Genomic DNA, 70,565 nt, shown 5'->3' with positions numbered 1-70,565 from the left:
GGGAATTTGGGGCGCTGTATCGTTAACATATTGAAATTACGTACGTGTCGCTATTGGTCAGCAGTTGCGATCTTTTGACTGCTAGCCGTCTGCCGTCTCACATTACTGTTGCCGACACGTTGTACAGCAGTCAGCGGAAGGTCTGCACGACTTAACGTCAATAACTACCTCATATGAGTGTCATTTGTTCCCTCCGGCATCTGAGGCATAGAGGAATAATGTGCCACAGGGGTTAGGACTTTGGAGTCCAACTGCATTACCAGGCTACCAGTCTCTAGAACAGCAAGTGACTAACTGCTGTTAGTCACTTCCATTCGAGACTAACTGTCAAGGGTTGTAAGCAACATTTGGTCTTTCCATGAATCAACGCAAAGCAGAATTATAGACTTATATAGTGGTGTTCCCCAGGGATCCATCTTATCACCCCTCTTATTTAATCTCTATGTTAATGACCTCCCCAGCATTATAACTTAATCACAGATTTATCAATATGCAGATGACACCCTCATCTCATCTAATACAGATTTTTCTTGCGCACTCCGTCAACTTCAACAGGACGCTACTAATCTATATGATTGGTTTCAATGTAACCTGATTGATATAAACCACCAAAAAACTCATCTAGTGTGCTTTAGAAATGCACACAAGCCAATCCCGAAAAACGCTGTGGTTTTTTTGCGCAGCTCCAGTTGCACTGCATGTTCTTGCTACCCCATTACATGTGTTCCGTCCGTGAAATACCTTGGCATTTACTTTGACAGTGATTTATCCTGGAACACGCACATGGCACACCTCAGTAAGAAGCTCAGAGGCGTCGCATGCTTGCTCTATGCTCTAAGGGCCTACCTGCCATTTGCCATAAGACGTTTAATTGCACAGTCTTTGGGATATTCTCTGCTGAGATATGGCATGTGCTGTTTCTTCAACTGTTCTGCAACATGGAAAAATAGGATAAACCGTATTCTCAAGAATATGGCTAAGAGTGTCATCTATTCAATACCCCATAAACAGCAAAGTGTATTTCTTTCTTCAGGTCTGCCTTCCTTTGACATTGTGTTCAAACAAATCACTGTACTCAGATATTTCTGGAACTCTGAATTTCGGTTCCAAAACGTTAAACCAATCCCATTAAGAAAAGTTTCTCGATATATTCTCCCTGCAGTGCGAACTCATTTTGGTATGTCTATGAGGTCATATTATATCCCATGTATATTCAATGTGATGCCTGATAATGTTTTCAACTTGAACACTCGCAGACAGTTACGGGATGCTATTGCCGAGCTTGAACAGCTCTAGTGCATATGTTTTAATCTACACAAAACAAAGAATTGATTTGGTAACAGAGGTTGTTGCTGCTGCCGGACGGCGCCCTACAAGCCCAATTGAGGCTTTGGCGCGTCCGCGTCTTGTATTGTTTCTTTGGAGTAAATGAAGTATTTATTATTATTATTATTATTAATATTATTATTATTAGCCATTCTTAACAAGGGCTAAGTGGCACAGTTTTTTTCTGTTTGACCCATTCCTGGCTTACACTCTCTCACGCATGCGAACAAATGTATTGCTCTCTCCAAAGGTGGAAACAGGCAACGCCGAAACTACCTGACTTGGATTCAAGTTCAACGCACCACGAAGTAAATACTCCGGAGGCTGAGATGTCTTCGACGTCTCCTGGGAAGGTTCTCGCGACGGACAACGCCGGAGAAAAAGAAGCTAGGCTTTAGCCGCTCTAGATAAGCCTCATGGACGCCGTGATTCGAAAAATAATGGAGTGAGTCTATTTAAAAAGATGAAGGCATGATGCCCCCTTGGTTGAGCAAATAATATTGGTGCATAGGAATAGCAGCGTTTTACTTTTGTTTGTTTTTGCTGTGGTTGATCAAGCTTTTCGATCGGAAAGTCATGACGTGGAAACCAGAATCGACTACGGTCTTACCCTGCCTCGCAGCTACGGACTTCCTGGTTTCAATGGCTCTGACTGCGACCAGCTGGTGGGCAAGACTCTATTATACTCACTGATACACGAAGCCACGCAACAGGCAATCTGTCTGAGCACTAAGAGAGAAAAAAAAACTATTGATTCTTTGTTATTATCGCAGCTTGAGGTCCTGCTTTAGTCTCTCTTCTTCTATTCCACCGAGCTCGCCCTTTCCTCGTGTGCAGGTTTTTCTTGTGCGAACGAAATGTGTGCTAAGGAAAAAATCAAACCGGCGGAGATTAGATGTTGTAAACCAGTATATAACTATACTGGTTGTTGCTCGTAACATCCAGGGCTTAAAGTCAGGGGGGTATAGCGGGGTCACAGACCACTGACCAGTATCGACAAGCGATCCAAGACCCACTGTTCTAGAATGTACAGACTGCATGAATCCGAAGTAGAAAACCCCATTTCTTATACTTGTCAGTGGTGGTCGTGACATCGCATGATAAGCGTAAAATGAAAATGAAACTTCATTTATGCGATTACGATGTCGTAGCATGACTCAAACGCCATTACAACATGTAATGATTGAAAGTAAATTATTTACGGTGAGATGAAAGTTACTGTAATTAGTTTGGAATCGAACCCTGAACCTTAGGTTGCGAGCCACACACGCTACCCTTAAGCCACCGAGACACTTTCGTTCGACTTTGTTAAAGGGAGACCTTGTGTGTCTTGTGCTGTGTTACGTGGTCTAGTGTACCTACTAATAAGTTTAATTAGACATAGATACTAATTAAGCATGAAACTAGCAAATAGCCATTAAAACTGTTGCATCGTATACCCTTAAGCCGGAGCTTCAGTGTCCCCTAATTGTAGGTTTTCTTTCATCTTGTATAAATTGAAGAACGGCGACCGATGCAGGATTTCTAGATTCTCCTCGCCTGCATCAAATGCGAGGCCATATCAACCACCCTCACACACCAAATAAAAAATAAACCAACACACCCAGGAGCACAACTAGTCCTAGGGCGTCATTCCATAAAAGTGCAGATGCAACGTTTATTCGCCCACCAAATAAAGGTTGTAGGAACATAGAAATTTAGTCTAGTATCAGTGCAGTAAGGTTTTGTTCGCTTTCCCAAACGTTGCGGTCACAGCGGAAAAGGTGTTGCAATGAACAGCGTGCAGTAATTGAAGACAACTGACGAACAGAATTCTATGTATATTTTTATAAAATGAACGTGCGCATGATCGTGCGGTTGTCCGATTGCAAGAGCATAAAATCGCAAATTTAAAAGTTAAAAGTAAACATGCAGAGAAGAGAAAAAACAGCCTCTTTGAATCTACTAGATACTACTAGAAGATCCACTAGAAGATACAAAGCAACGGCGAATAAAAATCAAAAGTGTAGGTACTCCGTGCAGAAACATGATAGTGAATCGAGAGTGGCTCGAGAGTGAATTGAGAGTGACTTAGGTCATTCGGTGTTGGGTAGGCTTGCCCGTCCTACTTGACGCTTAGACCTGCGTTTCTATAGTGACGCCCTCTATATACAGACATCTTCAACGTCCAAGTCCTGGCTTTCCCATTTAGCGCAGCCTTAAAACGCATCAGAGAAAAACGCTCAGCGACCATGGGTCATGCGAAATCTGCCAGTCATGATCGGTTTGCGCGCTCAAGGATCGTGCAGATGGTTTCCGAATGCACTCCAATAGATAGATACCTGCTTCGAACAAACGGTGCCCATATTCAATCTAGCGGAGCACCTAAAGAAATAGGAAAGACGGTCTAGTCAGAATAGGAACGACCAGTCAGGAGTCGCCACGAAGGATCTATCTAGATGGTTATGCAAGAAGCACTATAGGAGAAGATCAGTCATCACGCGACGAATCATGCAGGCTCATCCACACCAAGTCCGAAGTGTCTATACCAGAGAACTCAACGATGACAATCTAGTCGAATAAATTCGAAACGACGCCGCGACGGGCTTCATCTTCTTCAATGACCTCCATCGTGGTGTCGCCGGCGCCTTCAGCTTCGCTAGTCTTCTGCGTAACGGTTCTGGTGGAGGCGCTGAGTCTCCTCCTCCTCTGGTCGCCCTCCGACTCGTCAGTGTTGGACGGCAGTTTCACGTTGGCCAGCGCCTGGCTCTGACGGGCCTCGTCGTTCGAGCGTCGACGAACAGGGAGGGAAGCAGCAGTTGCCATCGCAGTGACCTTCGTCGTCTTGCGGTACAGGCGCGCTGTCTTGGAAGGCCGTGAGCCGGGCGATGTCTTCTTGATGGGGCTCTGCTTAGGCCTGGTGCCCGTAGAGGGTCCGGCATCTCGCCGGTCCTCCTCACAGATCCACCTTGGATTACGGGACTCGCAGCGCTTAGGTGACCGCCGTTTCACCGGCGAACGGAACTCACTTGCGAAGCTCTCAGACGCGCAGTGCCTGCGGGGAAAGAATGGAATTCGAAATGGTTTTTGAGGAAAGGAAATGGCGTGGTATCTCTCTCACATATCTCGGTGGACACCTGAACCGCACCGTAAGGTAAGGTATAGAGGAGGGAGTGAAAGCAGAAAGGGAGAAAGATGTGCCGTAGCGGAGGTCTCCGGAATAAGTTCTACCACCTGGGGATCTTTAACGTGCGCTGACATCGCACAGCACACGCGCGCCTTTTGTGTTTCGCCGCCATCAAAACGCGGCCGCCGCGGTTGGGTTCGCACCCGGCTACTCCGGCTCAGTAGCCGAGCGCTCTAATCACTGAGCCACCGGGGCAGGCAGAAAAGAATAAGCCGGGTCGGGTTTAAAGCCAGTCGGAAGCCCCAGATTCAAGATACGACCCGAAGTAGCATGTCTTAAACCCGTGTACCGTGCGATGTCACTGCACGTTAAAGAACCCCAGGTATTCAAAATTTCCGGAGCCCTTCCCTACGGCGTCCCTCATAGCCTGAGTAGCTTTGGGACGTTAAACCCCAATAAATCAAGCCAAATAAACCAAAATACCTAACGTACCACGAACAGTAATGTCTAAGGCAAGAACATCATTTCCCTCAACGGTAGGCCATTCTGGGTACGTTCTGCAATGTCTATTCTGGGTACGTTCTACAGCAAGACGCAAGAAAAAACAAATGTTTATGGTGATGCCGAGTAAAACTCGTAACTCAGCGAAAGGGTTATAGCTTCATGGGCTTTGACGTCCCGAAGTGACTGAAGCTTTGAAAGACGACCTGATGGAGGGCTGAGGATAATTTCGATAACTTGGGGTTCTCTAACATGCACTGACATCGCACAGTATAAAGGCCTCTGGTATCTTGCCTACATATGAAAGCGACCTCCATCATTTTCGGCTCCATGTTGCCCCGGACAACGTTCGACGAAAAGCACAATAGTTCAACGGCGTCCCTTACTTGAACGCGCAAAGCTCACATTTATTATTACCTAACAAATGAAGCTTGCAAACTCATTTAGTTCAGAGGCAACGTAAGAGGTTTTTTTTTTTTTGCTCGCGTGATCAATACAGGAAAAATGCTGTTCCAACGACAGGCGAGCAATTATTAGGTGGAAACGGCGCTCAGAAACCGAACGCATATATTAACGAAATTCACATTGGTACGACCGTACGACTGTACCATTCCAGGAACATATTATAAATCGCCAACTTAAAAATTAAAATTAGGCATGCAGCAAAGAAGGATAGCAGGATAGCAGGCTCTCTGGATTTACTTCCCAGATATATCTAAAAATACAAGTATTCAGTTATAAAGGATCGAAATCTTAGTTGCTCTGTGCAGGAACTAACACGATCATCGGAAAGCTGAGACTTCATCAGGCCGTTAGATCTTCTGTAGGCTTGACTAAGCTAAATGACGCTTTCACCTGCGCGACTATCGTGGCCCACTTCAGATCCAGACGCCTTCAAATTTTAAACCTCCGTCTGCTTATTTAGCGCAGTCTTCGAACGCTGTGCGGACAGAATATAAGCGGCTATGTTGAATTCGCAAGTTACTCTTGGTTTGCGCTTTCAGAAAATGGGCACGTGATTTCCGAACGTACTTTCATTCCTGAACATACTTGCATCGACCAAATGGGACGGGCATTCTATCTAGCTTAGCACCGGAAGAAATACGAAAGACGGTATGGAGAGCATCCACCGACGTTACAACTGCCGCCATTTTGCTGTCTGTGGCACACTGCGAAAGGCCGCCGGCGTGTCAAAAGGGACTACTGCTTTCTGCTCCGGCCTGCGCTGCTGAAGCTACACGCCGGACAACAAAATGACGCTCATGACGTCACATGAATACTCCCTATAGGTAGTACGCACCGACGTCACAGTGGTTGCTCTTTTGCGGTGCATATAGCACGACCAAAGGCTGCAACCATATCTAATCGCCTTATCGCCAGCTGCCTTGGTTCGCACTACAGAAGCTGCGTGCTGCACCGCAAAACGGCGAAATTGTCGTCAACATGTGTACCTCAGATAGTTAGAATAGGAACGACCGATGGCTGTCACGTAAGCGCCATCTGGGTGGATTAAAACAGTATGAAAATATTACTCGTCATTGACGACTCGTACTTGCTCATCCGAACCAAGTCCGAAGGGTCTGAACCACAGCCTTCATCAGCAGTATTCATCTGGCCGAACACATTCGACATGATCTGCGCCGCACCAGGGGCTTCGCGTTCCTCAACGACCTCCATTGTGGTGCCTCCGGTATCGACAGTCTGCTGCGCAACGGTGCTGGTGGAGATGACGAGCGACTGGTCGTAGCCCGTCTCGTCTTCCTTAGACTGCAGACTCAGCTTGGCCATTGCCTGGATTTGGCAGACATCGTCCCAGACAGACGCAACATCTGCCACTTCTGTAGCCTTCGATACTTTACGGTACACACGCGTAGTCTTCGAGGGCCGAGAAGCAAGTGAGACCCTCTTGATGGGACTCTGCTTGGGCTTGATGCCAGTGGACGGCCCGGCCGCCCGCAAGTCCTCCTGGGAGATCCATCCCGGCTTACGGGATTCAGAGCCCTTGGGAGAGAGCCGCTTACCAGGGGGACTGAATTCATCGCTGTCGCCCTCAGATGCACAACGCCTGCGCGAGGAGAACAGTGGCGGGGTTAAGGCAGTCAGAAGTCCGGCTCGAAAGTACTATCCGAAGCAACATTTTGTAGAGGACTTAACGTTCCAGAATTAATAAAGAGTTTTTGTATAGCGTTAGCGTGATAGCGTACCTAAGGGAAATTACGTCAGCGTGTCGCAGGCAACTTGTATCTAGTTTTAATATCATCATCGTCATCAGCCTGGCTGTGATCACTGCGGGGCAAAGGCCTCTCCCATGTTTCTCCAATTAACCCTGTCCTTTGCCAGTGTCGGCTACCGTATCCCCGCAAACTTCTTAATCTCATCCGCCCACCTAACTTTCTGCCGTCCCCTGCTACGTTTGCTTTCTCTTGGAATCCACTCCGTTACCCTTAAGGACCAACGGTTATCTTGCCTTCGCATTACATGCCCTGCTCAAGCCCATTTCTTCCTCTTGATTTCAACTAAGATGTCATTAACCCGAGTTTGATCCCTCACCCACTCCGCCCGTTTCCCATATCTTAACGTTACACCTATAATTTTTCTTTCCATAGCTCGCTGCGTTGGCCTTAACTTAGGCTCAACCCACTTTGTTAGCCTCCACGTTTCTGCCCCATAGGTGAGTACCGGTAAGATCTGTTAGACTTCTCTCTTGAGGGATATTGGCAAACTGCCATTCATCATCTGAGAGAACCTGCCATATGCGCTCCACCCCATTCTTATCCTTCTAGTTATTTCCCTCTCATGATCCGGATCAGCTGTCACTACCTCCCCGAAGTAGGCATATTCTCTTACTACTTCGAGCACCTCGCTAACATTTGCGAACTGCTGTTCCCTTGCTATAACTGTTGAACATTATTTGGTTCTCTGCATGTTAAATTTTAGCCCCACCGTTCTGCTCTGCCTGTCTAACTCATTGACTATGGTTGGTTGGTTTATGGGGTTTAACGTCCCAAAGCGACTGAGGCTATGAGTGACTTAGCAAGGCAATGTCATCGGCGAATCGCAGATTACTTAGATATTCTTCATTAGCTCTTATCCCCAACTGTTTCCATTGCAGACCCCGAAATTCCTCCTGTAAACAGGCGGTGAATAGCACTGGCGAGATTGTGTCTCCCTGCCTGACACCTTTCCTTATTGGAATTTTATTGCTGACTTCATGGAGGAAGGACTATAGTAGCTGCGCAATCGTTAAATATATTCCAATATTTTCACATAACACTCATGCACACCCTGATTCCGCAATGCCTGCATGACAGCTGAGGCTTCCATTGAGTCAAATGCTTTCTCGTAATCAATGAATGCTATATATAGGTAAGTAAAACACGTTGCGGGGCTAGTTGGTTATGCATTTTCTTTCGTTCAAATTTGTCCTCGCTGTCCTCTAAGTATTCGTCCTAAAAGTTAGCGCTGCTTAAATTTGGACGAAAAAAAGCTATGTATAAGTGTTGGTTATATTCTGCGCATTTCTCTTTCACTTGATTGACTATTGATTGGTTTGGTTTGGTTTATGGTGTTTAACGTCCCAAAGCGACTAAGGCTATGAGAGACGCCGTAGTGGAGGGCTCCGGAAATTTCGACCACCTGGGGTTCTTTAACGTGCGCTGACATCGCACAGTACACGGGCCTCGAATTTCTCCTCCAAAGAAATTCAGCCGCCGCGGCCGGGATCGAACCCGCGTCTTTCGGGCCAGCAGCCGAGCACCATAGCCACTGAGCCACCGCGGCGGCCTGATTGACTATTGATAGCGTGAAGATTGTGGAGTATTTTTTACGAAAGCCTGCCTGATCATTTGGTTGATTGAAGTCGAAGGTTGTCCTAATACTATTTACGACTACCTTAGGGTTTGGTTTGGTTTATGGGGTTTAACTTCCCAAAGCGACTAAGGCTATGAGAGACGCCGTAGTGGAGGGCTCCGGAAATTTCGACCACCTGGGGTTCTTTAACGTGCACTGACATCGCACAAGTAAATACCTTGTAGGCTACGGACATTAAGCTGATCGGTCTGTAATTCTTCAAGTCCTTTAAATCTCCTTTCTTATGAATTAAGATAATGTTAGCGTTCTTCCAAGCTCCTGGCACGCTCGAGGACACAACGCATTGCGTATACAGGGTGGCTAGTTTTTCTAGCACAATCTCTCCTCCGTCCTTCAACGAATCTGCAGTGACCTGCTCCACACCAGCTCTTTTCCCTCTTTGCATTGGTCCTAAGGCTTTCTTTAATTCCTCCTTCGTTACTGCCGGGATGACCCATTGCTGTGCTCGACTGCCTCTCTCAGTAGCGTTCCGACTACATTCGCTACTGTACAGGGTGTTTCACGTAACTGGAACCAAGGATTTTTAAAAAGTGGTAAACCACAGCCCGCTGAAACCAACGATACATTGTTCGCCATCATGTTGCGCTCCTCAGAATATTTTTTATTGCGCTTAATTCGTTAATTAACTAAGATGGAATATGAAAATTTTCAAGTGTTCATTTTAGTGTCAATACCGTTACGTTAGGTTGCAGAGCACGTTTATAAACAACTGATCCCGTTTATTGTAGCATCGTATCTGCTACGGTGTCCTTTTTTCCGGCATATAAAGAAAGCCCGCGAAATATGAAAAAATACCACGTGACTACGCTCGTGCGCTACCAAATTGCAGCGCTCTCAACGGCGTTTCGAGCAAACGGAGCGTGCCCGCTGACCGTGGCGAAGTGAACGGCCGCTGCGGAAAGTGCTGACGCACTTTGTGTCGTGCTGAACGACACAAAATGTGGCTACTTTTACGCTCGGGACAACACACAATATTAAAAAAAAAAGCGGCTTCTAACGTGCCTGATCTCCACGCGAAAATGTTATTCGCAACTAACGGGTGCAGAGCGGTATCAGCAATCTACATAACTTTTATATATTACTATTACGCCACCGTGGTGGCTCAGTGGTTATGGCGCTCGGCTGCTGACCCGAAAGACGCGGGTTCGATTCCAGCCGCATTGTGATGGAGGCGAAACCCCAGCTGATCGACATTTCCGGAGCCCTTCACTACGGCGTCCCTCATAGCCTGAGGCAACCTGAGTAGCTTTGGGGCGTTCAATTCCCATAAACAATCAAGCAGATTACAATTTTTTTCAGCTATAATTGGCAATGAAACACCGTTCAAGGCAGGACATGTTGTGCAGTTCAATGAAGTGTCGTGCTTTGAAACCAGCCAGTGTGCTTGGCTGAACTGATACCTCGGCGAACTTACCGCGACGCGAAACAAGGCACTCGCCTGACACCGACGGCAGCCCGCCTCGGTCCTGATAACAGTACAGTCGTCAACTTTATGAAAGGGAACGCGCGAGCGCGTCGCAGGTGGTCTCGAACCCTACCTGTGGTAATACGCGGCGGCTACTTTTCGCAACCTATTATAGTGGAAAGGGTTTTCTGCTGCCTTGCCTGGCAATCGAGGATCGCAGCTCCCTTTTCACTTTGTTTCTGAAAGTGGCCACCGCATATCCCCACAAGTAGGGTTCGAGGTTATGTACCACGTGCTCGCACGTTTCCTTTCAAAAAGCTTACGCCTGTACCGCCTACACGCATGCTTGAAGGGCAACTGCATCACTTTTTGACAATTTCGCGATATTCGTTGATTTACATCTATATAGGCCGTAGGTGAAGCATGCCAAGTGTTTTTGCACTAGCATTCAAAATAGTGACGTAATCGACGATTTAATCTTGCGCTTCTCCTGAAAGCACCGGAGGAGTGCGGGGAGGTTTAGTGTGACGTCACGGAAGGTATGACTTCAAATTTTCGCTGCCGTCACCCACACCCTGCCGTGCCTCGTTGGATGCTGCCAAACAGCGTTCGGCGGGCTGTACCTTCTGTGTCGTTGTTTTTTTTTTTTTTCAAAGCCGGCGTTTATGCGTTGGAAATCTACAGATACCTTCGATGACGTCATCAGGCCCCCCCTACTTGGCGTTGTGCGCTGCGGAAAAGCATGACGGACATCGCGCTTTTAATCGGCGATTCGCCATTTCAAATGCTAGCCCAAAATGACTTCGCGTGCTTTACCTGTAAGTTTCACACATTCGACCATTTTAAGCTCATCGATTTCTAAAACATATACAGTTCTCCTTTAAGCAATTTGCGGACAGTTAAAATTTTTGAAAAATTGTAAATTGCGCGGTTTAACGCTCCGAATCGGCACATGGCCTATGAAAGACGTCGTAGTAGAGGACTTCAAATTTATTTAGCCTACTAGGCGTTCTTCAACGTCCGCTCCCATCGCACAGCACATGGGTGTCTTGGCGTTTTGCCTCCATCGCAATCGGTCGCCGCGGCCATAATCAAAACCTCGGGTTCAGCACAAGAACGCCAAAGGCACTCAGCCACCGCTGTGGATGCGTGAACGACTCAACGAAACGTTCTTATCAACAGGCAGACGGGGTGCTGAATTCAAATGTGCAAGTGCAGTTGATTGAATCGTCGCGAGAGCATAAAGTCAAACAATCAAAAACGTTTGCACGGTAATCAGCGCTTGTTTATACTTTTCTCACTCCGAAGTTTTTAAGCAACGTAAAGCCGTCATTATCGTCATCAACGCTTCTGCATCATCATTTTATGCGCACCTATAGAACACAGTCGATCACACTTGTCTAGAGCGCTCGAGCGGTGCCATCCGATGGAAGTAAAGTGAAATTCTAAAGAAGGTATTGACTTTCACTGATAATACTTGCGCTGGGGTGAAGCCCAAAAAACATGTGCACCCCACAGGCACCAGTGCCTTACCCCTAGCAGCTGCGATAAGATTTAACTTCATTTGCTCCCCAGCACACCGCTCGAGCGCTCTGAACAAGTGTGATAGACTCTGTACTTACGTTACCAGAGCGTTATTTGTCTCGTTAACGGGAGCTAGCATCTTCCTTAAGGCCAATGAAAGAAAGGTAGAATAAAACCAGACAAACAGGTGAATGCCATGTTGTGAACAGAAGGTATGCAGAAAGAAACTTCTACGCGTTTTCTTGCTTTACGCTGATATTTCTGCTCAAGCTACTGTCTGGCAGGCGATGAACGAGCTCAGTAAGGCACTGCGCGGGTAAATACAAATGCAGTTCAAACGGCACTTACTTAGACATAGAACCTGACGACGGCTTCCTCGGGCGCTCATTCAGCGTTCTCGGAGAAGGCAGAAAGTGCAAGGCCTTCTTGGTTTGCGAAGCCGGTTAGGGATTCTCGTCAAACTGAAGTCCCTCCAGAAGTGACTTCTGGGATTCCACGCCACACCGCACAATCACTGCACCTCTAAACAAAGCAGCACGTCCTGAACTGCACGGCCGGTGAGCTAATTCACGATCTTGACGGGAAGACAGCCGATGAAAGACGTTAGGATGCCATTTGGTGGCATTGCTCTCGAAGCCAGGTACTTTTTTTCTGTCACGGCAGCCACCAACTTCCCTTCACTAACACCAAAGATGGAATGTCACAGTTATTTCCTATCGCTTTCGCTTTTGTTTGTGTCTTTGTTTTTAGCTATCAAGCAAAATAGTTACCCCTCACATATGCGCAGTAGGAGCAGTGCGCTAACGCGACGTGTCCGTCCGCGCACAGGTGCAGAGATTCAAAACAAAAATCGATATCTGAGTGCCAAGATCTATGACGGACAAAACAAGCGTGAAACAACACTAAATAGTTACTATCGGAATGTGTCGAAGAGCGAGATTATATCGCCCAGAACGCGCACTTGTTTTGTTTCTACATTCGCTCCCGTATGCAGCTGTGTTAACGAAGCTCCTTCGACGTGAGTAGCCAAGTGCAGTGCACGAGCAGCAGCTGTTAGCCTATCAATATCGCTTGAAGGACACTGCGATAGATTTAAAAATCTGCGGATAGACACTATATCCCCAGCTGCTGTAGAAACGCGTTTCCATTGATTGCCCACAGAGCGCCCTGTGTTCTGTCGAGGCCGTCTTATTCCTGTGCCATTTTGTAGCGAAAGCTACATTGGTCACGAACTTGCGATTTCGCCGTGACGGTGCTCCGAGGAGGCACAGAGACTGACCTTGAGCCGTCGCCTAGCAACCGCGGCAGCTGGCGGACGCCGCGCGCTCGCCGCGCCATGTGGCATGACGTCACACCGCGCGCCTCACCGCCGCCGCCGTTTGGTATGATGTCAAAGCGCTTGCCTCGCCTCCGCTTGCTTCGCCAGCTGTGTCGCATGCCTGATAACATGTCGGAGGGTCGACCAAGCTAAGCCTTAGCTTTTGCTACATATATCCTGGCACAGCCGAGCAAAGCCACAGCAAATTTTCTTCCTCTTATCTTCCTCCTCCCCCAGGCTCATCTTGACAACATGATAACCCACCATCCCACAACGCGATCATGGGTGCAACGCGTGGCCATGCATAGCATAAGGTTTTAAAGGGCAACTGCGGTGTTTCCTTCAACTGCACGCATTTCACTCAAACTTTCACGGTTAAGTTCTCAGTGGTCTTCTAATTCTTTTGAGCCAAATGTCGCAGCTTAACGTATTTTTCTTTCATCATAGAATAAGTTTAAATTTCCTGGTTTCGTTGCCTCATCGGGACGATTTTCACGGGCAACTTTGCGTGTGTGACATCACACGCCACACGCCCAACGATATTAGTCCAAGGAGAGGGCTGAGTCGGGCAGGTTGGTTCGTGTTGAATGGTTCGACAAAACAGAGCTGACGGACGGGACGGAAGAATAAGAGACAGACACAGAGCATGTGTCTCTCTTCTTTTTCCGTCCAGTCTCTCAGCGCTGTTTTGTCGTACCATTCAACGATATTAGCTCTCCGTTTGCTGAAGGAAATAATTTTTCTAGCTTCTTTTTGGTCCCTTCAAGCCGATAATGATCGAATCTGCCATCTACACTTGCCACTTTAGCCAAACAACGCGCGTGATAGGTTTAGTGACAGAACCCATGACGTCATACTTTCGTTATTCATAAAGTCATACTTTGGTCGCAATCCCATTTAGGTTTCCTGTTTCTTGCTGTTCTGTAATTGTTGTCTTCATTGTGTTGAAAAATATTCATCGGAACTAAGACGGGAAGGCCAAAGAAATATAAATGTAATGCGATAGTCAACAACAAATGTTCAAACTCCCCTTTAGTTGCGCTTTAAAGGCAAAGGTGACCATGACTGTTATCCCTGCAGACAAGCTAAAGGGGCAGTGAGGGCAACTCGATCCAATTCCAGGGCAATTCTCGTAACTTCGCATTTGGAATGGGCGTTCAATTCTGCGCTGACATGACTGATGATAAACCGTAGAAGTTACAGCCAACCGACAACCAAAAATTGGCAGTGGTTTAGCTCTGGTTAAACCTGGAGGATTGCGAAACCAACGAGGAGAGAGAGAGGGGCGATGGAGAGCGCGCGGCAGCGGGGGCGGCCCCGGCACACTAGCTATGCGCCGCTACTGCGCATGCGCAACTGGCGAGCGCGGCTGCGGCACCTCTGAGTCACCCGCGCAGCAACGGTGGTGGCGCGCCAGCTGTGCGCCATGTGACGTCACTGCTCCTGGCGCATGCGCAGTATGGCCTTTCCTCGGCTCCGCGAAATGGCTCGGCGACTCGCGTAGTGTTGCGTTCGCAACAATAACTCACCCTCAGAAAAAAAATGCAAACTTTATTACAATTACCGACGTCGTCTTCCTGAGAAGGCCACTGTTTTCAGTCCATACCGGTTCTAAATTGTAACGAATAAGGTCCCACAGCGTCACAAAGATCAGCGATAAGAAATTATTCTTTTATGGAAACTAAAGAAAGAGAAATAAAGGAGAACTGGGGCGGATTGTTCCTGTTGGCCGCTACGGAGCCCTGGTGCACTGCGATCTCTGGGTGAAGGAGGCGCCGTCGACGTACTCGAGCGCCCTTCGCGCGGCCCGCACCAGGGTGAAGTTCCCGTACTTGTTGGTGGCTGAGCACTCATTTGACCCGTCGTCGAACTCAACATCGAAAAGAGCCAGTCCGTAAAGCACGGAAGAAACATGTTGCCGGGCCTTGCACATCTGCGTCAGAGTCAAACGAAGAAAACGCGGTATGATGACAGGAAGAAAATCCAGGGGGCACTTTGGCTCTCTAAAGTGCTGCAAGGCGAAAGCCTTTCCTGGCGCACTGTTTGGCACTGACTGCGAGACTGTTTGTGCTGTACTAGTACTTCATTTGCTACACACTTTAACTACACATTACAACTACACACTTTGACTGCCGACTTTGACTGCTTCTTTAATTTAACACGACTCTCTCTCTGCTTCGATGAGTTCGGTTGTATCCATGGCTCTGGTCGCAGTAATGAGGTATGTAATGTGGTCACCCACGGACGCCTTACGCCCCCTGTCGGAGCGGACGACAACTATTTTGTTAGTTGTCGTCTGCTCCAAAAGGGGGCGTCAGGCATCCGTGGTTGACCTCATTACTGCGAATCCGCGCACTGACGTCATAACCATTTCGACCAACCGGAAAGCGTGACACCTCTGCTGACAACCTTCTGCTGACAACCGTCTGTCGGCAAGCTTCTGTCGACAACGATGAGGCATTAAAGGTTTTCGCCTTAAAAGTGAGGGTGGAACACATTTTACGCCTAACCAAGTGAGGACGGGCAGTCGGCAAGCTTCTGTCGATAACTATGAGGCATTAAAGGTTTTCGCCTTAAAAGTGAGGGTGGAACACGTTTCACGCCTAACCAAGTGAGGACGGGCAGTTGATCGATTGAACTTTTTTAACTGTATATCAAAACTGTTCTTAACTCTTCTCTTATTTTGCACATTTCAATTTCGTGTTTACAAAAGCTACGGAAGCACTTAAATGTATTCATTCTTTTGTATTCTACGCACCTCATACACAACTCTTGCGGTGAGTTCCCCGACCATGCCGTAATAACCACCAGCGCTAGAGCACTTTGATTGGTTGATTGATTGACTCACTGACTGATTGATTATTACAATAAGCAAATACTACACGCAATAACTGTTACTTCTGCACTAAAACAACTTATATTACTATAAACTTAAAGTACTGAAAATACTTCAAAAGCTGAAAACAAAATCGAAACGTCAACGCAATGTCCTCACGCCACTACATGATCATGATATTCAAAGATTAATAATGATAACAATTCTTTTTCTCAGTTACACAACGCCAAGTGTCCCGTACAGCTTAAACAACGCTGTCCGTGTCTAACGTGTCTAACTAGCTGCAACGTGGTCTCATACACCTCGTGACATGAGGCACGACATGAATGTTGAGGCCCATGAATCTCCTCAAGCCATGAGTAGAACCTCATCGTCAGCAACGAGAGGAGCCGTTGGTGTCGACCGACCTTGGCGAATATGGTGTCCTCGGTGTCGAAAGTCACCGCCAAGCGAGGGTTCAGCCGAAACGAGTGCATTGTCTCGTGCGCCTCGTCGCGTCGCACATGCGACATGTATTCGCTATCGCCGCACACCTGCATGGAAACGTCAGGAGCTGACTGTAAGGATGCGACGTTCGTCAGCACGTACCTACAGTCTCCGAAGTGCCATATTTTCTGGAACACAGTCCGCAGTTATACAGGCTTAAAGGGGCGGCGACACCAAATTTTGAGGTTATAAATAGCCTGGTATCGGCTCCCTCTGTAGGCAAGGGCACTCAGAGCCAGATGTTGGACGCAACAAATATTTAAAAGATTATTTAATTCAGTTCCAAAGAATGCCTAAATGCTCATTCTCGCGATCGAGACCCATCGCTAGCGCGATTGATACTGACGTCACTGCGTTGGAAGAGTAACGAATGTTCTAGTGACGTCGTATCACATTAAAGTGACGTCGTCGTCGTCCTCGCCGCTGAAATCAAAGCTGCTGAGCATGCCGTTGTTTGTTTGAGCGCGCTATAGTACAGCACGTGTGCGCGAAAGCAGACGATGCAGCAATAGGTGCGTCACAGCTTTGTGCCCCCACGTGACCAGGCAGAATAGTTGAGCTTCTTAGACAGTGACGCCACTGTCCAACTCTGCACCAAAAAAACGAAAATTTTTGCGTTTATTTTTAGAGCGAGAGCTCTGCTCCTCGGTGTACAACTTCCGACTTTTATGTGGACGAGACAATGATCTTCAGTGCCTCACAAGGTCAAACCGAACTTAACTGTGGTGGCATGGCCCAAGCTATGGTAGTACGACCCCGTGATCATATGACTATGACCCTTCGAGTCCCTCATAGCCTGAGTCGCTTTAGGACGTTAAACCCTCCTAAACCAAACCATCACAAACCAAACTATGACCGCTTGGTACCTGACCTTGACCTCTGCCTAGACCCTGACCTTGAAATTTGATTTGAGACAGTGGACACCACGCTTAACAGAGCTTTCGCTCGCATAACTATGTTCAAGCCACGTTGAAGGTCAGCTAATTTTTTCCTAACCTATAAAAGGTCAGAAAGAGAGAATCGCACAGAGGGTACCTATGTGATTACAACACTGTAAGCAACCGATAGGAGGGCAACTCTGATTTGTGCTTTGTGTTCCACAAAAGCAGTTAATTCTCCATCATGAAAGCAGCTTCAGTGATGTCAGATGCGTTTGCATTGCTCTCACTGGCACCGGTGACTGCTTCCTTGACGTCTCTGTAGAAGCCTCGATTGGCGAGTTTCCAAGCCTCGTTTCTGATCGCCCCTAATTGACAACTTGTAGTATAACGAGCGCCCTCTATAATTTTCCAACCAAACACCCTCGTTCGCAGACGGCAATCTCGCATTCTTCTTCGAAAAGGGAGGGGAGAGATGTTCCTTTATCTGTATGAGAGGAAAATTGTTGAAAGGACACAATAGAGCCGGGGCACAAACGCAAGTAGCGGGTCGAGACAGGTACTCATCAATGTAATGCACCATTGTAACCTTTGCACTACTTGACACTCCGCCGCCGCGGTGGCTCAGCGGTTACGGTGCTCGGCTGCTGTCCCGAAAGACGCGGGTTCGATCCCGGCCGCGGCAGCTAGAATTTCTTTGGAGGAGAAATTCTAGAGGCCCGTGTACTGTGCGATGTCAGTGCACGTTAAAGAACCCCAGGTGGTCCAAAATTTCCGGAGCCCTCCACTACGGCGTCTCTCATAGCCTTAGTCGCTTTGGGCCGTTAAACCCCAGAAACCAACCAACCAACTTGACACTCCATCTCGAAAACTGGTAATGTCCGGAGGGCCTTCAGGTTTACGCAAAATAGGGGGCAGCCCTCCCCACCTTTTCGAAGAAGGATACAGTGGAGGGCTGCTGACTCATCTACCCTCGCGCTAACCCCTTCAGGCAGCAGGGTAGGGAGCGAAAACGTGTCTGTGAACGAGGGTTTCTGGTTAGAAAACACCTTCCTGCAAGTCAGCTTTCCTGCAATTTTGCAAGTTGTCAATTTATTTGGACCGCGCAAATCGAGCACACCGCCCGTAACTCACCGACGCGAAGCTGTCGATTTCCCGCGCGTAGTCGGCCTCGTCGAACGGCTTGCACCGGGAGCCCAGGTCGAAGGTCTTCGGGTCGTTTCCGAGACCCGCGGGCACGTAGCGTCGGGCAGCCACCGACATGGAGATGAAGAAGGCCGACTCGGACGCCAGCGGCTTCAGCTTCTTCTCCATGTAGTTCAGACTATCCACCTGCCCCGGAGCGAGAGCCGCTGTTCAACTTCCCACGGATTACTCGCTTGTTACCACTTAGTCAACAACACCGAAGCCTTATGGGGGTTTAACGTCCCAAAGCGACTCGGGCTATGAGAGACGCCGTAGTGAAGGGCTTCGGAAATTTCGACCACCTGGGGTTCTTTAACGTGCACTGACATCGCTCAGTACACGGGTCTCAGGAATTTCGCCTCCATCGAAATTCGGCCACCGCGGCCGGGATCGAACCCGCGTCTTTCGGGTCAGCAGCCGAGCGACGTAACCACTGAGCCAATGCGGCGGCGAAACGTTAAGAATAAAGCGATAAATTGTAAGCCAGCCTTTAAACATGCCGGTCGCTCCCGTCGTCCACGTTTTCTTCTTGGCGCTGTGTATTCCCCTTAATTGCTGACAGAAGTGCTAGACGAGAGTAGGCAAAGAACCCCAATGGCTGGTGATGGGTCCAATGGAGAAAAGCACATGAATTGCAGGCAACCAGCCACCAATGTGGCTCAGTGGTTATGGCGCTCTGCTTCTGGCCCGAAAGACGTACGTTCGATCCCGGCCGCGGCGGTCGAATTTTGATGTAGGGGAAATTCTAGAGGCCCGTCTACTGTGCGATGTGAGTGGACGTTAAAGAAACCCAGGTGGTCGAAATTTCAGGAGCCTTTCACTACGGCCTCCCTCACAGCCGGAGTCGCTTTGGGACGTTAAACCCCCATAAACAGAACCAAACCAGACCTTGCAAAACCGTGCTGTGCGCTTCATCTTCTCTGGTAATTCGCGCCACTCCAGTGTGACACTGCTAAAAAACCGCGCTCAGTTTGAAGACTTACTGAACCACCGCAAGGCAGCCCACTCAAACCTTTTTTCAGAAGTTGTATCATCATCCACATCTTCGCGAGAATTTTTTTTGAGGCCGCGACTGCCATTCTTCCCGCGTCATGGCCATCCATGCAAAGTTAAACGCGTCATCTGTCGTACTTATCATTTTGCGAGGTCACTCATTCTCCGCGCTATCAAAGACTAGGACGACTTACCTCCACACATTGCAACCGAAACTAATTTATTTAAATTCCAAGAGCTTTTTCGCTCATCCATTGTCATCTAGGATTCTTTTTTCTTCCAAAACATCTCGCCCTGTGTAATGCGGCCTAATACTGTTCAGCCATTGATATATACTATTTCTTCTTGACGTTTTTGATCGCAGTCCCTATTTGTATTTCTCTTTTTGCCCTTTTCGTGTTCCATTTCATGCCTTTTTTTTTAGTTGTTTGTGATCACTGTTTCTTTCGGAAATATCTAGTTTTATTTCCTTTTATGAATACGCGTGCACTTTTATTTTGTGGAGTGTATCTCCATTTCTGTTTGCGTTTTGTATTCCCTATTATGTATTTATGTTTTACTCCTCATGTAATACCCTCTAACTGAGGGCCCTTGAGTGTATCCTGGATAAATAGATAAATAAACATTAATGTGACAGCATTTGAAGCCTCATCGGGAAAAAAAATGTGTATTCGGTCACAAAGTTCACTGATTGGCTGAGGACTCTGACGTCAACAGACCAGACATTTCATATGGCTGTTGAGGAGTGACGTCAGCAGACCGAACAGTTCAGCCGAAACGAGTGTGTTGCCTCGTGCGCCTCATCGCGCCGCACGTGCGACGTATATTCTCGGTCGCCGCACACCTACATGGTCGTAACCAAACCGGAAATGACGTAAATTCCGTGAAAAGCTAACAGCGTCTAATGCTATTTCTTGCCAACACACTGTTGTAAAGTTTTTCCGGGGTATTTCTTTGCTCTTTTTTGTCAAACAGCATGGACAAGTCGACAGAACTGAGCGGGCGCTCCCGATCCCGGTCTGATGACGTCACTTCCTCACGTCACTAGACCGGCACATTCTCATTGGCTGGAGGAAATAACGGCACCAGACGGGAAATGAGGTCACGACACCGGAGACGGGAAGCGACGAAACTTTCGGTAAATGGATGAGAAAGGGCTAATGATATCGCGTTGTCTACTCATAATAGATTTATGTGTCCTTGTGGACTTTTTTATCTACCCATCCTCGTATATCGTGGGTGTCTCGCAGCACTCACCAAGCTGGGCTGGTAGTCGGCCATCGTGCGTCCCCAGACGCTGGAGCCGGTGATGGTGCAGGAAGGGTCCAGGTCGTCCCTGCCCGACAAGTGGGTGCGCAGCACCACAATGTCTATCTTCTGCCGGCTGCCCACGTGACCAAGAAATAAACGCAGAGGGAGTGTTCGTGTGTAGGTGTCGAGACGCCAAGTCACTGGCGAGTCTGAAAGCATCCTAAGCCATCTCAGTTATCTACAAAACTGCACCTAAGCAAGGTGTAAGACATTGAGTTGGCGTGTGTCAGTATAATACCGCCGGGTTGGTCAAATGTTTAGGGGAACCAACAGAGTTCCCACTTCGAGTTATTGATCAACTCGCTCTCGCCCTACCATAAGCTTGCCGTCCCGGTTAGCTCAGTTGGTAGAGCGACTGCTCCGGTGAAGCCGTGGTCCCGGGTTCGAAGCCCGATCAGGATGAATTTTCCTTTAACTACGTAGTTTTTGAGAAAGCTGTATAGCTTTTCTTTGTAGCCTTATGGCTGCGCGCGGGTGGATGCCAATGAATAATTACTCCCTTATTAGCTTTCAAAATCCAAATCGACAATTTTTAAAGAAACCTTAATGTCTATAAGCAAGTAGAGCGCAAATAAAATGATATATGGACCTGTGTCACCGCCAATGGCCGTTGTTTTTCATTCTGTCAATACCTTTCTTTGACATCGCCCATCTTGAGATCAGGATACACCGTCGTCAACTTCCAAACTGCGATCACGGAGTTCTTTTACTTTTTGGTCGCACCAGTTTGAATCCAATGGCGAAAAAAATATCCGATTACCTCTAAATTCCTCAGCAATTATTGCGTTCTATAATGCAGAGTAAACCTCAACACAACCGTCGGGTGATATCCGCAGATCACCCGACGGCAGTCTTTAATTCTTTTTCCTATTAACGTTTTTGTATTCCGGACATCTCCATTGCCGCACCTTTTTCTCTTTCTTCTTTCCCTCTCACCTTAACATACGGGGCGGTTCAGGTGTCCACCGAGATATGTGAGACAGATACTGCGCCATTTCCATTCCTCAGAAACCAATTTACCAAAAGCGTTCCCCATTGGTTCTTTATAGGAGTCTTAACTGTTGGACGCAATCGATGGCAACTCTTTAAAAGCAATATTTTGCTACATATCAGAAGAATGAACAATTACCTTGAATATTTCCGTAAAAGTATCTTACAATTTCTCAGTTTTGAAAATTTTGTCCGAAATTGTCGGACATGAACACTTTTACTGCGACTTGATAGGCTGCCTTTCAAACGTGTCCATTACTTTTAAACATGGTTCCACCAGTGCCGATGCACCACTACATTGCGTAAGCAATACTGCGCCAGGTTTCGAGCCGTCGCGTAGCTCCTGGCGGTGGCCACGGTCGACCTTTAGCCGCAGCGAGGTCAAACAGATGGAGCGCCGTTGCCATAGCAGCCATTTCAGCCGCGCTCCACCAGGTGGCAGGACTGTCGCTGTGCCGCCGCCGCTGCCGCGCGCCTAGTCCCGCGCCCTCGACGCATGTGTTGGAATGTGGAGAGATGAGAGACAAAGCGGGAGGGAAACGGGAAATAAGTACGCGCGTTCGCCTCGGGCAGAACACTTGCTGCTTGCTTACGCAACTTGCTCGGTTTAACCAGAGCTAAACCTCAGCTAATTTTTTCTCTCATCCCCCATCCGCCATCACTTATCCGCCCCTGAGAAAGGTGAACAGTCTGACAGTTCTCTTTTGTGCTGCTGCCCACTTGCCACGTGACATCGCGTCATTTCCGATTCCGGTGAACCGGCGTCTCCACCAGTTTTGTGCGTTCTAGAGCTCTGGGCTTCCAAGAAAGCAGCAGCGTTTACCTTGGGGACCAGCCCGCCCTGAGGTGCTTCTCTATGCTGGCGTACACTTGGCGCTGGTTGCTCGAAGAGAAGGCCATTCCCAGAGCCACCGATGGCCTCGGCATGGCAGACTTCGGGATGATCTTGTCTTGGAGCTTCCGGCATAGCTGAGAAGGAGCAGGTTCCATGAATGTTGTGGCCGGGACATCAACAGCTTTTTTTTCTCTGAAGTTCACAAAGACTGTTAGCAAACTAGGTATAGTTCGTGGACGGAAAATAAGGATGTCCGGAGAGCATAAATAAATGTTTTGCAGAGGTCAAAGCCAATTTTCGGAGAGTGATTTTTTTTCTTTGCGAAACGGAAAGTTAGTGTCCAAGGTACCCGATTCCGAAACGGTTGCGTTCGAAAGACGGTACAACATTTTTAGCGAAAATTATTCCATCCATGGATGCGCTCGTTTCTAATTATCCTGACGATGGAAACCATGATCAGTGAGCGTGAAAGCGCGTGCACAGTGGCACGACTGATGTAGGACCCGACACTAAACAGTAACTGAACACATTTAGCAAAGCATAGCACCTACTTGCGTTTCCACACGAAAATTCGTCACAACACGCTGAAGTACCGCCTGTGCCGAAAACATACAGCCCGAGAAGTTTGCTTTTAATTCCTGTAGTAGGGCTCTCTGGCACCTCTCATTGTCCAAATCTTCAGAGGAGAAAAACGATCAATAGCGCAGAACGTAGATCTAGTTGGCATTTGGTCATGCAATGCAAAGCACAAGACAGGGCATAAGGAATAAAAAAAAAGTGCACGTACGTGTTCGTCCGGTTCAAATGCGTTAGCATTATAGCCTGCCTAATGAAAAAGTCCGTCCGTCTGAAGCCTCGGTAGGCAAGTGGCAATGTATAGAGAGGGAAAAGCCTCTGTGTACTTTCAACGAAGCGGAGGGACAGGGAAGACAAAGAGAGGATGGGAGGCGACGGGTGACGGTTGGGGGAGAATGGAAAGGGGGTACGGGTTTTCACACGGCGATTGCCGGGCTGGATCACATCGCCCGCTCGCACGGTGGGAACCCGTCAGCTGCAGCGCTGCTTCCTCTGGGGAGAACACTAATGCTAATACACAACCTGCCACATCAGTCGTACTGAACGTCGATAATTTTTCCTTCTTAGAGTTCCGTCTAGTGCGCTGTATTACCCAATGAGTCTGAGCGACAGCTGCTTTCTGATTACGTCAGCTGAAATTCTAAGAAGACTGCTAGCGCCTCAGGGCCCCTGTTGCGGATTCCTAAGGAGGCCACTGGTTTGTGCATCGCATACTGCCCCGCGCTCAGTGCACGCCGATGAAGGAGTGTAGCGTGGTACCTGGAGAAACCTGAACAGGCGCTCCACGGCCGCCTCGGTGGTTCCCGCACCGGGGACGAAGTCCAGGACTCCTGCGTGGCGGACGCCGTCCTTCCACAGATCGCGCATGTACGGCTCTCCCCGCGAGGACTCCATGTCCTTGGTCGCTTTCCTCAGACCACTGTGGAGATAGGATAGGAAAACTTTTAATGTCCAACAGAAAGAGGGTAGCTAGAGGTCTACCCGCCTAGACGACGGCCGAATGGTCTTAGCTCTCTGCGGCGGCTTCGGCCAGTCGGACGAGTTGTAGCTGAGTCTCCGGGTCGGAGCTCAGTAGTAAGGCCTCCCATTGGTCTTTCGATTTATGTGTCGTCCCTCCCGGGAGGCATGATGACATTCCCATAGCATATGGTCCAAGGTGGCCCTAAGGTCGCAGTTTGCGCATTTTTCCGAAAATTTCCCTGGGTACATAACACTCCAGAAGGCGGGGCTTGGAAATGTGTAAGTTTGTAACCGGCGCCAGCTGATGGCTTGGCATGTGGTTAAGATTCTATCCGCTGGAGGAAGTCTAGCTCTTTGCAAACGATAGTGCTGTGTAATTTCTCTGTATCCCACCATGCGATCCCTGTCTCTTGAAGGACACCACGCTCGGGTCCGCCCGGAAGGAAAAGCCGCGCCGTTTCATTACCAGGCAGGGATGCATCTGCTGGTGTCCAGACATGCGTGATTTATCGGTATATTACATGATGGCTTAGAATTGTGTTTGTCAGGGGGGAAACCCGACCCTTGCTGAAATTTAGTATGGCAACTTTGGTGTCACTGATTATATAACCAGCTTTTACACAAAATGTGGGGAAAGTCGGGAGCACAGAAAGTGCAAGTCGGGGCGAATAGATACAGCGGAATGCATTCGCACAACAGCGCTGTTGTCAGAACGTATCTGGACACGCATTGCAAAAAAATAGCTGTGGTTTAGCCCTGGTTAAACCTGGAGTGGCGCGAGCTCCGCCGAGCCGCCTACTTTACAGCTTATCGATACAGCTTATATATCGATACCAAAATTATACATTTTTCGGGGACCTTAAAGTGTTAATTACGCTTCATTACACATTTTTCCATCTAATTTGACACAAATCCGGCGTTTTTCTGACCATTGTGTCACAATTTTCATTATGCCGTGACGACTTCCGGTGGATGTAACATCACATCGTTCCCGTGGCTATATCGACGTCTGTGTTATTTCGACGCGATTTCGACATTTTTGACTATAATTAACTAATTACTCTACAGTCATCAAACTTGCCTTCTAGGTTCGTTTTTCCTCCTCTATTTGAAGCAACCATTCGATTTCTCCTATCTTTTTTAGTTCCCGAGTTAACAGGAGTTAAACGCTGCCAAAGGTGTGACACCCTTTGTTAACAGACGACAGTATGAGCCATTAAAGGCTTTCGCCTTAATACACCAGAGGGCTTATGTGAGTATACCTGAAGCTGAAGGCGACCCCAACCTGGGTGCTCCGGTAGCGCCGCGTGTTGTGCCTGAAGCGGCGCAGCGCGGCGCTGGGCCTCCCCAGGCGAGCCACGTCGGCTTCGCGCGGCCGTCCCCGGTAGAGGGCGTCGAAGAAGGCGTAGTCGCACAGGCCGTCCTCCGGGAACCACGTGTCCACTCCCGTCCAGTTGCCGAACACGCACAGAAGCCGTGGCGCTGTGCCGGCTGCGGGAAGTCGACGGACGTCCAAGGGTGTCGTTTCACCTTTTGTAGCGAAAGTTACATTGTCCAAGAATTTGCGATTTCGCTGTGGCGGTGCTCCGAGGAGGCACAGAGACCGACCCTGAGCCGTTGCCTATCAACTGCCGCAGCTGGCGGACGCCGCGCGCTCGCCGCGCCATCTGGCATGACGTCACACCGCGCGCCTCGCCGCCGCCGCCGCCGTTTGGTATGACGTCACACCGCTTGCCTCGTCGTTGCGCTCTCCTCCGCTCGCTTTGCCAGCTTGTCGCATGCCTGTTTTTGCTACGTACACCCTGGCATAGCCGAGCTAAGCCTCTGTTTACTCGGGATGCTTATTCTGATAACACAAGTAATCAACTATATTCTGTTATCAATAAACGTTGGGGAGTAGCACTTCGTTATTCCTTATGTTAAGCCAAATTATCTGTTCAAGCAGTCTGAATTTACTTGAAGTATAGCGTTTGACGGAAACCCGTCTGATCGGGATGGTACATGACGAAATTAGAAGGCGCCGACCAAAAGAAAAGATGAGATGACGTTTCGGCTCCCCCACGGGAGCCTTGTTCACAATGAGCACGTCATGAAACGTCATCTCATCTTTTCTTTTGGTCGGCGCCTTCTAATTTTGTCAAGTCTGAATTTAACGTTCCTTTATTGTTAATGTAGACCAAGCCCAAAATATCTGGGCAAATGATTCTAGTTCGCATGGCTGCCACCAAGTGTCACGTGACGGTGAACACTAAAAATAAACACGGGCATTTGAAATGTTAGGCACATTCCATTGATTTCCTACGGCTCAGACCTGGGCGTTCAAACCTGGGCCATTGACTGGGCTACTCACGTCGCTGTCAGCCGTGGGCTGATAGCCACCTAGCATGGATCGTATGGATATGGATATATATATATCCATGGATTGAGCATGGATATATATATATATATATATATATATATATATATATATATATATATATATATATATATATATATATATATATATATATATATAGCAAAGAAGGGAAGGGGAATGAGGGGCTCGTTATAACTATGACAGAAGCCAACAGCCACAGAAACCAAGGGGCACAGGGGATTTTTTTTTAAATTTCTTTATTTAATTTGTGGTGTTGATCAATTTAGAATATTACTGAATATGTTATCGCTTCATGCTAATTGTTATAAAAGCAGAAGAAAAAACAACCACATGCCGCCGGTGGGATCCGATTAAAAAATTAAATTAAAAAAAAATCCCCTGTGCCCCTTGGTTTCTGTGGCTGTTGGCTTCTGTCATATATATATATATATATATATATATATATATATATATATATATATATATATATATATATATATACATGTCTTACATGTCTTCCTGGTATCATTGCGCATTCATTGCCCCAAGCATCTAGGTAAGGACCACACCTGCCCCTGCACGTGTTCAGAAGGCATCCTGCTCGACCGGTGCACGTTCCTGCTCTACAGGGGCGTTCTCCACTGCGCTGAAACACTCCTGTAACTTACGAGGTGTTGTTGAGTTCGCTATGCCCTCCTCTGTAGCTTGCTCGGTGGTGCTCTTCATCACGGGCTTGCCGTCACCCATTCCTTTCCGGCTCGACGTAGACCGGCGATGACCGTCCAACGAACTGGCGACGGTTTTTCCGATGGATGAAGAAACAGCCTTCGTGAGCGTATGTGAAGACATGATGGCTTTCGTCCTCGCAGGTTCCAAGCCCTGTGTGAGGTCATCGATCAACTCGTCTTCAGCATCGAGATTCGCACTCGCATGGTCGCTACTGCTTCCTCTCGTGCCATCGCTGGTGTGGCGACCACTGCTGGGTGTGGACGGCTGATGCGTCTCGTGATCGACGGCGGAATGGCGTGGACTGTAGCGGCCGCTTCTCTCCGGGGCCGATTCAGTCTCGCTCGTTAGGCTGGCTTCGTCTAAGCTGAAGTCCCTCGTTAAAGCTGTCGGAAGGAGAAAACGAAGGAATTTTGAGAGGTTAATGAGCCCGGCATCGGCTGCAGGATACTCTGCGCCCCGCGGTTATAGACGTCTTTAAAAGAACAAAAGGTACATTCTTTGCCAGAAGTAACCGGGCAGCTATTGTTTGTTTCTTAGCCTCGTAGCGAAGCGCCTATGGCAGCCCTTAATCTATGAATCTGTGTAAAGTAAGGTGAACCCTTGTCCTCACGTTTTAAGGCGAAAGCCTTTAATGCCTCATACTGTCGTGACCAAGACGTGTTAGCAAATGTGTCCGCATTTCGGATGCATGCCTTATATGGGCATATGACAATCAATAGCCAATCGATACTTAATCGGGTGCAATCGGAAGCCATCGGAACATGATATAAAGGGATTTCATGATTATATCATCGTACTTAATGACTAAATGATTAATTGGTGATAAGTAGTAGTTAAGAAGTGGCATGTGGAACTTTGTACCGAGTCTGCACCTTAACGAACACTAATTAATCAGTGTACTAGATAAGGTCAAGTTAATTATCACTAACCATACATTAACTAGTATCACGAAATGTGCAAGTCATGCTTAACTATCATTAACCGTCATTAAGTTAGACGTTTCTAGACGCTTCATATACATTGTGTCGAAATTCTAGACAGTTTCATCACTTGGCAGGTGACAGGACATGATGGATTGTACCAGAGCAATAGTAAAGACCAATTAGCCCAATTAACCTTTCTACTCAGACCACATGAATAAATAAAACCGATTAGGAAATTGGCCAAGTTGAGGAATCGAACCAGGGTCTCCGGAGTGCAACACAATCACGCTAACCACTCTGCCATACCAGCTCGATGGTTCGGAATGAACAAAGGCGCATCTAGCTAATACGGCGTCTTCGTTCACTCCCATCGAAATTCAGGTGTCCACCCAGATATGCGAGAGAGATACATTTCCTTTCCTGAAAAACCAATTTACCGCCGAGCAAGGCGTAGAGCCGAACGGGCGATGGCGTTCTGTGGACTCCCTGGCAGCGTTGCGAAACGCTGTCGCGTTACACTCATATAGGCGAAGCTGCACATCTTAACCACACATCAGTGACACAAGCAGCAACACTGCGCGTAAGGCTTCCGCCTCACCGCACTTTAGGTTAACAAAGTGCCCCTCTAAATTTTGACGCCTTTAGATCTTTAGGAGTGCCGTAAAGACTCCGTCAAACGGTTGAGAAGCTAAAACCTGTTGCTCGGTTACTTTCGGCAAAGGGGGTACCATCAAAGAGTCCATATGCTACAGCGCTAAAAGACAACATGCACATGGTGTTCAGCTGAACGGGGAAATTGTGCAACTGCTGTATCATTCATGTTGTTTACACGTGTTTGTTGCGTCTTTCTTCTGATTTTCTTGCTCTAAGAAACGCGAATCATGTTTCGTTGATTTAGTCTGGGCTATGAGGCAGATCTTTGAAGTGTATTGTTACATTGTTACTTATGAAGTGTATTGTTACAAGCAGAAGAAACACAGGCAGTACTGCGTCGTAAAATTCTAACCAATATTTTTTCTACCAAGTTAAAGATTACGTGCAATTCTGTAGCCAGAATTTATCGAATGGGTAAAAACGATAGAAGCGATAAAGCACTTCGTGATTTTATATTTCCAAGATTTTGAAGAAAAGAAAAGCATAATGCAAAATGCTTACAAGCTTTAAGGATTCAATACTTCAGTACAAAATGACTATTCTAGAAATACGCTTAGGAAACGTATACTTTTGTTTGACAGCGCATCCGATGAATGGCTTGGTTTGGTTTGGTTTATGGGGTTTAACGTCCCAAAGCGACTCAGGCTATGAGAGACGCCGTAGTGAAGAGCTCCGGAAATTTCGACCACCTGGGGTTCGTTAACGTGCACTGACATCGCACACTGCACGGGCCTCTAGAATTTCGCTTCCATCGAAATTCGGCCACCGCGGCCGGGATCGAACCCGCGTCTTTCGGGCCAGCAGACAAGCACCATAACCACTGAGCCACCACAGCGGGGCCCATCCGATAAAAGGGTACAAGAAAAGAAAGTCCAACAAATAAATGAAAAACCTCGTATTGACAGTAGCCTTTTCATATGGGATGATACAGAAAACTGTAGGAAGAATATTGGTACGTACTACAATGTTAAGCAAAATTGACTTGCTCAATGCAGTAATAAGGAAATGCGTATTTTAAATATCAATACCAGCAGCGTAATTAACAAAGTTGTCCAGTTGGAGGCTCTCTTCCTTGGTTACAACCCACACATTGCGGTTTTAACGGAAACTTGGCTCCACAGCAGCATAAATTATAATGTTTTACCACCCTTTTACAATGTTTTCCGTCGTGATATATCAACGAGAGGAGGGGGGCCGCCGTGCTGGTTAAGAAAAGCTTAGCAGTTACCCTGTCGCATCAGGCTGATGGCATAGAGACTATTAGCCTAAAAATCTCTCTCTGGGTAGAATATTTTTTGCTGTTTGCCGTCTACCGAGCACCTTCCACACAGCCCCAACATCTGCGTTAATTGAGAGATCATGTAAATTCATTCAAACATAAAAAGTTTTTCTTGTCGGAGACTTAAGGCCCGTTCACACTTGCGAGTCGCAGAGGTCGCGCGACTGTTTTGGTCGAAAAGCGACAGTCGCAAACGGTCGCCTTGGTCGAAATGCGACAGTCGCAGGCCAGTCGCTCGCTGCTCGATTTTTCAGCTTCGCGACTGCGAGTCGCAAACCGCTGAACCAATCAGCGGCGCTTCGGAAGTTGACGAAAGCGTCACCTACATCCGGTTGTTCATTCCCGGCGGCAAGATCAAAATCGGCGTCACACCAGCGTGGTCACTCAAAAGATGGAGTACTCCGCAGAGCTGCTCATCAACGCTGTGCGCGAGTACAGATTTTTGTATGACAAACACCACCCCGAATTTAAAAACCGAACTAAAAAGGACAGCACATGGGAAGAAATTGGAAGACTATTCGGCTTAACCCGTAAGTATCCCGCGTTTGTTTTTTAGATGTGCTCAGTTCGTATTGTTGTAGCATGCATGACGAGGGCAGCATGTTTTTCCTCACAAGAGCGCGTGCTCATGTTTACACACGATGAAAACATATTCCGAACTCGATTTTTCCTTCTACCGCTTGGCGTTCGTCCCCGTTTCGCTCGAAATCGGAGAAGACTAGGGCCGAGACGTGTGTTTTTACGCTCGCGTAAAAGCGTGCATTGTGTGCACGTAGACACGTGCGTTGGCTACTGCGAGGACAGTGTACGCTCGGCCTCTTATCTTTTTTTCTCTCCCCGCGCCTTGTGAAACGCTTGCTCAGGTGCAAGTTATTATCGCTACGCACTTCCATGCTCACCCAACTGCGGTACTTCGACGACAGCACAAAATGTGCACATGCGGAACATGCACGTGCATCAGCATCTCCATGCAGCACAAAGTTCTAGAGATAAGCCACAGCAGTGATTACTTGAAAGAAGCAACACTTTGAGCTTTCAGGCACAGTCAGACAAAACAAGCTGAATGCACAGCGTTTTTTGAATGATGATTATTTTATTTGCCATATATATTCATGAGAACGTTTTTATCTTCCAGGCACCCAGGCAGAGAAAAAATTTAAAAATTTGAAGGATATCTACATTAGGAAACGCCAGGAAATAAAAGAAAAGCAGAAGAGTGGAGCTGGGGCGGCAGATATCCCTACTGTGAAATGGCCGCATTTTGAATCCATGATGGAGCTCATGGAATCTTCACTGCAGCCTGCACTGTGAGTTTAATTTGCTGGTGTAATGAGAACTTTTGCAACACTTGATGTAGAAATACATGTGAAAAAGAGAACAGAGCCAGAGCAAGCATAATGTGACTTTTACAAGGCCAAAAATATGGTAGTTGAACAACACGGGCATCTCATAGAGCACTGCATTGAACAAACAAAGTGATTGTTGGGGTAGTCTAAGCAGAAAGGCTAGTTTAGTGTTATCAAACTATATGCTTAGTGCCTCTAGCAGTATTCTTGTTACATATCTACACTGCTAGCAACATTAAGCTGAACGCTAGGATTTCTTTTGCTAAGGCAGTCAATGTCCAAGTCACATGTTTACAAGTCACCCTCTCATCTGTGCCTCAGTGCATTGAGCAGTAGTACTGTTATCTCTGCGTGTAATCAAGCAGCTGTATTTGCTTTCATGAGAGTGGATCATGAAATGTTGAACTACATAATTTGTTTTTCCAGAGTCCTATGCAGTACAGAGGAAGATGGTACAAGGTGAGAAACAAATAGGCCACTAAAAAAACAACTAATCTTGCGCAAACAAATTTCACAAGCGACTGCACTTGGTTATTCAAAAAGTTCATTCTGGTGTAAAATATGTACGTTAATTTCTTTTCAGCTTTGTCCATGCTGCTTATGACGGTGGTGAAAGGTTAGTGACAAAAAGGAGGCTTTTTAGGTACAACCTAAGACCTATACCGCATGGTATGGGCCTGCCAAGGCAACATGGAAATAAACATGATAAATGAACTGCCGATTGAGCAGCTGGCCAACTTAGGCCTGTGGAGATGGATCGTGGGCACCAGTCATCGTCAGGTCTCCACAAATATATTCGGCTGGACGTGCTCAGCCAGGCTTGGATGGAACAGCGCTGCGCCGGCCTTGCAGTTAAGCAGCCATGAAAATCCAGTCTGCGCGTGCTTGGCAGGCGTACTGGGACAGTCGTAGTCTTCGGCTGCCGGACCACGATGGCACGCTTCAGGGCCCCCCCTCTAGCGATGAAGCCACGAGCAAGGTGTGAATGGCGAAAAGCGGATAGGCTTGGCGCAAATCGTACGCGACGAGGACTGGCACGGTCGGGAGGGAATGCAGCGGCACAGTTAGCGATGACGTCGGTGTCAAGATGAGCAGGTTTAACACGGTCAACTGAGATTGTGTCCTGCTGGCCGTTGATGAGCAGGAGAAAGTGCTTAGGAGCACGCCGGAGCACTTGGTACGGACCATCGTATGGTGGCCGTAAGGGCGGGCGTACGGCGTCGTGGCGAACAAAGACGTGAATGCACCGCTGAAGGTCGGAGGGGACGTGGACACGACGGGAATACTGGCGTTGACGTGGTGGAACTACACTGCTCATAGCGCTACGTAGGCGGTAGGCGTAATCTGAGACGTCAGCAGGCGTGGGTGGTGAGGGCTCGAAGAATTCGCCAGGGACACAGAGAGTAGTGCCAAACGTTAGCTCTGCTGCACAGGTAGAAGAGTCACTGCGAAGTGCAGTGCGGAGACCAAGCAGGGCGAAGGGTAGGCGCTCAATCCATGGCGAAGGAAAAGCGGACGTCAGGTCTCCACAAATATATTCGGCTGGACGCGCTCAGCCAGGCTTGGATGGAACAGCGCTGCGCCGGCCTTGCAGTTAAGCAGCCATGAAAATCCAGTCTGCGCGTGCTTGGCAGGCGTACTGGGACAGTCGTAGTCTTCGGCTGCCGGACCACGATGGCACGCTACAGGCCCAAAAGTACAGCAGGAGCAGAGCTTTGAAAGCAGTCTTTTTTTAAAGCGGTCTTGTTTAAACTGTTGCCATCAGCGAAAACAAAGAACATATTCATGGTGCCTTTGCACAGTCTGTTATCATGCTGCTGCATATTTATCCTTGATCTCTGGCATTGCAGCTCCACGCAGGCAACGCAGGAGGGGCATGTGGAGCTACTGCCTCAGGCCACTGGCAGCGATGCCGAAGGAGAAACCTGGGAGCAAGAGTAAGTAAAATTTGCAATACCCTGGTAGATTTTCACATTCTTGTCGTCCACCTACTTTGCACTAGGTTGTGTTCTGCTATAAATTGCACGTGCAAGAAAAGTGCCCTAATGATACTCGTCTTGCAGATGCAGTCCTGACGTGCATGAGCAGGATGCTGCTGAGCCGACACCTGCAAAACGGTACGTGGGCAGAGTTTCTGGCAAAACAATTACTTTGCTAAACAGGCGGACCAAGACAAGTTCTTTCGTCTAATGAAGAAAACTTTGTATTGCATTATAGGCCACGCACGTCGCAGAAGAGAACAACAGAAAATTCTGGGTGAGTTTTGCAATCTGATCATTACTGAGAGTGTACATGTTTGTGTTCCCAAAGTTGAAGGCATTTGCAGTAAGGTTAACTGTGAGACTGCGGTTTGTCTGTTGCTCTCCCTTGTCCAATCGCTTTTGCCCATGATTTCCTTCCATGACGGTTGGTGAACTGACTAACCAGTTTGCACTACACTAAATTGCTTGGTCTGCAGGAATGCTGGCGATGACGTCATGAGGGCTTGTGTGAGCCATTTGGCTCAGATTAGGGAAGAGCGGCAACAGCGGCAACAGCAGAGGGATCCCATCGGACTTTTTTGTATGCTGTTGGACGCCCGCATGAGACTCATGCCACAACACCTGGCTGAAGACCTCATGCACAACATTGAAGTCATGACGTATAGCCTGCAGGTGCAGGGCAGGATTGAATAATTAACATACAGACTGTTCCGAAATTAAAGGCGCGCTGTAGAACGCTGCTCACAGCTAAACCAGTGAATTGGTTGAGCTCAAATTTCGTGCAGAAATGGCATTTGGTCGGCAGAATTGCTTTCTACCACATTTCTTTGAGGTACTTGCCTTAATCAATAAGAAGAAGTCGGATATTCCCATAGTTTGCATCAACGATGAAATGAAATGGGCCAGTTTCTCTGCGATTGTATTGGTGGTGTCGTCTCGTTGTTGGCCATGGAGATTCGGCAAAGGAGGTGGGGCAGAGTTTTGTGGGAGGTTTTGAAGGTGCTCTACCCTAAGAAAGTTCAAACTTGGTGCAGTTTTGGCCAAACTAAGCCTTTTGTGGTCATTGATAAAGCAGTTGCTGAAAAGTCTTCAAACCTCCCACAAAAGAACCCCCTCATTTGCCTAATCTCCATGGTTGACCAACGAGATGGCACCACCAGTGCAATCACCGAGAGAGCGACCCATTTCGTTTCGTCGTTGCTGCAAACTATGGGAATATCCGACTTCTTCTTATTGATTCAGGCAAGTACCCCAAAGAAATGTGGTAGAAAGCAATTCTGCCGACCAAATGCCATGTATTTGCGATAATTGAGCTTGAACAATTCACTGGTTTAGCTATGAGGTGCATTCTATGGAGCACGTTTAATTGCGGAACACGCTGTAGTGTTGATGTGCTTTTATTTTTCATTAACTGCAAATGTTTTATACAAATGAATGTGCAATTGCAACTCAGTCATTTTTTAGGTTCCTTTTTTAAGCGCTACAATGTAATTTATAGTACTCAAGTTAACATATGCTAATCCAGATTTTATTGTATTGAACCGCAGAAGTTCCCATTTTTAGCCCTGTTTTACGTGACATGACTGAACTGTGATATTTTTTGTGCTTTTATTTTTCATTAACTGCAAATGTTTTATACAAATGAATGTGCAATTGCGACTTAGTCATTTTTTATGTTCCTTTTTTAAGCGCTACCATGTAATTTATAGTACTCAAGTTAACATATGCTAATCCAGATTTTATTGTATTGAACCGCAGAAGTTCCCATTTTTAGCCCTGTTTTACGTGACATGACTGAACTGTGATATTTTTTGTGCTTTTATTTTTCATTAACTGCAAATGTTTTATACAAATGAATGTGCAATTGCGACTTAGTCATTTTTTATGTTCCTTTTTTAAGCGCTACCATGTAATTTATAGTACTCAAGTTAACATATGCTAATCCAGATTTTATTGTATTGAACCGCAGAAGTTCCCATTTTTAGCGCTGTTTTACGTGACATGACTAAACTGTGATATTTTTTGATCCCAGTCCCTCATAGCCCGAGTCGCTTTAGGAAGTTTAAACCCATAAGCCCTCACCCAGCCACACTTTGTGTAAGGTTGGCTGTAGAATTGTAATACCACAGTCGAGTTTTCTGGGGCTTGACGTCCCAAAGCAACTCTATAAGGGACGTCATAGTGGAGGCAGGGATTGAACCTGCATCTTTTAGGTCAACAGTCTGGCACCGTAACCACCGAGCCACTGCGGCGACGTGACTGCCCTTAAAAGTACAAGTTGATATCGATGTGCCTAGTATTTATGTTCCTGTTTATTTTTTGTGATCAATGTGATTATGTGATATTTTTAAAATAAGGAACCGATAAAAATTACCAATGGCTTTTTACTTACAAACACTTGTGCAATCTTCATCTTCAACTACTCACTGCTAATGTTACTTGCACTTAATTTATGAATGACCTCACTTCATGCATTGTTCTTATGAAAGAAGCTCATATTTTCCCTCTTCATGTAAAAGTACCATCTGTTGCAAAAGTTTACAGTGTGCTATACCCTTAGAAGCAAAGGCATGGAGGACTGTCAACTTTTGCTACAGACAGTACATATTTTTATCAAGCAAAACATCATCTTGCAAGCACTTATTGTATAAAATAAAATGCACCATTGTGTAACCCACCTCTGGTTACTCGTGATTTCCGGTCACCATTCCATGTTGCCACGGTACTGCACCTGCCGTGACGAAGTGGTGCGTGAGCTTTTCACGTACTTGCTTGGCATGCCTGGGAAGAAATTGCACTCAAGTTATATTTCATTATCTTGATAAGCCAACTCCAGTGCTGCATGTCACACAATGCCGAAATGCTCCGAGCCTCTGATGTGTACCATTATAAACGAGGACTTCTGAAACTGGGTTCTACAGAACCCTCTAGTTTATTGGGTTACTTTTTTCCTTTGAGATTTTCTGTACATAAGAAATCAAAACAAATTACATGAGGTTTAGTAAGTTGAACAAGTATGATTGACAATGCCGGACACCTAATGTATGCGCCTGTTTTGGTGGCACATGTAGTGCAATGATTGGAACAAACAGCTGTATAACAAACCACATACCGTGTTGCGTTGCAGCCTGTGAGCCTTTGAGCCCTCAAGGCCGAGCTGGAGTCGTCACTCCTCCAGCTTCCAGGACAGAGGCGGCCCTCCCAATCTTCAGCGTCGGCAGAGCCTGGCGGGCAGTACATGGAGGAGGATTCTGCGGACTCTTTAAGGAGATAGTTGTGCAGCACTATGCATGCACCAACATATCTATTGATGTTAACTGTTTTTGCCTTAAAGGGTCGCCGCAGAATCCTCCACCTCTGTGCCAGGATGCCAAACGCATTTTCGATGATGCGGCGTGCCCGGCTCAGCCGATAATTAAAAATCCGGCGCTCGTAGTTTGACTGCACCGCAGTTTCATGCAGGGCTGAAGACAAGAACATGAGTGATGAAGTATAGAGAACATTTGCATGCACTTCTCAGTCGCAAGCAATGCACTGTGAGACCAAACAGTCTACTTGTTTGCATGGGAAGCATGACCTTGGAGCCTTCACTGAAGCTGAAAAGTTTCAAGCATGAAGAATACTTAAGGCTCATGCTGCTGCCAAGTGTAGAAAAGTTACTGCATGTGTATTGTTTTTTCTAGTACTCCTGCCAATGCACACCTAGAGCGGCATTTCTGTAATGTGATTTCGATACACTTGTTAACAGCAAGGTCACCGGTTTACAGGAATGAACCACAAACGTCCTAGTTAGATGAAAAAGTGACACTGCAAAGGCTGGGCTGACAAATTTGTGGCATGCAACACAAAACTCTTAGAATGCTTTACATGGCCTGTGTTACAGCTTTCTTGAAATGGTAAAATATGACAAACATTGATGAAACTAGGCATGCAATATTTGGAGAGGAAAAAAATATTGAAAATTCAGATTATGACAGATGCACACTTCACTGCTTGATCATGCCAGTGACATAGCTCTTTACGTTTTAAGTGCATTGAAACTTCAGATGTGGTCCTCTACCTCGTCTTGGAAAAGGCCGCATCATGTAGTCCTTCAGCGGGAAGGCCTCGTCCCCCACGAAGAAATAGGGCAGCGGCCCCTCACCACCTAGAGGCCTTGCAGTGGGAAAGCCCCACTCGCCACCAGCAATCTTCTTTTGGAGCGTCGACGAGGCGAAAATTCCGCCATCAGAATCGCTTCCAAAATGCCCCATTTCAACGTAGAGGAACCTGTATGGAAGATAGTTTGAAATTCAGTGCAGATTGAGTAGCAATGAATGTGTTTCTGACAACTGCTCTTTTGATTTGTACCTGTAAGTTATGTTTTAAAGGTCACTACATGTTGCAGTTGCTGAGAATGTGCACTTTGAAGGTTTGAAGGTTTATTTCCGCAACTAGGTGTTGCGAGGACAGCCAGGGAAAAAGCTGTATAGACAGCTTGAGAGGTCCTGGCTTCCTCTTACAGTGCAGCATTGACGGCGGCGGAATAGGACATCAAACAAATAGTAAGAAAAAACTCGTATGCTCTGTGCATAGAATGACACATGTACGTTCAGTAAGCAGTACATTCTGCTTGTAAAAGAAAAAAGAACTATATTAGGTCAAAGAGACTATAAAGGCAAACACAGGGAGGAGAAAATAAAGGACAGCAGAACTGACAGGTGCACTCAAAATGGTAATAGCAAGAAAAAGAAGAACTACATGAATATTTGGGGCAATTCTTTCAGAGAAATATTGGAGACATCAAGATTCTTGTGGCAGTGCAACTGGTTCAGAAGTGTCGGTAAGGTATGCTGCAACATTTGTTTGCCATAGTTTGTACGGCATTTCTTAACATTCCAAGGCTCTGCTGCGCGGGTATCATACACAGTTCTGCTTTGCTCTAACCTAGCAAGTGTAAGTAAGAAGTCATCATTTTTGATTATGGCTCAATGATTTTATACATGGATTGAAACCCAAAGGGCTTAAACGAAATGTTGCCCTCTGCATGGCATTGAGATTGACAGTGTGTCTTATTTATTCATCGCTGCCTGATAGTCAGCAGTCATGCAAACCTGTGGTCGGCCTCATTATTAAGAAGGTGTCTGCAAACTGAACATGCCAAGATTGTCATAATAGAGAGCCTTACCTGTAGTGTGCATCACAAACAGCAAGCAATGACTTGCTGAATGATCCTTTGTAATTTCGATCTGCACTCCCAGAGTTGGCAGGGCATTCAACTAACACATGCTTGCCGTCAATGGCCCCAACGCAGTGTGGCATTTGCCACTTTTCTTCGAAGTCAGCTGCGATCTGCAGAATAAAGTTTAACGGATATGCTTCCATTCATCAAAATGAATTGCGTTGGTCATTCATTAGTTAATCCTGTGAAGTATTCCGGAACACCATGTGCAGTAACAACCTTTGCCTGCAGAGCACAGCAACAATAACATAATTAATATAATGAAGCTTACTTTTAGCCACTCGTCTGCCACCTGTGGATGCCTTAGGTAAAGCGGCTTCAGCACATCCCACAGTGCCTGGCATACTGTTGCCACGAGGCAGCACGCAGTAGACCTTCCTATCAAAAAGTTGTAGGAAAGCTCCCTGAGGCTTTGACCCGTGGCCAGGAACCTGCCAAAGCAATGACATAGAAAGGTTGAACAGCATAGATACTCACTTCACTGGGAAATTGATTTACACACCACAGATGAACTGTTTATACTTGACTATTTATAATGAAAACAGTGCTCACTACTATGCAGCATGAACTCATGAAACAGATCAATTCAGCAAGCATTGTGTTATGACATCGGAACTACAATTGTTATACGCTATACATGAGAAAAAATGTTACCATTTTTCTGACAACGCGGGTTACCTAATTGTCATGGCCAAACGGTCAGCCGCTGAAATGGCACTCCTGAACCTGGTGTCCCGCACAGTTATAGAACTTCGCACCAGATCCAGGAGTGTGTCGAAAGTTCGAGGCGGCATCCGGAGAAAGCTGGAATGCGTAAAGGAGAAAAAAGGATTGAACAAGGAAGGTTGCAAAGTTGTGCTTTGCGCCATAAAGACAGAAATGAAAACTTACTCTCGGTAGTATTCTTCATCGTGCGCCCGCAGCTGCGGTAGCAGGCGGCTTGCATGTCCGGCGACATCCCGCGATCGGAGGCATGGTCGAACCCACCAGCGACGCCGTCGCCGCTCTTTCTGTGCCGTACGCGCGCGCGCAGCAAAAGCTTGCGCGGCCGCAGTGCACATCAGAACAGCGACGACGTCTTCCTCCTCGCTGAGGTCGCCGTAAAACATTCTTGTGTTGAGCCGAGGAGCGATGCAACAAAATGTCTCGGGACAAGCGCGAGCAGTGACTGGCGCGAACCGCAGCAGACGGAAAAAGGGCGCGTACGACCGCATTCCTGATGGTTCTCGTTTGGGACGAGAACAGAACGAGAACAGAACGAGAAGGCGACTCGCGTAGTCGCCTTGCTAGTGTGAACATCGGTAGTGGCGAGCTGCTCCCAGGTCGCATGCGACTGCGAGTCGCACGCCCTTTGCGACTCGCAAGTGTGAATGAGCCCTTAAACCTTCCCGGGGTCTTGTCGCACACTTACCTCGCACGTTAACTATATGCGGGACATAATGCCGTGCCATAATTTACAAGTTGTAAATTTACCAACGATAGTGCACAGTTCACCAGAAATGCTTGATCTTATTTTCGCGAATAAAGGAATCGATAAATTTACAGCGTCAATTGAAACTGAAGAATCAGATCATGAATTAGTGTACTTCACCCGTCGTCTACAAAAAAAAACCATTTCTAATACAGGAAAAACTGTACAAGTCAAGGACTTCTCGCATGCCAGGGATGAAAATGATTTATATTATCTGGATTTAAATGTCAGCAACTTCCACGAAAATAACACTCTGGAACTTTGGGGCAGATAAAATGAAATTTCCACTTATTGCATTCAAAACTTTATTCCAACCGAAACAAAGAACAACGGAAATGAAAACCCTTGGGTAACTCATGAAGTCATCCATTTGAAAAGAAAACTAAAGCGCTTAAGACTTCGAAATGACTCGAAAGTAACAGTACAGCATTTGCAAGCTACGTTGAGCGCGTCTATTAGACACGCCAAGCAACATTACTTTACGCACACCTTACCGCAATTTATTTGCACGGCACCAGAAAAGTTTTGGAAGTTAGAGTAAAAAAAAAATGCAGTGAAACAAATAATCAATGTTGGTATTCTTGTTGTTGGAGCGCAATGTATTGCAGAGCATTTCAATTCATTTTTTTTTTCACAGTGTATTTGGAATTGGAGAAGAGCGCCTCCTGCCTATTCCACCCTGATACAATGTACCTCGTGATTTTTTATCATCCCAGGGCGTGCTTTCTATGCTACTTAACCCTAAAACAAAATCTACTCCTGGACCAGATAGTATATCAAGTGTTTCTCTATGTCGATACGCAGAAATGCTCTCGCATTTCCTTACAGTAATCTTTCGTGCGTCACTGTCTTCAGCGACCCTGTCCCCGTAGTGCCAGTGCCTAAAAAAGGGGACTCTCCATTGGTTACTAACTACCGCTCAATATAGATAACCTCATCCTGTTGCAAGATGATTAAGCACATCATAGCCAACTTCATAAGAACTTTTCTAAACTATAACAATATACTTTCACCTGTGCAGCACGGTTCCCGTAAGGGTTTCTTCTCTACGGTCACACAGTTGGTAACTATAGGCCTGCAGTATTGAATAAATCATCATCATCAGCCTGACTACACCCTCTGCAGGGCAAAGGCCTCTCCCATGTCTCTCCAATTAACCCTGTCCTTTGTCAGTTGCCACCACTGTATCCCCGCAAACTTCTTAATCTCATCCGCCCACCTAACTTTCTGCCGTCCCCTGCTACGTTTGCTTTCTCTTGGAATCCACTCCGTTACCCTCAAGGACCAGCGGTTATCTTGCCTTCGCATTACATGCCCTGCCCAAGCCCATTTCTTCCTCTCGATTTCAACTAAGATGGCATTAACCCGCGTTTGTTCCCTTACCCACACCGCCCTCTTCCGATCTCTTAACGTTACAACCATCATTTTCCTTTCCATAGCTCGCTGCGTTGTTCTTAACTTGAGTTGAGTATTGAATAAATAAATAATAAATAACTAAGAGGCTGCTGAGAAAGCTATATAGCTTTCCTCTGAAGCCGTATGGCTATGCTTGAGTGGATGCCAATGAGTAATGACTCCCTTATTACAGGCTGCCTTACACTTTGTAGAAAATTAAACCTACGTAGCCTTACTTATCGTTCCAAATAATCACGCACCATACGTGTCTTACGTAGCATTACAGATAAAAAAATACAAAACTGAAAAAGTGGTGTCTTTACACTTTCATTGTTGTAGAGGGATGTTCAGATATCATACCTGTGCCCAGGACCACCATCACTATTCCAGCGACTGCCATCGCAAAAACGCCGACGGCGACGGCTATGCCGGAGCAGCTTCCGCTTTCGGGGCTTGCAGCTTCCTCTGCCACCCTGCGGAGCAGAAGCGCCGTTTGTCGCTGTCAGGGCAATGCGCATCACGCCCAACTCTGACGCAACCTTACTTCACAAAAAAAAACAAATAAACTCGCTTTACGCTGAGGACGTGAATATCTAGGCTACTAACACGGAATTCAGAACTCATATGTGACAAGCAGAACCAAGAAATACAGTACGAACCAAATATACACGATGCCGATGCCGAGGCCAAGGGTTAAAAGATAAAATATTTCAAGTGGGCCAGGGAAACCACTTACATACATTACCAACCGGCTTGCGCATCATAGGAATTTTTTTTATTTTGCAATTAATTAATTAGAAATTAAGATAATTTTTATAAACGCGTAAATATTGACTTTAGACCGCAAATGTGAACAGCAAAGTTGGACAGCACCTTCAAAAAATCCCATTCCATGTATTTGCGACAAAGAAAGCCTCACGTGTATCTTTTTTTCCGAGCTCCAAAGAAAGTCCGCGAAATACAAAAAAAAATCACGTGACTAGCGCATTCGAGTGCCACGATTGTGCTGCTCTCAGTCCTGGCTAGAGTGAATGAAATCAGCTGCTGGCAAGGCGTGGCGACCTCACTGCTCCGGCAGGCCGACATGTCGACGGTGGTTGCGGCGCAATTTGCGCCGTTACGCTTGCAGACGGGCTCGCGCGGGCGTCGCAACCACCGTCGACATATCGGCCTGCCGGAGCAATGAGGTCGTCGCTCCATGCCAGCAACTCATTTCGTTCACTCAAGCCAGGATTGAGAGCAGCACAATCGTGGCGCGCGAATGCGCCAGTCACGTGATTTTTTTCGTATTTCGCGGACTTTCTTTGTAGCTCGGAAAAAAGATACACGTGAGGTTTTCTTTATCGTAAATAAGTAGAATGGGGTTTCTGAAGGAGCTCTCCAACTTTGCCGTTTACCTCTGCCGTCTAAAAAGTCAATATTTACGCATTTATAAAAATTATTTTAATAACTCCTTAATTAATAGCAATACAAAAAATTGCCTAGATGCGCTAGCCGGCTGGTAGCTGCATGTAAGTTGTTTCCCTGTCCTACCTCAAATATCGTATTTTTTAACCCTTGACTTAGTTAGCCTGAACACCCTCTATATAACAAGTCTGGCTGTAGCGAAAAGTCGCCAACAATAAAAAGATGCGAAATTTCTTCTCCATTCGTGCAGTCGATATTTCAGAATCTGGAACTTGCACTTGCGAAGTGACAGGAGTGTGTAGGGAACACTTTTTTTTTTGTCCTTGTTGTCGAGTGTTCACGCACAACTGCGAAAGAAGTGATCTGGAGTAGCTGCTGCCAAGGCATCGAGCAGTTCCATTAATCTCGGATGAGTCAACATTGTGAAGCAAAAAACCATACTTTCAATTTTATGGCGTAGCTCGTTATTTCGGCCGCTTCGCCCAGATTTGAAAAGCTAATCGCATAAATCTTCGAATAAGACTCGACCCATGGTTGACCTGTGCTTCTGTGATGGGACGCGTAGCCACCACAAATCGTCGGCACGCAGTCGCCAGCCGATACGAGGCCATCCCCCCCCCCCCCCAGAAAAAAAAAAAAGTGCGCTCTTACAAAAAGGTTTTTCTACAGTCCATAGACTGTCCACAGACAAGTCTATATACTTTCTATAGACATATCTCATAGTCTAGTCTATCGGCAATGCGAATCCTATAGACAGCCTAAGACAATCTATAGATTTATTGCCATACACTTGTAAACTTTTTCTTAAACTGTGAATAGGCAAAATAAATATCATAGGGAGGCAATACAGTCTACAAGAAGTCTATAGGCAGTCTACAGACAACTTTTATTAAAGGTGCACTGAAGAGGAATTTAAACTGGTCTCTTTGCCGCGGAAACTCGATCTACTCGTTCCGAGCATTCTTCGAAACTTCTGATTATTGCCCTGTGCGGCCGATTCCCGTAATTTAAATCGGATTAACATCCGGCTACTGCCTTTTTTTTTACTTCCACGCAGACGGTGTTAGGAGTCGACCAACACATGGACTGCCTTTCAGGCAATCGCGTGGCAGCTTTGCTTTCGCTTTTATTTCGTTTTTTTTTATAGGTTTCCGTGAATAAATAGATCTAGTCAGAGACTACATAGATGCAAATTAGGCCCACGGAAATAAAAATACGCGTGGACTCTTTGCTTTCGCCGACCACTACGTATCACTCTGCCGATGGCAGAGCGGCAAGCCGCCACGGGACTGGTTGAAAGGTTGGTCGACTCCTCCCACCGTCTGCGGGGAATTAAAAAAAGAAAGGCGGGAGCCGGGGCGTTTAATCGAATTTAAATTACGGAAATCGGCCGCACAGGGCAAATTCGAAGTTTCTAAGAACGCTTGGAACGCGTAGATCGAGTTCCGGCGGTAAAAATTCCTACTCGGTGCACCTTTAAGGCTGTTCGTTTTTCAATGACTTTCGGGAGACTGAAATGCTTTAACAACAACGAACGAGGATTTATTTTGCAAACTACACGACAGAAAGAACACTGGCCGGAGAGCGTCAAAAACGAGAGGCTCGCTTCTCCGGGGTCGCTGAGTGTCTGTCTTTCGCCGGCACCGACAAAGCAGTCGTCCCCTCTGCACGTCGGCCCTGACGCACAAATCACTGTCACATGCCACACCCACGCACTCCGCTTTCCTTCGGGGGAATCGGGGGAGCTTCCCAAGTGACCTTGGAGCGAGCCGATGTCCGTTCCCTCGGACGCAGTGGGCGGCCCCCCACCGTCGTGCCGTGCAGATGTCTTGGAAGCGCCTTATCGACGCAGAATCTTTAAGGCGGCGGTACCACGCTAGCGGCGGTCAGCAGCCGTTTTTCGTCATGTTTGTGTGAGCGGTGTGGCTCATCCGTTTGCGCTAGAGAAATGATATTGAGCGCATTGTAAAGATAATTGTATCTTCTTTGCGATGGTATGTGTCGCTAAAAGCTATTCACGTTAGTATGATAGCAGTGAGCAAAAGAGCGAGGGGCATAAAACGATATTTTTGCTCGACTTGCCTGCGTTGGATTTGCTGTTGACGAAAACTACTGCTCCGAAAAGAAAACTGCTTCTGCAGCTTTTAGATTAAGTGTGACTCGAGGACCTTACAGGCAATTTATTGAGTTATATTGGGCGGTTATTTAGAACTGCTGCCATAAAAAAGTGTGAAATTTAAATGAATGGCGCATTAATAACTCCTAGTCCAGTTCATAAATCACAAACATATTTAGCAGGATTGTAGATAGTACCCATGTTGTTAATTCTTGAAAATTTCATTGAGCTACATGTCATAATTTTTTAGTTTTCATTGTCCAAAGTTGGTCGTAACCTAGAAACTGCGCTTTTTTGATCTGAGTTTTAGAAGCAAGTAAACGTCGTATAGGGAACAAATTTTGCACGCGAAATATTTAGGAAATATTCAAGGACCTGCTCAAGGCCGAATTTCGCTATGACAAACAGAACGGTATTACTGCGCCATTCAATTGCGCTATTTTTTGGTGCGCCGTAACCTCCGCAAAATACATCCAGCGCGAAAGATCACTGTTATATTCCAGGCTTTTTTGACAGGAACTGAAGTCGCTGGTCTTAAACTACCAGTGATGTAAATTTGGTTATGATAAACGACTCATGTTAGCTCGCACTCGCCCCGTTTGTTGGTCGACGGGGCTGCTGCATTTGATTCTCGCGGGCGTTTTGACTCAACAATGGAGTTCCGCCGGTCAACGACAGTGGCGCTGTCAAACATTTTGAAGCAAGACGTACGAGACAGTAACTATTGGGGTTTACTGAAACGTGTGCGCAGCGCCTCCCCTGTGTGTGTGACGCCCGCAACTCTCGCCCCGGTACTCTGTACCGGTACGGACGACTGACTACGCTGAAGCCTGTCCTGCCTTTCGGTCGCTTCTTCGGCTGCTCCGCAGGCTGTCATCGGCGTATCGTGCTGTTTTGCTTGTTGGTGTTTTTTTTTACTGTGCTTTTGTATTTATGTGCAGCGCCGTTTTTTATCACGTTATCTTGCCAGTTTTTTTGTGTGTAAAAGTGTCAAATGGGGAATCGGCGGCGATACCTTCAGCGCAAAAGGTCGACGATGACAAAGCTTCGTACGCGCATGGCTGATGTCAGGGCCAAACGCAGGTGAGCCATTCGGACCGCAATTTTGTTATTAGAATCTGCATTGAAGTCCCAACTGTACCTGTGTCGCGTGCGTGAGCTACCTCGTAGTGTGTGTTATCGAGTGCGGTTTTTCATGAACGCGTGTGCAAGATTACCAGTGTCACGGCACTGTGACATTTCGTAAGGCGCCTAGTCGTTTGCTCTTTTGCAACAATATAGTTTTTCTTTCCGCCCTCTTGTTATGGCCTCGTAGGTGAGTATATGTGAGGTAAAATCATTATAGAGGGTATTTTTGCTATAAACTTATCACTTGTTTCATACAAATGCTTGAAAGCTACACAGCCCTCCTTGAGTTGGGTGTTTTCCTTAGCTGAAAAGGCGCTGAAGCACATTTGTGGATGAATGCACTCTAAATATGCTTGTAATTGATTTTCAAATGTAACCGTTGAGATCCCTGCTATATGAAACATGAAACAGTGTGTTTTCATTTCTTTCCGCTTTATATTTTCAAAAATGTGGGGCTTTTATATGTCCGTTGCAACGGCACTGTTGAGTTGTTTCTTTTTCTCAAGTATAGCTTAGTTGGACATGCTGTACTTCTTATGCCTGCTCCTTTCTTCTGTTCTATAGCTGCGTCTTTTCTTTTGCTACTAGCCCGCTTGTGGCGTTCACTTTCCTTGGAAGCACAGTATCAATATACACTTTCAAGGGATATTCAACCTCACAGCTCACATTTTTCTGCTTGTGTGTAATGGATACAGCCTTCTGCTGGTAAGCTTTTTCTTCGTGAACTGCTGGTGACATCAAAACAAGCAGTGTATCATTGTTCCAGCAGCTTTGTATCACCCTGTATGGCGTAAGCAGAATATGTTTCTATCGTGCTCAGCAGGCTTTTATCCTAACATATCTGCTCTCATTGTTACAGTGGCAGCAAATTACTTAGATGTATGTAAGGACTTTTCAGTCCATTTGCTATGTTTATGCACATATTTTCTTTCCTTTTCCGTTACTGCCCTCACATTTTTGTGTGACGGGAGGTAAGCATATGTGTTTGTGTGTTACTGAAACACTAAGTCAATGGAAAGTAACTGCAATGGTTGAGCAGTAAAGAACAAGCTAATACCCACTTTTGAGCACTGACATTTCCTGTCACTTCCTGAAAATAGACTCACATATGACATTGGTATGGTCTTGTTTGCTTGCAGGCTGCCACCATGATGTGTGGGGGAGTTGTGCAAGGCATCTGAACGTGCTTAGCAGATGTTGCAATAAAATGGTCCTGTTTTTATAAGGAACATGCGTTTGTCTTTTGAAAATGCACATCAATGGAAGTGAATGAAGCCTTCTGCTTCTGCCTCTACCAGTGGCGAAGTGCATGTGTGGACAGTGCGATTTCACTAGCATTGTAGTGGCAAAGCATGCCCCCAAAATTATATGTCAATCACACACCGCAAGAAAAAAAGAATGCACGGATAACATTCTTGAAAGGTATATGGGAGCGTAGCTGGTGATATGCATGCGCGCAATGCAGCAAAAACAATGCCAGCATCTCTTGCCATTGTTTGCACTGCATGAAATACCAGTACTTTCCCTCAGCGGTGTGCAAACCACGGATACCGAAATCGTTAGGAATGCAATCAGTTGTCAGTCTCGACTACAGGGTATTATGATTCAAAACTAGCTCTTGTAAATGGCGGTTTCCGGAAGAGCTGCTCCACAATAGTACAGCGACATTTGCTGCGCATGGCGCTGCACGATTGCGCGTGTAGTGTCTAGATAGGAGTAGGTGAGTTGCATAAATATGGAAGTCTGCTATGGTGGGCTTGCTGCTCGCACCGCTGGCACTTGCCACGTGCCAGCGCAAGTGCCAATCTGCTCGCGGGTGCTCAAAAGCGGTGGTGTCCCTCATTGTTAGCCGTGGCTGGAATTCCGCTCCGGTCAAGAATGGAGAAAATTGTGCTGCGGGCGTGCGGGGCAGCTTGGTGTATGCGAGTGAGAGGGGAGCTTGCGGAGCGGGCGAGCGTAGTGTATGTGTGTGTGAGAGAGAGAGAGCGCGGTCGCCCTCTCCCGAAGTGCACGCCTCACGTGTCAGGTCGCCGGCAACTTTCGCGGTCCTTCCCACTGGCTGTATCGCCTCGCGTAATGGAAATACAAGCAGGAGGGAAGGTTTTCCCTCTCTCTCTACCCTTTGTTTTCCCCTTCACTGTCATCTCGCTTTCCATTTCCATCCCCCAGCCCCAGCTCAGGTGCTTCTAGACATGATAGCAGATGCCGGCGCTGGCAAGAATCCTTTTACCTTCTTTTTCATTTACAATAAAAGCCACTTACTACTACTACTCAGGATAGTTCCGTGAACACGAGGGGCCGAGCTTCTGGTGAAATTTATTGGAAACCGGTATGAAGTCCTTTGGCTGGGTGGTCTGTGGATGACATTGGTGAAAACATTTTGTCTAAGAGCTATTTTTCAGCAGATTTCGAAGCCCTCTCAGCAAAACCATCAAGGACTTCAGGATAATTCAGCAAGGTTATGTGGGAAGCAGGTTTTACATCGCGAATTGTTTTTTGACCTGGTTTACAAAGCGGGGAACATAATATGACGTTAGTGTCGATCCGTATTCACAAATTAGAAGAAAGACCATAAATATTTTCAAAATGGTGCTCGTCTACCTGATAAACATTTACGACCAGATTTTCATTAGCGTGGTTATGAAAAAACCCTAATTGGAAGGGTCCGGAACTCTACATTTTACCAGATCTGACAAACGCTTCAGCCTCTTGCTCAGGACGGTTCCTCATGCTTGTTTACAAAAAAGCATACAGCAGCAGCATGCTTGCATTGTCTTCGCATTCCGGCCTTGAAATAGCATTTGCCACAGCGGTTGCTTTTGTGTGCATGGTCATGAAACGTGAAAAAAAATCTGCCATCATTTACACACACATCTATTTTCCTCAATATTTCATGACATTCTAAGATATTACGGGAGTAGGCATTGCTCTGGCTGAATGTAACTTCTAAGTCAAAATGTTTGCTTGCACATGAATGAGCACATATAGCGATGGCTCTGCAAATAAAGTGTTCCCGCATGCGCGGTAATCTCTTCAGCTTCGCATATCTGTTTAGAGGCACTTTATGTTCGCATAAAGATTGTGTTTATTATTATTAGCGCAAAACGTAACAAAACCCCATTGTATTGGCCTCGAATTTCAAGTTGATTCACTTAGGGCACACACTTTCTGTCACTTCCCCATGGAGGTAGTTTTCATTGACAATCTGCTCCACTGAGTGCACGTGATCAATTAGCAATTTTCGCTCCTTCAAGTTGACAGAAAAAAAAATGTTTTCACTATTTTCTGGGACACACATCTTAGGCTCTACATTTTTCTCACCTGAAAAAGAAAAAAAACGCGACTGCGCATACAGATTTGCAGGCAGGCCAACACGTGCAAAGAAAACTGGCTTCCTTCAAGACACACGTCATCAACGCACGTGCTTCTGGTCCGAAGGGCAAAACATGCGCCGTACCGAGAAGGCTCACACTGGGAGAAGAAGGCTGCCAGGCGTTTCGAATCAGGGAACAAAGCTGGTGGGGGAGTGCTCGGCACCTGAAAAACCGGTTCAGAACCGAAATTCGACGATTTTGCCCATCGGGGCACACCTTTTTGACGTCACACTGTCTACATCAGGGAGAGGTCTATTATGAGGCACCGGCCGGATTCACTGGCGCCCGGAGCGCGCTCCTGCCACCCGGCCTAAGTCATTCAGCGCAAGCGTTTCCCCTCTTCTATCCTGTGAGGGCCGGCGAGGCGTCTCGAATCGGGGTAAAAAGGCGGCGAAGGAGCCCTCGGGACCAACAACACCGGCTCAGAACCAAAAGTTGTCAGTTCTGCCAACCGGGCCACAACTTTTTGACGTCACGCTGTTTACAATAGGGAGGGGGTTTCACAGTTCTGCGAAGCTGATGTTTTGAAAAGGCGATTGACATGCGGCCGTTCCAATCCAAGGTTCTTCTGCAGCCAAGGCCAGGCTAGAAAGAGGAGACAGACCTGTGTGCCTCTGCTGCGGGGAGTGGGTACAACTTGTCAGGGCGCACCCGCCCTGGGCGCAGTGGGGTTTATAATAAAAATCTTTAGCGCGGCACCCAACCCTTGCTCTCACCGTCGTGGTGAAGCGGTGCGTTGCGCGTTTCTTTCCAGGAACGACGCTTGCTCCGTCAACAACTGCGGGGGGTGGGGGAACGTACACTGCCAGTAGCCTTTATGCGCTCGCAGTTACATGCGTGGTCCTGACTCCTGACAGTCAACAGACTCGAGCGACAAGACGCGGTCAGGTTCGCCAGCGTAGCCTTGTAAAGTGCACCGGGGAAGGCGTGTCCACAGATGACTCACCCCTTTCATTTCTGCCTATTGAAGCCAGCACTGCCCGTTACTGCTCTGGAGACCACCTGCACCCACAATTATAAATGCATTTTCGCAGAAAACATTCAAGGGCGTTCAGGCAACCCTGCAAACGCGTTTCTGAAGAACGGCAGATTGGGCTACTTGGAGTTGATACATAGGGATTGAGTGGACAACAGCCCTGCCAGACACTGACACAGAATAAGATGAGACACACAGGAGCCTCCTTGTACGTCGTCTTTTTCTCTGTGAGTGTCTGGTATCGCTGTTGGACCACTAACATAAAACGTGCTCCGCCTGGCGGCCGCTAGGAGGGTACGCTAATCGAAAACTTGGCATAATGCAATACAGTAAGCCGTTAGTACTGGCTCGAGTATCCGAACTGCTGACATGATAGTACCAACACAGCAGCTTTTTTTTTTCTCTGTCTGCTCATGGATACAGCTGCGGACATATAACAAGACGAAAATAGCTACACACACACAAATACGCGAGGCCTTGCGCGAGTGCGTTTGTTGAGTCCATGTGGAGAAAGAAAACAAAGCAGTGTGCAGGGGCGTTATTGTTCATTTCCCCTATCCCCCTAGCTGACAGAGTCCCATTATCTAAAAGCGACCGTCCACCCGGAAAGACGTGTAGTCGATTTTTTTTTTTCGGCAGCAGTGAAGAGAAATCAGGGCTGAGAGCCTACATGTTGCGCCGCCGGGGTGGGGGGTCTGTATGCGCTGCAGGAAATCCAGAAATCTGAGTTTACCGTAGGAACTTCGTCCAGCGTACTTGTATACACGTGACGATAAAAAGTTATAATTTCTGAAAATGAAGTGGCATCATGTTTGAGTTGTAACTGCTACATTTTGATAGTTTTCAAACGCAATTTAGTGACTTTTCAAAAATGGTTTACCGTACGGCAAAGATATTTTTGAAACCGTACCATTTTCCGTGTTTGAATGTGTTTGTGCGCGTGCGTGGGGGGATTTATACCCCTGTCACACGGCAACTTTAGTGATACTTTCACGAAGCGCACTCCCCATGAACGAATGGCACTTTCATTGCGTTGTCACATGGCAAAAAGAGGTGCTATTTGGAAATGATGATAGTGACGATGGGTGTTGCAGGTAGTGACGATCGGTGCTGCAGCACATTGTGAAAATTAGTTTGTTTTCGCAAATACTTGCAAAATATGTCATAGCAGATGTAATTGCTTTCGCGTCTGATCGCATGCTGTTATCTAAGAAAGCATCACGAGCCTGAGATTAGCAATATCTCTGCTACACGGGCGTTTCAAATACCTTCCAACCGAGTGTCATTCGAGTCGGATGTCGCCTTGTGCAGCTGCACGAACTATTCAATGGCATTTGGCTGACATACTATCAAGTCAATGGAGCTCCGCGAAGGCATTCGAGATTTTGGAATGCCTTCGAGTCACGAACACGGCCCGCACTGACGTCGCCATCCCTTCGCTCCGCCAATAACACAGGGCGACTGCACACCAGTACTCCTTTTTACAGCGCTGTATGCAAACAGCTATGTTTGTTCGCGTGAGGTAAAACGAGAGCTACGCTTTTGTTTTATTAATCCTATTTGTGTACCTGTTGTTCCTTTGCTTGTTTATGCAGCGCGACAACTTTGTAGAAACCACCGATGTGATCGCGCGCCTCGGAAACATTCGGTGGCCGGATTGCTGACATCGCGTAGGACCGACGCTTCTAATTGTCCCTGCTTTCTCCGACGTGATATTCAATTTTGAATCGCTTTATCCTGAAGTACGTTCGATGGCGAAATAAAACGTCCTTATTCCTAATCCACAAGCGACGCCGGTGACTGCTGCTGGCTGCCCAAGAGCGCGGCAGTCTGGGTCCGACCAGAGCTTTCCTTTCATTGTATGGGCATCCTGCACTGTGAAAATAGTCGATATTAGGTCACCGTTGTGAAAACTTCATTTGTTGGCCATTTGCATTCCCCAAAACGTGAATTCGCGTTCGACGGTTGCGGAAATTGCACACACGAAACCTGCGGAATCGTTAGACCTATCGCGGAAAGGGGTCGTCGTCACTGGCAGAGCGAGAGTAGTTCTATTCAGGTATGTACATTATATTTAGTTGCTCATTACCAAAAAAAAGTTTGCACTAAGAACCAGAATAAAAATAAAACTTTATTTACAGCGGAGCACGGCTGCTGAGACTACACACTCGCCGATATCACAAAACGATATCACAAAAGCAGGAACGTTGCCTCGTGTGGCAACAAAATGCAGTTCCAATGAATGGATGGAAATGCTATGCTAAGGCCACAGTAGGGAGAAACCCGACGCGATTGTAATGAGTACTTATTAGCTCTTGCCAGCTATGTCCCGCAGTCTCCAGTGGAAGTTTCGCAGCCAGTGTTTCCTTTTCGTTTTTCGAACCTTGGTGGTGGTAGTAGTTTATTTGAGAATAAAAAGTGAACGAAAAGAATGTTGCCGGCTGCGGCCCTAAGCGCTTTCGGGATTTTTGTTATCATACACGGATGCGCGGGCGGAAAAAAAGAAAATCAGCATTACTTGCAACGTATCTCAACGTCACAGACTACCTCTCCGCAGCTACTGACCCAACGACTTGAACGCAATATGTTTGTACCATTCTGATATGCCTTATTCTGCCCATTTTCTCTTATTTACTGTTACCATATCAGCTGTCTTTTAGAATTCTACATAGCACTGGCAGTGTGTGAGTAAAAAATAAAAACACTCGCCATGCTTCGAAATCTCGGGTTGATGTTTCACTGCTGGTGTTTTTCCTGGAATTGCGAAATAAACGTTTGTATGGTGAACGGGAATCAATAGCACACAAGCTACGCGCCACGCGCCTTTGACCGCAGAAAAGGCTGTGACAACACGCATGGCAACAACCCTTTGAAACCAAGAGGTCATCTACTATTCCGCTGCATCCATTTCGACATCATCCATAGTTTTACGAAGGCCATCTTGTGGCCCTTTGTTATGGATGCCAGTGGAACCTACGAAGCTTTATTTTGTAATATTGCTTGCCGTGGCTGCCGCTGCTAGTCATCAAAATATTTGTCAGGGTCGTGAGAAAAGAATAACTATAAAACAACGTGTACAACTCTGGAAAAAATGGAAACAAAATATAATTTCTGTAAATGTCACAGATATAGAGACTTCGTGTTCAGGAAAGTAAAAACAGCGCTAAATTCTACACAAAACACACAGAAAGACGGACAGGACGGGCGCTGACTCCAACTGAACACAATGTCACATCAACTAGCCCCGCAAAAGGTCACATACGAAATAGTGCCTCCTAAAAAAGAATCGCCAGACACCACGGCAGGGCCGCCAAGGGGTGGGTAGGGACGAAAGAAGCAGTACCCGTGTGCCAAACACGTTCGAGCGCGGTCGTCATTGTCATGGCGTTTATCCCCCTCCGTGACTAACCGCCTCCTTCTGCCACAACGCGAGGGAGAGGAGGTCAAGGTAACGCAGAGAGGAGGACCAGACAGTCTCGGAGGAGCGCTTTTTCGCTTCCACGGACAAGTGGAGCCGCCCTGGTGGTTCAACTAACGTCTTGTCCAAGATGGCCGCCGTGGTACCCCCGCCTTAACAAAGGCGGACGCTTCCGTGTATCTGTCCCAAGATTTTGGATTCGAAGACGTCATACTGGTTAACACGTCAGCATCAGACTATAAACGTTTACAACTGCAATGGACCAGAACTAATTACTAAAATTGCACAACGCAATTGCATCGCTTTTGTAGCAGTATACTACGTCTGTGCAAACAGAAAACTGAATGACCTCATACCTCGGTGATCAAGCCTCAGCTGAAGACTATTGAATACAGAGCACCGCCCCCTTCAACAGCGGCCCAATATGGATGTTCCATCTCCGTAGCCATGCGAACCACGGATGTACTACTCTGCAGTCAGTGCTCCCGTACGAAGTGGGAGGTATACGCCTTTCACCACCTTTAACTCAGCCCAGAAGAACGAGTTAAGTCTGGGAATTCTCTTTCGCGCGTATTATTTACGGGCCACTGGCTTTCCCAGTATGTGTGTGGGTGCATGTGCAGGGATTTCTATTAAATCTCATCCTCTGAAAAAATCAAGACCTGGAAAGCCGAAAGCCAGTAACTCTTGTAATTCACAAAAAGAAGCCATGTTTCGGAACGTAATTTCGAGAAATAATTTCGTTGCACTGAAAAAAAAGTTTCGCGTTCTGTCTTTAACGCTGTCTTCAGCAAACCAACTTCCCAGGGAGCTTACGGTACCAGCTGGTGACACATGTATACTGGTTTCAAAAACGAACTGTCTGTCCACCAATGCCCTCTCTTCATTTTCTAGGTTTTAGGTTTAGGTTTATCGGGTTTAACGTCCTAAAGCAACTCAGGCTATGGAAGACGCCGTAATGAAGGGCCTCGGGAATTTCGACCACCTAGGGTTGAAATTTCCGGAGCCCTTCACTATACGGCGTCTATTGCAACTAGTGCGCGGTACCTTACGATAACAAAGCGCACTTCTGTCAGCTTTTAGATTGAAATTAAAAAGAAGAAAAAAGGGCAAGACACGAGGAGGAATCTCTTGAGCAACGTTTCTACAAGGGGCGCCAACTATACTACTGGCTCTGATGGTTAGCATTGTTTAGAAAAGAGAATCTCACGATTTCGTGAGAATACTTACAACGGAAGCGACACTGTAAATGCAAAAAAAAATGGTTGTTGCAAAGCCTTTGCAAAAGAGAGGTCATACTATTGACCAAATTTGTGCACGATGCCGCATGTGGCCGTGACACGTGCTACACACTCAACACAAATACGCCTATGCCGTCTCTTCATTTTCTATTGCAACAACGGAGTAAAAAATGAGTAAGGAGTAAGTAAGCCCAAATCCAGTTTGTCCTCAGCGTCCTTTTAGGGATATCTTTTGGAGGCGATGCAAGTGGTCTTTCGAGCGTAAACCTTTCAAAGTAGTGCTCTATGATGTGCTTCTTGTCTGGCGATAGTCGCGAACCGTACTGCGCATGCGCAAAACAAAAGTGTCTCATACCTTCGCCGGTGTCCCAGGAACTTGATTGCAGCTCCCACGAACCTGACACCGATTCTACGAGTGAAACAAACGGGAACGATGCTTTTGAGTGAGTCCTGATTTCCTTTTGATTGACCGATATATATATATATATATATATATATATATATATAATAAGTTGGGGAAGTCACATTGAAAAACTTAACAGATTTATTCAACGTTTCGACCAGGGACTGGTCTTTTTCAAGAATGATCATACAGTGCATGGAAGGGTCTTCTTATAGCAGTGAACATGGCACACACAGGGCTTGAAAAAGAAAAATGAGAAAAAATCAAAGGGGAAAGAGGAAGACAGCCGGGACACGAAACCCAAACGCCAAGGTGCGCCAGCAAAGGCGCCGCCGTGAAAGAGGTGAAGGAGGGTGGTGGGCCTGGGCGGGCACGCGACTAGTTAAGGGGAAAAAAAAAAAAGAGCGTAGGGGTGGTTAACAAAAGAAGGCAAGTGCCTGCCAATTGTGTGCGTAAGTATCGCCTCTAGCCGCCCCTGTGTGGCCCCGCGCGACTCCAGCACGAGAACGCACAGGTTGCGGTTGAGCTAAGTGTCTCCACGGGTGGCACGCGGACCCCCATAACCTCATCTGGTTATGGGGGTCCGCGTGCCACCCGTGGAGACACACACACACACATATATATATATATATATATATATATATATATATATATATATATATATATATATATATATATATATATATATATATATATATATATATATATATATATTTAAACAATGGCACAAAAACACCTGTTTTTGTGACCAGTTTTTTCGCGACAGTAGATTGCTACCAGAACACAAAAGATGGGCATTTTCCGTAACTTATCTGACTCGTACGACGCCCAAGGTTGCGGCTCATTACATCAAACTGCTTAAAGAGGAAGGCGGAGTCAGCGAAGTAAACAAAGCTGCTTCAAATTCTCCAGAAGTGAGAAAGGGTCATGTGAGCTTCCTACATGATGACGTCACTTCATACTCACGACGACCAAGAGACATTGGATGCGTGTGGGTATAACAGCGCAGACGCTGTAAAGAGAGTAACCACTCGCAATTCTTGCAATCGTGCGATGCGAACCACGTGAGAGCTTTGCTCTCGTATTAAATTTTACCTTTATTTCACAGTAATGGCCTCTGTATTGTAGAGCCAATTAGGAGTAGAAAACAAACACGTACATTGTCCGCTTCGAACGAGCCCTACAGCAACATCAGAAATGCTCCATACGCATTGACGCGGCGAATAGATGAGCGCCCGATTTATCAGTCCACAAAATAATCGGTGTGTGAGCTTGGTATATTCAGAAGTTTAAAGAGATGTTTTTTTGTGTGTGTAGCGTGAGCTACATTGGCCACAGTCTCGCCGTTCGCGTGCTCCCTCCGTCGACCATACTGCGCATGCGCGAGTGACGTCACTGCGCACAGCTGGCTCGCCTCGCCGCGCGCGTTCCCCTCGCCGCGCGCGCTCGCCGCTGCCGCCTGGGCAGAGCCACGTGACGTCACTGCTCACGCTACGTATATCCCGGCATAGCAGAGCTAAGCCACTGCCAATTTTTTTTTCTGGAATCACCGTCGGCTATTTCCTGCACTAATGAACGCAATTGCGAAGAAAGAAAGCGCGGAAGAGGAGTGTATTCCCCGTGTACTTTGTTGTAGCTGAGTTCCACCGACTCACCGGAATCTTCCGTAGCATACGTCGAGGGGTAATCTTCATCTGAAGAAAGGAAACACAAATGTCATACATATTGGGACTGGCAACTATAATGCGAGAGAAATAAATCATGTCAGCCCGTAATAGCGTCGGCGATGACCGCTTCTGTGAGATCGACTTTGAGAAACGTCTCAAACGTGCACGCTGATGGGTAAACATCTCAAAATTTTCCTACGTCAGCTATCTCGCGACAGAGACCGCTTGCTTCCCTTAAGTCAACTCTCACTGGCAATAAACCTAACCCAAATCTCAACTCAAAGACCAGAGAAGCTATTGTTCTTTGGAATGATCTTCCTGACAGTACCGCATGCGTCTGCAACCATCAACCAATCCAGGATAAGCTACTCATACTTCTCATATGACATCCTAACTTCCTTTATCTTTGTTTTTCTGTATCACACTGTATTTTTGTTTCTTCGTTGCTATTGCGTTCTGGCTTGTTTTTTTTTTTTGTGCGTCTTACAACTTTTACAACGACTGATTTTAACATGAACACTGCATTTTTTTTTGCTTAGATGTGTATTTGCCATATGTTCGGCATTCATGCTACTGCTAAGTACCTTTTACCTATGCGTATTTTCGCCTTTAAGTTTTGCTGTGTACAATAGGTATTTTACTTTTTGCCTAGCCTCTCATGTTGTATTAATTACTTTCTCTTGTACACGTGTCGTTCTTTGCCCGCCTCACTCAATGCCCTTCTGGGCCGTGAAATGTATTATGAATAAATTAACATAGAAAAGAGAAAACTTCCACTATCCCTCTTTCACCACATCCGTACCGTCATGCCACTGTTCAGGTGACCATTCGGAGTGACATAGCTACCGCGATTTTTCTTTCTAACTGGCATTCGCGGTAATACGATGCATGTTGGCCTGAGTCCCGCTATGTAAGAAAGGGAGCTTCTACTGAACTCGCGGCGGTCGAATTTCAATGGAGGCGAAATTCTAGAGGCCCTTGTACTGTGCGATGTCAGTGCACGTTAAAGAACCCCAGGTGGTCGAGATTTCCAGAGCCCTTCACTACGGCGTCCCTTATGGCCTGAGTCGACCGCTTTAGGACGTTAAGCCCCCATAAGCCAACCAACCATCAATAGACCTCCACTGACGGTCTGCAAAGGCTAAGTGCGGAAGACTGTCGCGGGAAAACATATGCAACCTCGGACACCGCGCGACGCCATCCCATAGTGACGTAGTTGGTCGTTGAAACGCTTTCGACACAAAACGGCCTGCTGTCTGCAGTGAGGTGAGGGTTTACCGTTAATTCAGAAGGCGGACTTGATGGCTATTGGCTGCGTATCGTTTGACCGGACAGTAACACATCTAAAAAAACGTCCGTAGAAAGAGAATCAAGACCGTACCCATATCGCTCCTCTCTTCCATCTTCACCGTCGTCTTCTTATCACTTCTATTCAGAAGACCGACCGGCGTTGTTGCTGTTGTTGTTGTCCTCAAAATAATGGCGCGTACCCACTGCGGGGGATTGGCCAAGACTAGGGCAATGACTGAGAGGTGCTCAAAACGTTAAACAATGAAATAAATAACGGAAAAAAAGTATAATGGTAATAGTGATAATACTAATAATTTGGAAATAAATTAAAGGAATTCCGATTTGTAAATTGAAATAAACTAAACAAATACTGTGAGATCGGTGACTGATAAGAGGGAACAGGGCTAAACGTGACATGTTTAGGATAGCGTTCGTTGCAGAGAAATATTGATCATGAGTAAGAGCTTAGGACGGCAGCCGTTTAGTGTCTGAAAGGAAAGTTTGAATGGCGGAGGGCACATTCCAGTTACTGTGCCCAAGGGAGGAAGCACCAAAGAGACAGAATAACACCAGCTGGCAGACTTAGACCTAGCTGTCGTAACGGATGCTCTAGCAGGCGCCTTCGTAAAGAGAACGGCGGCAGGTCAACAAGAAGTGATCTACCGCTCCGGGTTCAGCGCAGAACGGGCACAATGGGGAGACCGCCTGTCACTAAGTGCGTGCATGCCTTTTCTTTCTTTTTTCTTTTCCGACCGAGGCGGCCACGGCTGGCCACGGCGCCGGTTGTTTGCGGGCATGTCGCGACGCAGCGGCGATGATTTTGCCTCCCCCCCCCCCGCGTGGGCTGTTGACCTCTCGCGACGCTGGGGAGTCAAGGCTAGGCCGCCCCGCTCCCGGGATTATGGTCGGGAAGCGAGCGATTGCACGAGGGGGGGGACGGGAAGCAGCCGGTGAATGCCCTAGCACCCGTCCCAACCTTAGGAAGTTAACATCGCTCCTCGTTAGGACCATACCTTTCCTTCGCGCCCCCTTCAGTTTCTTCATGTTTCTTCTCCCCCCTTCTCAACATCTGTACATCGTTGGTGCATGGGGCCGAGAGGATTCGTTTGCTTTTATTTGTTTTTTTGTGGTTTGTCACGGGAACGCGGTGCCGGGAACATCACGACCGAGTTAGTTGGCTTGGAGATATCGGTGCGTGCGGACGTGTGTGAGGTCAGCCAGGGCAGTGGTCGGCAAGCGAGCCTAGGTGGGTGTCTGACGCGTAGAGCGCGGCGACCCCGAAAGACGCGTGGAAGACACGTGACCCGTGGCCCAAGTTCGCCCGTATCCGCAACCCCCCCATCAGCACCGCGCGCTTCCGCAGCCCGACGCTCCCTGCGACCGGACCTTGCCACTACGCAGCTAAGCCTCCGATTCTCACCACTCGCTTTGCTCTTTTCTTGGTTATGTCGCCGTTCTCGTCCTATTCTTTGTACATTGCTTTAATCATGTAGCGTTGCTGTATAGCTCTCACCCTGTTGTTTTCCTTCTTCTTGTTAATAGTTGTATTCTGATTTTGTGCTTGTTGTTCGCATCGCGCCTGTGCATTACCGCTATGTTGCTTGGCTTAATTGTTTCGTAACAGTTGTTCTTGTTCTTACCCGAGTAAAAGGGTTGCTAAGAAACTTGCCTATACGCCTCATCCCTCCGGTCAACGGCTAATCAGGCGTGGCCCCTATCGCCGGTCAGCAGTCTAACCTCATCTTCCGCACGCGGGGTGAAGTTTGTCGCTCCACCCCCTCCTAACTTACGGAGAGTGCAGTGGTGGGCAGGTTGGCCCGATTAATTATAACTTCGGCGCCAATCAAACATCTAGCCGCCCACCATATCGTGACACCGCCAGACTAGATATATGAAGGTAGAAGTTTAAGTGAGGCACGCGACAACGTAGACGCGCGAAGGAAACCTCGAGCTTGCGTGGCCGCCATCCTTTACTGTACCACGGGTAAAGGAGATGCCGGAATTCGGCGTATACGCGCTAGTTCTGCCTTTTCAACCAGTGAATGCTGGCTGAATCTCGAGCAGATTTTAATTCACTGATAAATAGGTCACCTGATGAAGCTTGTGTTGTTAATGGGAAGATTTTTTTTTTCGGGAGTTGTTTCAATGGATTTATCTAAACGCAGCTTTGTCAAGAACTCTACGCAAGCCCTGTGACAATTTTTTTTTTCTGTGCGCTAGCACTACATGCCTCGCTGCGTATGAAGTCTCGGGGTAGCTCGCGTAAGCTCGGAGGAGCATCGCGCCAGCTGCAGCCAATGGAAGGAAGCTCAGGTAAACAAAAAAAAGAGGTTTTTGAGGAGAGTAAATGGCGCAGTAACTTTCTTACTTCTCTGTGGACACCCAATCGCACGCTGTGAGGGAAGGGAGGAAGGCGGGGGGGGGGGGGGGGGGGGGCGAAAGAAAGAGGAGGAAGGGCCGTAGCGAAGGGCTCCGGATTTTCGGCCACCTGGGGAATGTTCAACGTGCGCTGACATCGCACAGCACACGGGCGCCTTTTGAGTTTCGCCTCCATCGAAAAGCGGCCGCCGCGGTCGCGTTAGACCCCGGGTACTCCGGTTCAATAGCCGAACGCTGTAACCACTAAGCCCCTGCGGCGGCTCGGAGAAGCGTCGTGCTAGCTGTGGCCACCGGGAGCAGAGCGAAAGGCGGTGAATGAAGTCGCCGGGGGAGCGTGCAGTGCAGCAAACGGTAAATCATTGAAAATCAATTTTGTATATATGGGTGGTGACCCATTAAAGCTATTGCATCATACCCTTAACATGGAGCTTAAGTGTCCCCTTCAGTTTTACACAATTTCACCGATCTTTGATGCCCGCTTGACCCTGAAGACCGAAGCTCAACTTGAAACCGAAACCAAAGTGAAAACCGGTGCTAGCAGATCTAACTAGCATTAGGCCTAACCACGCTAAATCGTCCATAAGCTTTTTCTCTACTGATTTCTGCCCACTGCTATGCTTCCATAGCTTCTACACCACTGCATGGCGCTGTCACACATAGCATAATGGCAAAGAGTACGACTTCACAATAATTTGACTAAAACTGCCCCCAATAAATCAATATTAATATTCTGCTTACACGATACCGTTCGAGAGCAGCCTCACTGCTCGGCATTATCAGCGATGCCAAATGTAGGCCAAAAAATGCATCCCATAATGAAAACTGCAAAAATATGCAAAAAATTTAAGACATTTCATTACACATTGAGTCTGCTCAGCATGCTTCTCCTCTACAGTCACTGCTGCTTGGTGCATGCGCTGAGACTCCGAAGCCATCGATACTACGTCTTCAGCAACATACCTCCACGGTCGCCTTCTCTCCTCGAAAGGATTTTCCACTACGGTCGCATCAGGCGTTGATTCTGGCTCCATTTCAATCTAATACGTGGAGCTGTTTAGACATGTCTGCACACAACCAGGTACACCTGACAGCTGATGCTGAGGCGACAACCACGCACAGCCATGTAACATTGTCTCATCACAAACCCATTCAATCAATCAGCGAATTTTACAACATATGCCATTGGACACCTCCAATGAAGCTTTTAACGCCATCGGATTAAAAATGTCAGTAAAGGGCAAGAACAAGATATGATGCTGGCACACCAATGAGTTAAATGTGATGTTCGAACATGCTCTGTTTGTCACTGCCAGTAGGCAAAAATGAAGAGATGGACAACAGGTAAAGACTAAACCTAAATGTTGACCTAGTAGCAAGCCTGCCTTGAAACAACTTGCAACGCCGCACAGATATGGTAATGAAGAAGTGAATCACAGTACAAGCCGCAATAATTCTTTTTTCTTTTACTTTGGTGCCAATGGCAACATTCCCTACACACAATTTCTGTAGGCAGGACCTCAGAATGGACTTCACAGACACGGGTAAGCAGAAAAAAAATAACATGCACATAGCAGCTCAACTCAGCATTTGTGGAATTCTTTAAGCCAGTTTCTCCGCACGGCTTTTCTCCAGCCAAAAAGTTTCATTCCCAGACAGCATCTAAGGTTCATTTCTCAAGCAAAAAAAAAAAAACTCGTGGCGGCGGCTACCACTCTATAATGTAAGATTCAGCAAGATCTGAGTGGGGTGGTGAATACAATAGTTTATTCACTATTATTTGTCTTCTCTCGTAGAGTGCACATGACATCACCGCACTCGGACTAGCCAACGTAGAATTGCAGTGACATCATGCGCAACATCGCTGCATTTTGAGTAATCAGTGTGGCATGGTGTAACGCCAACACCAATGCCATAGAGCCAGGAAATGTGCCCTTAGGAACTCCAACAGCCCACACCTAGGAGGTTGCCAACCAGCCCATTACAGTCAATTTCGTACTAATGCAGAGAAAATAGTTCCTAGTTGACTTCCTTTGATTAGTGCAGAAAAACTAGACACACCGTTGCCCAACTTCAACACTTGCCCTCAAGACACAGTCTTAAAGGCTGGAGGCAATCTTCTGGAGTGCACGCAAATTAACAAAGAATCTACCTGTTTTCATCTTCAAAATAAATAGCGAGGCTACCATCTGGGAATGAGATCATTATTTTAAAAAACGCCTTACAGAGAAGCTGACTTAGAGAGTTCCAGAAATGGTCAACTGCCGCAGAGCAACACAAAAGCAGCGGATAATCAAGTGTGCTTCTGTATCTACGCGGTTCGTTGTATCTGAAGAGATGTTGCAAATTTAAGCATGACTCTTGAACATTCACCACTAGGTCTGCACGAAGTTAGTAGCAGCAGCACTTAGCGGCTCCAAAAGAACCAGCTCCAATGCGAGCAAGATCACCAGAAATGGGAAACACACCACAGAATCCAAATTTCGTCAAACCAGGTCAGCGCAGTAACTACAGAAAATGGCATCAAATGTGGCGAACATCATGAAAGAAAAAAATGCTAAATTCAAGCACGAAAAAACACACGCAGATCACATCAAGTCAGCACAAACTACTGGAAAGGCTGCTGTGAGTGCTAAATTGCACTCACAGAAGCTCAAAGTCTGAACACCTTTAACGCAAACAATGCCTACGTTGATCTGCACTTCAGAATGTCAAGAGTTTAGCGATACATTGTGCGTATTTCAGCCACCTGTGCGTTAAAGCAAAGCTTTCTTTGGATCAACCCAGAGGCGACAGGACTGCTTCGGGGCTAGAGAGCATTCACCGCACATGCGTCAATGTTCGTTTCACACAAGTGTTGTCACAATGCGTCATGTGGCACAGTTGACACAGAAAGTAGCCTGCGTTGCTGTCGCCTACTTGGCCATAGACATTTCTGTACACTACTATGACGAAAGCCTAAGCAGAAAGGGAGGCAAACACACTCCAAGCAACCATATTCAGTTTACAGGGCTATGTACAGTCTTGCTCAAAAGTCATGCCACCAAGTCATGCCACCAAGTTGGTCTTTCTTTGAATCGTATAGTCAAGTATTTAAACACTCATGAAGATTGCAAAGCCCAGAGGGACAAGAAAAGTCTTCTTAACCTCCTTCAGAGATTTATAACTTCTAGTGTATCGGAACTGAAGAACCACTCGACTCAAAAATCTTACTTTTCAGCAAGGCTTAGATGTATGCCAACAGCCACAACTTGGCCAAACAAAAATTTAAAGAAAAACTGGAACTAAAGACATTGGTCACAGTACATCCAAGTCTTAGGCATGAAATTAAATTACACTAGGCCTCGCTGGTTCTTGTTGCAAACAGAAAACGCACTTCAAACATTGTAAAAAAAACAACAAAAACGTCCGAAAGGTGGTAAGCAACGTTACAATCCAACTTCAGCACACAAGTACGGGCAAGGAATCCACCACGCCAGGCAAGCCAACCAAACTGGTCTGGACCAAACTCGACAACAGTGTTGTCTGTCAGTTCACAAGATTCCGTAGCACCAGGACCGCACCATCGAATGCACTATGTAGGTTCTCCAGAGAGGCTAAGTTGGTGCCGAGCCATGAAAGACATCACAGCCGGCATCAAATGCCATACACGTACACTGCCACCAAGTTAAAAAAAAGAAACAAATGTGATATCTCTCATGCCATTAGCTACATGGCTGACCTAAAAGTGCGAACTGCGCGGCTGTGACAAGAGCGTACATTTCAATTCGTCTTTCAAGTATCCACTGACAATGCTTCGCAATTTTTGTTCAGAGATTTTTCAAAGCACACCCGAATGCCACAGATCTCACTCCTGCCCAAACATTAAGAGCCATATCGCCCCCACTCGGACTAAGCTCACTGCATAACACACCCAACTGTTCCCAGATGCAGTCTAAAGCAATAGACGTCAAGGGTACACGCACTGCCTACAGTCCATCACCAAATCAGCTCAAGTAAGCACCTGCTTTAACTATCCACTAGTGTATACAAACAGTGCGACTACAAGCTGTTCAAGATTCGAGATGCAATGAAAAGAAAACCATGACACCGTCAACTGAAGCTGTTGTTCTGAACTCAATGCACTGATTTCCTTTCCCAAGCAAAGTGTGATGCCGGGCTTGCAAGTGAATAAATAACCAGACAGCTATCGCAAAAACCACACGCACTTATCAGTAGTCCAGTAGACTCCTTCACACTATACCAGCATTAGGTCAAATTAAGGATTCATGGAGCAAAACTAGTGACAAGGAATTAAAGAGCACCATTTCTGAAGGTAACAATCATTTTTTTTCTTCACTATGCAGACCAAAAGCAGCATATTGGCTGTTCTATAAGAAAGCTCTTCAAAAAGCTATAAAAAGTGCGGAATAGTGGCACACATCTAAAATAAAAAAAAACTGTGCATTAACAATCATCACCATCAGCCTGACTGCGGCCACTGCAGGGCAAAGGCATCTCCCATGTCTCACCAATTAGCCCTATCCTTTGCCAGCTGCGGCCACCGTATCCCAGCAAACTTCTTAATCTCATTCGCCCACCTAACCTAAACCTGACTGAAAATAACACCAGTGTCCTTGCCAGCCTCTCCACTTTTGCATATTCTTCATACTTGACCTCAAAAACCCCAGTGCAATACCCAGTTATGCAGCACCATGATGGAAATGTAAGCATACCAGCGTGCTAGCGATTATTCAATCCCAGCCATTTTTCTCACCGCAAAAGACAGTATAGTTGCTTCTGCACATTGGTTGGGAACACTCATCAGGCTTTCCAAAAGTGCAGCCCCGATAATACGCACTACTGCCTACTAGTACTACTATCAGATACCATCACTACTTGTAATGGTATCTGTGACCGTTGACAACTACTGCACCTCACGTCTTGGCAAACCAGCTTTGCTTGTGCACAAATGTAAACTCCTGCAAAAGCACCGGCGTTTCAATAAAAAGTGGTATGAGCTGTAATGCAAGCCCTTTTCAACTTGCACGCAGCATGAGAAAGCCTGAGGTGCAGCTTAGTTAAGCCCTTGAAATGAATTTGACCTTACACTGCCTATCTCAATCCTCCCTGTTAAGATTGCCCTTGGAAATGACAAGTCTTTAAGGCGCATTCTGACCTTAATACGATGAAAATACAACATGACAGGATAAGTCACATTGGGGCATCCTTACTTGATACAAGCCAAGAATAGTATGGAGGGAAAACGCAACTTACGCAGAAGTGCAAGTGAATGACGAGATAATGAAATGTAACAAACCAAGGGATCGATATTTATAAAGGTGCTGCCACCTAGTGGCAACAAGCACAAGTCACCCACACCGTGCTCTGCACTGCAGGAGCAACTTAAGCACTTGCGTGTGTTCAAAATGGTTCCTTTAACACGCATCTCAGTGATAACATACTAAAAGGCTTGAAATGAGGGGATCATTGTCTTTACGGTCGCCAGATGGCAGCACCATGTAGATGAGCTTACTGTTATAAGTGTTTGCAACATCCTTGCATCTCGCCCCAAAACCAAGTTTTCCATCCCTTATATCATGCTCCATACAATTTGTTGCCATTTAAACTTCCAATAAAGAAATCATAACAATAAAACTGTTACAGTGGTTAGTGTGCCTGTCAAAGGAACAGTTTCACAAGCAGACTGAGACATACAGCTAGTGGTCACTGACATCCTTGTTAAACTCGACTAGTTACTGAATGTCCTCAGCAGCAAGCCGTGCAGCAGATGCGGTCTGGTTTGACATTTGCTAAGCGACAAAACTAATTGCAGCTAAGGTAAATGGAAAGCAGTATAGCAGATGTGCGTTGTTACTCCATCATCTCATGCCTGTGAATCTGACCTCTCATAGTAGTACACACATGGTTTTAATTGCACATTTCAAATGAGCAAGCAGCTTAATGCAATCGTTTCAAAGACCAATGTGTTAAACTAGAAGCGATTATTACAATTCAACGACTCTTCCGCTTTCGCCTCCAAAATGCGCTGCCCACTCGGCAGCCCAACTAAGTGTGATCAAAGCTCCTTATAGATAATGTGCCTGGGATACCGTTCTGCCATGTTCATCCCCTTGTCGGCTTAACCTTGCCACTCCCACCACTGTGAGTCTAGCGAGACAAAGCCACCACTCTCAAAGCTGGAAGCGTAGCTGAAGCTGCTGCCTCCCGAACTATTGACTGCCACAGCCAGGTTTTGTTCAACAAGTTTAACAACACGACAGATGAAAACTTCTGAGATCATCAGCCCTAACCAGATGCCCGCTTTGCACGCTGTGCTCATTTCTTGACCCAGCCACAGGTCAATGCAATCCACAGGAAGCTATGCAAGGCAGGTTCAAAGACCATGATGACAAATCACAACATTCGAGCCCTGTTCAAATGCCTCCACTCTTGCCACAAGCAAACAGCAGCTGTCAATGCCGTCAGACAGACCGGCTGGCCGAATCCACACACTGGCTAAGCCTCGGTCGCGGTTTTCTAAGCAACAACCCATCACTGCAATAGGGGGGCAAGCTAAGTCCCTTTTAAAGCTTCCATCACATTAGCACTGCCCTCGATACCTGTTCGAGCCACAAGACATGAATTTCAGGACTATCCAAGGCCACAGAGATTGTTTGTCAACGTGGTCAACTTGCAGTGCACACACACAATGGCTTTCAGGCTTCTTCAGGGATCAACATCAGGCTCGTCGAGCTTATCGGCCTCACAGTTCGAAGTACCTGATCACCAGGTCCAAATTCTGCTCTGCCACTTGTCGCCGCAGGCGATCTATGTCGGCTCGTGACACAAAGTCGCACCCAAAGACGGTGAGGGAGGCCAGGTCACTGTCGGCTGCCACGAGTGACCGCAGTCCAGCTCCGGACACATATTCCACCTCGTTCAACTCAAACTCGCGGAGGTTTGCAAAGGTCCCCGAAGCAACGAGGGCCTCCAGCGAGGAGTCCGTGAGCTGGCACCACCCCAGGCATGCCTCGGTCAGCTTGCCGCCGTCGCGAAGCATCTCGAAGAGCTGCTCCGGAGTCACCGTGTTCATCTCGTGCGGGAAGAACTTGAGCCGCTGTAGATGCCGGAAGTGGGTAGGCTGCAGCGTCGGAGGCTGGTCCGAGAGAATCAGCGTCCGCAAGTCTTCCATTTCCAGGTCGGTCAGCATCGGGCAGTGCCTACGTAGCATGAAAGGCGGTTTCCCGCAATGCAACTTGTTACAAAGCTCGTTTTCATTACGAAAATTGCACTGAAGCATCAAAGCATGACAAAGCAAAGCCAGTTGTATGAGCTTTCACTGAAGAGGATAACCAACTCTGAAACCAAGAAAAGCATAGGGAAACATTTACTAGATGTTATTCTCTTACCAGAACAACACATATTTAGACACATGCTCCTGGCAACTGCACCATGGGAGTGTGTTCAGGCATGCCACTCATTCTTTTCAGGACTGCAGGGCATATAGATTTGTTTTACTACTGCCCCTCATTGGAATTAAAATGAAGAGGATCTAAACAGTAAGTCTACTTTTGATGATTTGCAATCAATGGGGAGACAATAGATTGCTTTTGGGCTTGAGTATGGATGCCCAAAAGCAAGACAAGCCTCTGACAGGTGCAAAAATTAAAGAATTGCTTGAGCCAAGTGAATGTGACCCCGAAAGCAGCGCGCATTTGCTATAATAGACAGTCAGATCCCCTCAGATGATGATGATGAAGGCAACAAAGATATGACGACCACAAACAAGCCCATGTTTGTTAAGACACGCCACCCTCCTTAAAGAACTACCACATGAAGAAAAACTCGCAGCACGGTTGCTACTGGTATTTTCATTTCATGATAAACTGAGATAGAGATTTGAGAGTGACTTCATATCTCTACAGTTTAGGGCATTTTAGTTTTCTACACACACTTCTTTTTGAACTAACACTACTCTCTATTCCGCCTCTCTAGGTGTACAGCGCCATGTGCCATGGTACCATGGCACATGGCGGACAGGACAGTAAGTGAACAGGAAAGCAACCACAGCTGATTAAAATGATGATTAAAATGGCTGATTAAAATAAAAGAAGGTATAATAGAAGTAAATAAATTGATCTTTAATTGAAGGGCAGCTGCATCACTTTTTTGATAATTTTGCGATATTCAAGGATTCAAATCTATATAGGCTGTAGGTAAAGCATGTCAAGTGTTTTTGCAGTAGCATTTAAAATAGTGATGTAATCGACAATTGAATTTCACGCTTCTTCGCAATGCACCGGAGGACTGCAGGAAAACTTAGCGTGATGTCACAGAAGGTATGATTTCAAATTACCGCTGTCGTCAGCCAAACCCTGCCCTGGCTCGTTAGACACTGCCAAACAACTTTCGGCAGGGTTCGCCTTCGGTGGCGTTGGTTTTTTTCCTTCAAAGCTGGCGTTTGCGCGTTGGAAATGTACCGATACCTTCGATGACGTCATCATGCGTCCCCCCACTTGGCGTTGTGCGCTGCGGAGAAGCTTGAAGGCCGTCTGGGTTTTAATCGGCGATTACTTCAATATTTCAAGTGCTAGCCCAAAAAGACTTCGCATGCTTTACCTGCAAGTTTCACACATTCGACCCTCTTAAGCTCGTTGATTCCTAAAACCTATGCAGTTTCCCTTTAAAGCATAAAATAATTACACTAATTCAGTAGATAAATTTAACAAACAAACAGAAAATGAAAAAGAGGCAAACAGAAGAGACTAGTGCCAAGGAGGCGTCAACGCGGGTCACTGCAGTGATCTCTTTTTTTTATTTATTTTTATTTACTTAATTCACTTCACGCAAACCCACAAGCATTGCAAGCAAACCCACAGCCAGTGCAAGATCTTGCTTGGGGTTTACTCACCGGGAAAAGCCGAATACCATGAAGCCGGCCTAGCGGTCACGAGATATGGGGCTTTAGCGGCATGTTATCTATAATGCATTCTAGAAATAGCATCAGTATTATGCAGGACAAGGAGATGCAGGATGCACGCCAAAGGTGCGGAACTGATACGATATACACTTGAGGTGGTAGCTGAAACCCAGTGGAAATACAAGTCGCTCTGAAAGAGTGTGTTCCAATGGGATCTAGCAGCCAGCACTGAACACAGCAGCAGAAGGGAACGCTCAAAAGTCAGCCGACTGCAAGCTAGGCCGCCGGACAGCAAAGAAGCTGCACAGCAAGAGTGTGAAGTCAGAGGTAACGGCACATTTGGAATAGGAGGCTGTGGAAGAAACAAAAACGCAAGAGAAAACAGCAATGACTGGAGGCTGGAGTCCGAAGCTGGCATTCTCCAAAGGCTGACCAGGTGAAGCGAGATCAGTGGCACAAACATGGCAACTATCACAGTTACCTACAAATTTTTTCACACTTGTTGCGGATCTCTCAAATGTCGAAAAAGTAAAATCAAATCGAATGAGTAACTTGATCCAGTTACCTATTGGCTGGAGAATAGTTTTCTGCACATTCCTATGCTTCCATGGGATAGGACCACTCAATATCAGCATGCGTCTCATAAACAGACACGCGGCAAGGCAACCACTTATGGCCTTTGTGTTTGATGGATATGACTATTGGCACATTGCCCATGAGTGCATATGATGAGAGTAAATTCAGATGCAAAAGTGACCATGGCCGTTTTGGGCCCTGTACATCAGCGTCAGCTCTAGTTATTAGGCTACGG

General features: G+C 46.7%; 3 protein-coding genes and 1 long non-coding RNA gene across 4 annotated transcripts in view; 2 read left to right on the top strand and 2 right to left on the bottom strand.

Annotated features, from left to right (window-relative positions):
- Nucleotides 1–14,767: 14,767 nt before the first annotated feature.
- Nucleotides 14,768–27,203, bottom strand: LOC149366261 (uncharacterized). Its single transcript, XM_089569987.1, has 8 exons — nt 27,125–27,203; nt 25,363–25,591; nt 23,900–24,059; nt 22,553–22,698; nt 20,686–20,812; nt 18,385–18,582; nt 16,294–16,419; nt 14,768–14,983 (listed from the first exon to the last, which is right to left on the bottom strand). Exons 1-8 carry the CDS (start codon nt 27,201–27,203, stop codon nt 14,783–14,785), a joined length of 1,266 nt encoding a protein of 421 aa, XP_089426113.1. The 3' UTR covers nt 14,768–14,782.
- Nucleotides 27,204–31,998: 4,795 nt separating this feature from the next.
- On the top strand, nt 31,999–34,143 carry LOC149366260 (uncharacterized). Its single transcript, XM_089549933.1, has 4 exons — nt 31,999–33,324; nt 33,451–33,504; nt 33,605–33,643; nt 33,846–34,143. Exons 1-4 carry the CDS (start codon nt 33,173–33,175, stop codon nt 34,060–34,062), a joined length of 462 nt encoding a protein of 153 aa, XP_089406059.1. The 5' UTR covers nt 31,999–33,172; the 3' UTR covers nt 34,063–34,143.
- An 11,473-nt stretch (nt 34,144–45,616) lies between these two features.
- Nucleotides 45,617–47,336, top strand: LOC149366259 (uncharacterized). Its single transcript, XR_016284839.1, has 2 exons — nt 45,617–46,062; nt 47,247–47,336. It is a non-coding gene; the product is annotated as an uncharacterized LOC149366259 (long non-coding RNA).
- Nucleotides 47,337–62,301: 14,965 nt separating this feature from the next.
- Nucleotides 62,302–70,565, bottom strand: part of LOC149366258 (uncharacterized) — a 23,019-nt gene continuing 14,755 nt past the window's right edge. The window contains exon 3 of the mRNA XM_089549900.1: nt 62,302–68,054. Within this exon, the coding sequence (XP_089406026.1) occupies nt 67,598–68,054 (457 nt within the window). The 3' untranslated portion in view covers nt 62,302–67,597. The remainder of the gene's footprint in view (nt 68,055–70,565) is intronic.

The sequence above is a fragment of the Amblyomma mixtum genome, chromosome 1, assembly GCF_055824585.1.
Source record: "Amblyomma mixtum isolate Tamu chromosome 1, ASM5582458v1, whole genome shotgun sequence".
In the NCBI taxonomy this organism is placed as follows: domain Eukaryota; kingdom Metazoa; phylum Arthropoda; class Arachnida; order Ixodida; family Ixodidae; genus Amblyomma; species Amblyomma mixtum.
The sequence above is the reverse complement of the archived record's forward strand: the minus strand, read 5'-3'. Positions and strand labels throughout refer to the sequence as shown.

What these genes read in the sequence shown, in the direction of transcription:
- LOC149366261 (XM_089569987.1), bottom strand. Translation starts at nt 27,203, where the DNA reads ATGGGTGACGGCAAGCCCGTGATGAAGAGCACCACCGAGCAAGCTACA. An exon ending in AGGGCGGGCTGGTCCCCAAG is followed by an intron (nt 20,813 to 22,552) that starts GTAAACGCTGCT and finishes TCACGTGGGCAG; the next exon opens with CCGGCAGAAGATAGACATTG. An exon ending in AGGACACCATATTCGCCAAG is followed by an intron (nt 14,984 to 16,293) that starts GTCGGTCGACAC and finishes ACTCTGACGCAG; the next exon opens with ATGTGCAAGGCCCGGCAACA.
- LOC149366260 (XM_089549933.1), top strand. Translation starts at nt 33,173, where the DNA reads ATGGTGCCTTTGCACAGTCTGTTATCATGCTGCTGCATATTTATCCTT. An exon ending in GAGCCGACACCTGCAAAACG is followed by an intron (nt 33,505 to 33,604) that starts GTACGTGGGCAG and finishes ATTGCATTATAG; the next exon opens with GCCACGCACGTCGCAGAAGA. An exon ending in AGAACAACAGAAAATTCTGG is followed by an intron (nt 33,644 to 33,845) that starts GTGAGTTTTGCA and finishes CTTGGTCTGCAG; the next exon opens with GAATGCTGGCGATGACGTCA.